Source organism: Brassica napus, chromosome A5, assembly GCF_020379485.1.
Source record: "Brassica napus cultivar Da-Ae chromosome A5, Da-Ae, whole genome shotgun sequence".
In the NCBI taxonomy this organism is placed as follows: domain Eukaryota; kingdom Viridiplantae; phylum Streptophyta; class Magnoliopsida; order Brassicales; family Brassicaceae; genus Brassica; species Brassica napus.
Window position 1 is genome coordinate 9521290 of NC_063438.1, and position 71018 is coordinate 9592307.

The 71018-nt window shown below is 35.1% G+C and overlaps 8 protein-coding genes and 1 pseudogene across 13 annotated transcripts; 2 read left to right on the forward strand and 7 right to left on the reverse strand.

The window, feature by feature from the left end:
- The first annotated feature begins 763 nt into the window (after positions 1 to 763).
- On the forward strand, positions 764 to 6047 carry LOC106451635 (annotated as a pseudogene).
- A 246-nt stretch (positions 6048 to 6293) lies between these two features.
- LOC125609508 (glycosyltransferase BC10-like) lies at positions 6294 to 8252 on the reverse strand. Its single transcript, XM_048780986.1, has 2 exons — positions 7138 to 8252; positions 6294 to 7058 (listed from the first exon to the last, which is right to left on the reverse strand). The coding sequence occupies exons 1-2, from the start codon at positions 7666 to 7668 to the stop codon at positions 6420 to 6422; spliced, it is 1170 nt and encodes a 389-aa protein (XP_048636943.1). The 5' UTR covers positions 7669 to 8252; the 3' UTR covers positions 6294 to 6419.
- A 144-nt stretch (positions 8253 to 8396) lies between these two features.
- On the reverse strand, positions 8397 to 11149 carry LOC106451636 (IAA-amino acid hydrolase ILR1-like 4). The gene is made up of 5 exons (XM_013893583.3): positions 10638 to 11149; positions 10097 to 10222; positions 9698 to 10012; positions 9498 to 9626; positions 8397 to 9030 (listed from the first exon to the last, which is right to left on the reverse strand). The coding sequence occupies exons 1-5, from the start codon at positions 10995 to 10997 to the stop codon at positions 8626 to 8628; spliced, it is 1335 nt and encodes a 444-aa protein (XP_013749037.2). The 5' UTR covers positions 10998 to 11149; the 3' UTR covers positions 8397 to 8625.
- An 8598-nt stretch (positions 11150 to 19747) lies between these two features.
- LOC106451637 (uncharacterized protein At1g51745-like) lies at positions 19748 to 22258 on the reverse strand. 2 transcript variants are annotated; one of them, XM_013893584.3, is made up of 3 exons: positions 21957 to 22258; positions 21614 to 21851; positions 19748 to 21543 (listed from the first exon to the last, which is right to left on the reverse strand). In XM_013893584.3, the coding sequence occupies exons 2-3, from the start codon at positions 21799 to 21801 to the stop codon at positions 20127 to 20129; spliced, it is 1605 nt and encodes a 534-aa protein (XP_013749038.2). In that variant the 5' UTR covers positions 21802 to 21851; positions 21957 to 22258; the 3' UTR covers positions 19748 to 20126. The 2 variants fall into 2 exon arrangements, with proteins under 2 accessions (XP_013749038.2, XP_022575148.2); XM_022719427.2 differs by lacking the exon at positions 21957 to 22258 and having other exon boundaries at positions 21616 to 21796.
- Positions 22259 to 24373: 2115 nt separating this feature from the next.
- LOC106451638 (FBD-associated F-box protein At5g38590) lies at positions 24374 to 26248 on the reverse strand. Its single transcript, XM_048780987.1, has 4 exons — positions 26107 to 26248; positions 25150 to 25981; positions 24925 to 25065; positions 24374 to 24839 (listed from the first exon to the last, which is right to left on the reverse strand). Exons 2-4 carry the CDS (start codon positions 25975 to 25977, stop codon positions 24549 to 24551), a joined length of 1260 nt encoding a protein of 419 aa, XP_048636944.1. The 5' UTR covers positions 25978 to 25981; positions 26107 to 26248; the 3' UTR covers positions 24374 to 24548.
- LOC106451639 (RWD domain-containing protein 1-like) lies at positions 26230 to 28223 on the forward strand. 4 transcript variants are annotated; one of them, XM_013893586.3, is made up of 11 exons: positions 26230 to 26461; positions 26550 to 26615; positions 26711 to 26778; positions 26849 to 26882; positions 26955 to 27024; positions 27091 to 27148; positions 27240 to 27368; positions 27444 to 27535; positions 27626 to 27704; positions 27780 to 27861; positions 27937 to 28223. In XM_013893586.3, exons 1-11 carry the CDS (start codon positions 26455 to 26457, stop codon positions 27993 to 27995), a joined length of 744 nt encoding a protein of 247 aa, XP_013749040.2. In that variant the 5' UTR covers positions 26230 to 26454; the 3' UTR covers positions 27996 to 28223. The 4 variants fall into 4 exon arrangements, with proteins under 4 accessions (XP_013749040.2, XP_048636946.1, XP_048636945.1 ...); XM_048780989.1 differs by having other exon boundaries at positions 26985 to 27024; XM_048780990.1 differs by having other exon boundaries at positions 26350 to 26461; positions 26960 to 27024.
- Positions 28224 to 40561: 12338 nt separating this feature from the next.
- Positions 40562 to 41450, reverse strand: LOC125609509 (dof zinc finger protein DOF1.7-like). The gene has a single exon (XM_048780991.1). It carries the CDS (start codon positions 41271 to 41273, stop codon positions 40716 to 40718), a length of 558 nt encoding a protein of 185 aa, XP_048636948.1. The 5' UTR covers positions 41274 to 41450; the 3' UTR covers positions 40562 to 40715.
- Positions 41451 to 44894: 3444 nt separating this feature from the next.
- LOC125609510 (serine/threonine protein phosphatase 2A 55 kDa regulatory subunit B alpha isoform-like) lies at positions 44895 to 48568 on the reverse strand. 2 transcript variants are annotated; one of them, XM_048780992.1, is made up of 15 exons: positions 48430 to 48568; positions 48236 to 48399; positions 47931 to 48034; positions 47758 to 47856; positions 47548 to 47667; positions 47199 to 47342; positions 46921 to 47012; positions 46684 to 46802; positions 46487 to 46610; positions 46167 to 46290; positions 45981 to 46049; positions 45800 to 45891; positions 45638 to 45715; positions 45497 to 45561; positions 44895 to 45407 (listed from the first exon to the last, which is right to left on the reverse strand). In XM_048780992.1, exons 2-15 carry the CDS (start codon positions 48348 to 48350, stop codon positions 45268 to 45270), a joined length of 1485 nt encoding a protein of 494 aa, XP_048636949.1. In that variant the 5' UTR covers positions 48351 to 48399; positions 48430 to 48568; the 3' UTR covers positions 44895 to 45267. The 2 variants fall into 2 exon arrangements, with proteins under 2 accessions (XP_048636949.1, XP_048636950.1); XM_048780993.1 differs by having other exon boundaries at positions 48236 to 48402; positions 48433 to 48567.
- Positions 48569 to 60884: 12316 nt separating this feature from the next.
- On the reverse strand, positions 60885 to 62255 carry LOC125608554. Its single transcript, XM_048778975.1, has 2 exons — positions 61059 to 62255; positions 60885 to 60971 (listed from the first exon to the last, which is right to left on the reverse strand). Exons 1-2 carry the CDS (start codon positions 62253 to 62255, stop codon positions 60885 to 60887), a joined length of 1284 nt encoding a protein of 427 aa, XP_048634932.1.
- Positions 62256 to 71018: the final 8763 nt, after the last annotated feature.

The following is a 71018-nucleotide window of genomic DNA, read 5'->3' on the forward strand; positions in this document are numbered from 1 at the left end:
GTTTGAATAATTATGAAAGTTTTTAATATTTGTCTTAGTTCTAAATCTTGCCCAAGGCTAAACTAAATCGATAATTATTATCTTCTAGCTATATATGGGCTTAACGAAATCGACAATAGTTTTTGGCTTGTCTACATAAGCAATTGATTAAAATAAATAAAAAAAAAATTAAAAAAAAATCGACCAATAGAATTATAACAATTTTTCGAAGCTCTATATTATAACAATTATAGGAGGATGACCCAACAGATACCATCTTCATATTACTGTTCTTGTCTTAACGCCTTCAAGTTTCCAACTGTAGATGAAACTAGGGTTTCACCGGCGATTACAAAGGAGTATCAATGTCGAAGGCGCCGTCAGTTTCCAGATCACACACCACTTGGAAAGGGTTTGTTCAATCAAATGATGGTGAGAGATACTGTACCGAATCACTCTTGCAAGGTTACCAAGTTAGGCATCTTTTATTTAGAAAAAAAAAATTTATTTACGCCTACAATAATTACAGAGGAATTACAGAGAATGAGAATAAAACCCATGTGAACATAAGTTTCTTTTGTCAAACTCAAATCAAAGAAATAAAGAAAAGTCTTTGGTCTTTGTCTACTTCAGAGTTGACCTGTTCATTAGCATACAAGTTGTTTAAACAAACCAACTAAAATTAATAAAAATAAAACAATTTGGCTTTTCTTGATTAGTGTCTACTAGGTGTATAAGATAATGATCTATACGTTATGACTTGTGAGCACACAAAAAAAAAAAGAACAAGTTGACATTGTGTTAGAAGAAGTTGACTTGGACAAAACAAGACAAACTCTTATGTTCTTTTGCTTCCTTTGTAAGAAATGGATAAAACAGTTGCAATTTTAGAGATGATGACTTCCTGAAAGCACAGAGATGATGGTATCCAAGTCTCTTACGCTCCTTTGCTGTGTGGTTCTCATCAATCTTTCCAATGCACAAGATCAAACAGGTTTGATAAGTTTCAAATCATTATATGGTCAAACAACGATTATGCTTTTGTCTCTCTTTCTTGTTATGTCTGAAAGTTTGTTAAAACTGGTTACAAATCAGGATTCATTAGCATAGATTGCGGGTTACAACCGGATAATTCGAGTTACACGGAGTCTTCAACAGGTATAAAGTATGTTTCGGATTCGAGTTACACGGATACAGGAACCAGCAGCTTCGTGGCGCCTGAGTATAGAGGAAACATGATGCAGAGCATGTGGTCTGTTAGAAGCTTTCCAGAGGGAGTCAGAAACTGTTACGAGATTGGTGTTAACGTCAGCGCCAAGTATCTGATCAGAGCGGCTTTTATGTACGGGAACTATGATGCAAGGAACGAGTTACCTGGGTTCGATCTTCACTTGGGACCAAACAAATGGGACAGTGTTAAACTGGAGTCTTCTGAGGGAACAGTTTCCAAAGAGATTATATACTCTGTCTTGACGGACACGTTACAAGTGTGTTTGGTGAATACAGGAAACGGTACACCTTTTATATCGGTTTTGGAACTTAGACAGTTACCAAACTCCTCTTATGCAACCAAGTCTGAATCACTCCAGCTCTTTCAACGGTTGGATTTTGGGTCATCGACCAATCTAACGGTCAGGTATCCAGATGATGTTTTGATAGAATATGGTTTCCATCTACACCTGACGGGTCTAAGCAGTTAAGTGAGCGGTCGACTTCTTCCTCACGCAACAGTAGCGGTAAGTTTCATCTTCCACAAGCTGTAATGAGAACAGCAGTTGTACCGGAAACCGTGGGTGGGTCTGTAGACTTTGGATGGACTCCTGATGATCCTTCTCTTGAGTTCTACTTCTACTTGTACTTCTCTGAACTTCAAGAACCTAGTTCCGGTTCTGTATCAAAAAGAGAGTTCATCATTTCATTCAACGGAAACAGTTTTGGGAGGCCGTTTAGTCTTACCTACTTGGAGACCTTAGTTCTGTCCATTTCAAATCCTTTGTCGGAACAGAGCTTCCAGTTTTCTATTAGTCAGAGTCGAGATTCAACTCTGCCACCTCTTATCAACGCTATGGAGGCTTACTTTGTAAACAAGCTTCCGCAATCTTCAACAGATCAAAACGACCGTAAGCTCTCTCTCTCTCTTATCCTTGTGCTGTCCATTTCAGTTTTTCTTGTTCTGTCTTACTGTTGTTCTCTCTGTGAGCATCATATAGTTTCTGCTATGAGGAATCTTAAGTCTACATATAAAGTCAAGAGAAACTGGGAAGGAGATGTGTGTGTGCCTCAAGCTTACACATGGGAAGGTGTGAATTGTAGCTACAATGGCACAAGCATGCCTAGAGTAATAGCTTTGTAAGTGTTATATCAATAGGTCCATGCCTAGAGCAATATCTTTGTAAGTGAATCTAATTGGTTTATTTCTCTATGAAACAGAAACTTATCATCAGCCGGATTAACAGGAGATATATCATCTGATATATCGCTTCTTACACAGTTGCAAGTCCTGTAAGTTTGTAGCTTTTGTTGGTAATTACTATATGCAAATAGTAGAATTCTCTAACGTGTTTACCTTTAGGGACTTGTCTAACAACAATTTGACCGGACCAGTACCAGCTTTCTTGGCTCAACTTCAGTTCCTTAGAGTTATGTGTGTATTTTGCTCAACCACACCTAACTAGTTATAGTATTAATAGCCCCCAGTAATTAGTATATGATTTCAGCCACTGTGGATTTTTGTAGAAACTTGGGTAACAACCAGCTTAGTGGGCCTATACCGTCTATTCTCATGGGAAAAAGCGGCTTGTCGTTCAGGTACTCAAACACTCTCTTCTCTTTCTCATTCATTACGTGCTTCAAAAGCGTTATATGATTTAACTCATAATCAATTGTATGTATATCTTCAGTATCGACGGGAATCCAAGTATTTGTGCTACAGGTGCCTGTGAAGAGCTCACACAAAACAAATCCAAGAAGAAGAAACTTCCCAGTTTTGTGATTCCTTTAGTTGCATCACTTGCAGGGCTCATTCTCATCGCTACTATATCTGCAGCTATACTGTTCATCTTCATGAGAAAGAAAAAACAAGGTATGCTTCTTAGTTATGCTACTTCTTTTCTTAGTTTACATGAAATGGTCATTGTTGATTCTAAAAGTGACTTAAATCTCGGTGCACCAGTAAATTGTCACTATTCGGTATTATCTATTAGGATTAGGAAAACCGCTTATAATAGATAACGTAGTTTTCCAAAAAAAAAAAAAAAGAATATAATGTGTTAAAGCACTATATTTTGATTTATTCACTAGATTTTGATTCGCCCTTTTAAGGGCGGGTATATTTTTTTGTTTCACATTTTTGTTGAAATCTATACTATTAAAGCAGAATCATATTGTCATTTTTACCTTAGCCTACCCTTTTATTTACTAACATTGCATGTTTCATTAAGGGCAATCAAGTAATATTAATAACACATCTATATTGGATCTTTTTTTTTGATCAAGCCCACATCAGATATCTCTTGGGCCATTTGGGCCGATTAAGAAATCATATCCAATTCTCACATTTTTTTTTCTTTGGGCCATTGAGTCCAAGTTCAAATAATTTTTTTCAACTATCCTTAATTTTTTTTATTTTCTTAATATAATTTAAGCATTCATAAAAAACTGATTTTTTTCATTGAAAAGTATAAATCTTTATTAAAAGTATATAATTTTTTATTAAAATATTAACTACATAATAAAATTAATTTATCAGAGTTATACCAACTTAGTTCATTAAAGAAATAATGTTTAATTTTTTTAACATAAATAGTCATTTAAAATGAAATACGATAAATAAAGATAAAAAATTTAAGTCTTTTATAAAATAAAACACAAATATATGAAAATATGACATTTACTAAATATTTGTCAATTGAAAAAAAAAACCTAAAGCGCGGGTCAAAATCTAGTTAAATTTTTATATTTGTGTTTTTAGTCATATATATGTTTTTCTTTGTATAATATTTATCTTAAATGATTAATAAGAAGTTTTAATAATTTTATTAAAATAGTTGGATCACACCTATATCAAATAGGTCATATTCCTGTTTTAATAGTATTGATTCATACAATCAATATACAAACTAAAACGATTTTCTTGAATTGAATTTTTTTTTATAGTTTTCTTGCTTTCTACAAGTTTAGTTTGCGGGTTATTCCCAATATTTACGGTAGTTTTTACTATTCTGCTGCAGGTAGAACGGTCCACAGGACAATCACAGCTTCAAGTAATGGACTGTCATTACTTAGAAGAGATACTGGTTCAATGCCTCCATCAATGCAGCGAAGAGAAACCGGTTTCTCTACGCGTCCGTCATTACAGAGAATAGAGAGTGGAATGACTGACCATGACATGAATGAAACAGCAGTGGATGGCTTTGATATGGAACCTGCAAACAGAAAGTTTACATACGCAGAGATTGTGAATATCACAAATGGGTTTGAAAGAGATCAAGGGAAAGTTGGGTTTGGGAGAAACTATCTCGGACAGTTAAATGGTAAGGAAGTAACTGTCAAGCTTGTGTCTTCATTGTCTTCTCAAGGCTACAAACAACTCAGAGCAGAGGTATATGCCATATCTCTTTAAGACAATAACTTGCCATGAATTTTGTAGTATATGGTGGGAGGAGACTTAGAAGAGTTTATGTGTATGCTAATTGTAGGTCAAACACCTTTTCAGAATTCATCATAAAAACCTTATAACCATGCTTGGTTATTGCAATGAAGGCGATAAACTGGCGGTTATCTATGAGTACATGGCTAATGGAAACTTGAAACAACACATCTCAGGTTCTTTACTGCATTCCCACTTGTAAAATGCTTTATATTCTTTTTACATTTTTTAATCCCGGGCCTGTAGCCCCATACATCCTCTAAAGTAAGGCTCATGCCAGTCCTCCCAAGGGGATTTGAACCTATGACCTATAAGTTACCTACTAAATAATCTATGAGTTTTATACACTAGGCCAACTCTTCATTAGTAAAGTGCTGTCTGTATATTCTTCTTGAGGTAAAACCACTGTTTGATTTTTAAACTTGTCTTGTGCAGAGAACAGTCCAACTGTCTTTAGCTGGGAAGATAGACTTGGAATTGCGGTTGATGTTGCACAAGGTTAGCACTTGAAACCCACTCTGTGCTTTTATCTCTTGGAGTTGTGTGTTCTGTAATAAAACGTAAAGTGTGAAACTCCCTTGTCTATATATAGGACTTGAGTATTTGCATACTGGCTGCACGCCACCCATCATTCACAGAAACGTCAAGTGCACAAATGTATTCTTAGATGAAAACTTCAATGCCAAGTTAGGCGGTTTCGGCCTTTCAAGAGCGTTTGATGCAGCAGAAGGAAGTCATATGAATACAGCCATAGCCGGGACACCTGGATATGTCGACCCCGAGTAAAGATCTAAGCTCAAATCTTTGCTAAATTTCTTTTAAAAAAAAAAAAAAACTCTGCTATTTTCAAACAAAGATTGGATGTTTCACTGCAGGTATTACACATCAAACATCTTGACAGAGAAGAGTGATGTGTACAGTTTCGGTGTTGTTCTATTAGAGATTGTTACTGCGAAACCCGCGATCATAAAGGATGAGGAAAGGATGCATATAAGTCAATGGGTTGAGTCTTTGCTCTCAAGAGAACACATTGAAGAGATTCTTGACCCTAGCCTTTGTGGAGACTATGATCCAACCTCTGCGTTTAAGACCGTTGAGATCGCTGTGGCTTGCGTTTGTAGAAACTCTGGTGACAGACCTGGAATGAGTCAAGTAGTGACCGCTCTTAAGGAGAGTTTGGCTGCTGAAGTTGAGAGGAAAAAGGATTTGCCTGTTGTGTCAACAGACTCAGTTGAAGATCTTGCACTTGGCTTTGGTTCTAATCCACCTCCTCGTTTGCGATGATAAGTTATTGATTTTATGTTGTAATGATTGGGGTGTGAAAAACATTTATAATGTATATTTGCTTTTTGTGAGTTGGAGTAACAAAATGCTACAGCTACCACCCTAATTTAGGCTTGAATGGTTTTGCTTTACAATATACAAACTCATTGCACTCCCTAACAAAAAAAGACTAAGATGTGAGGTTATATCAAGAAAGACTTAGCATCTTTGTTGAGTGTAAAAAGAGTAGTATAGTTGTTGTGCTGGTAAGCTCAAGTAGATTAAGAATTCGTCAGTGTCGGAATCAACAAGTGTAATACTGTAGACCCCTAACCAAGGAACAACATGACTGAATAAGAACTCAATCCTCTTTATTCAACCATCTCTGAGGTCAAAATTATCTATAACAATCACAATACCTCAAATATCATTGTGTAAGAAGAGACTTATTAATGATCAGTTGTAGTGTTTACAGTCCAAACTCAAGCACTTTCCAGAACAAAACCAAGATTGACAAGTGTTAGATCTATTAGAACCCAAGAATCTTGGGTGCAAGTTCCAATAAGGGCTCCAATGCACTCGGAGCAAACTTTCTAGCAAAGAGATAACAAACAGGAGACCTCTGATCATTGTAGAAGCAAGCTTTAGCTCCTGGAAGATTCTTGAGGAAAGTTTCCGTTATATCAGCCTTTCCAAAAGTAGCTGGATGAGCACCACCACGTGACCAATCTGTATATGTCAGTGTCCGGTTAGCCAGAAAAATCCTATGTTTCATAGACAACATTGTAGGGAAGTAATGTTCATCAACATAACATGGTGGTTTACAAAACTCTTTGAATTTGGGATAGTAAGTGATGTCTTGAACAATCTCAAGAGCGAGTTTCCGGTTAATTTCAAACCACTGAGACCCTTTTCTCCACTGGCTAAGTGTGATCTCAGGTTCCATTCCGTTTCTGTATCTTCCTCTCCCATCAGGTCCTTCCTCGTCAGCACAACCCATGAAACTATATCTTGATCCAGAGACATAACCATAGATAAAGCCGAAACCGCGTAGAGGAATGCATGATTCAGACAGCAGAACAAACCATTCATTAGATATATCAAGCAACGCACTAGCTAGAAGCCTCCTTTCAGCGTCACACATACTCATCTCTCCCCATGCCACAGCCTATAATTCATAAAAAATTCACACATGTGAGGAGGAACACTAATAAAATGGGTGTAAGCTGAAAAATCAAAGACAGTACCTGACTTGGGATGTATCTTCTGTAAAACACAGATGACCTATCAAAATCTGATCTGTAGTTAGGCAATGCATGAACATAGATTGAGTAGAGACCCTCATGTCCCTTAAAGAACATCTCCCAAAGTGGAGCAAATGGTAAAGGCCCCTTGGTGAGAAACATGAAAGCCAACTTAGGAACCCGTTTAAACGGATAGTCATGTCTCTTTGGCTCCATGGAAGCACGCCAAAGCAATTCACCGTCATTCATAGTGTGCCAAACATTCAAAGGAGGCCTAATAAAGCTCTCTAACGTAACGGCTTCATGATCGTACATAGAGACCAACGTGGTCGAAGACACAGGATCTTGAATCTTGAAGAACTTGATCATGTGTATACTAACAACGGAGATCCCAAGAGTCAAAACAAGAAACAGCAACAATACCTGAAGCAGACGTATTGACACAAGAGCCCTAGATTGGTTTGTGATTCTTGATTTAGGGGGTGGTGATGCAGCATTATCTTTAACCCCTTCTTCCATATCCATCACTTTCATCTAAAAGATCTCAACTTTTTTTTATTTTTATTATGCTTCGACAATGTTTGTCTGACGAATCCATTGAGAAATGTTATTCTAAAAACTCTCATCTGATTTATCATTTTAGTGTAACATAAGCATAAACCTAGGAAACGCATAACGTCGCATTGGAACAGTGTATTTAAGAAATGTATATGCCTGGGCATTATGGTTTTCGATTCAGTTAGGTTAATTTGGTTTAGTTTTTTCGGTTATAGGATCAATTCGGTTATATATGAAATTTGGTTCGGTTTCGGTTCAGTTTGGATAACAAAGTTGGAAACCGGCTAATATGATCCAATTGGTTTGGTGCTGATTTTTGGATAATCTCAATTAATTTAAATAAATTTTATGGATAACTCAAAATTTTAAAAGAAAATATCGGGTAGCTCCAGTTTTGAAATAAAATATCGAGTAATTTAGATAATTTAAATATTTTTGAAAAAAAAATCAGATAGTTGGTTTTCGAATAATTAGACTTATAAATAATATTTTCAGGATATTTTTTATTAAAAAACTAAATATAAGTGATATTTTAAATATTTAAAAACTTAGGCATCTATTCAGTTCTTCTTTCGGTTCCAATGATATATGATCACTTTGAATATTTATAAAATTCAGTTTGGTTTCGATTTTTTTGGTTTGGTATAGTTTTGCTCTGCAGTTTCAAATAAATGTACACAAGCCTAGTTATAAACCTAATAGAATGATGAAAACTGTTTATACATTTAATACTCCACACTTAGAAACATATGTTTCCATTACAATAAGACTCTTTCATTACAATGGCCAAATCACTTTGCAGTAAATTTCTTATATATCATATCCCCAAAAGCTTGACATTGCATTACACTTTATTGATCTTTACATGGAAGCCTCTGTAAAAAAATGACATTTCGACGAGTAGGGGAGATAGAGAGAGAGCCAGCAAGGGCATCAAAGTTCATCTTTTTGGTAACTCTTATTTGGCGATGAAGTTTTCAAGTCGAGAAGATATCTTGTGGCCATGGAGGCATGAAGGGAAGCACCATAAGGTAGCAACTCTTCATTGACCTCGAAATAAGGTGAGTGAGGGCTTGCCATTGGTGAATGAGCTTCGTTTTGCATACCAACAAAGCTGAAATGTCCAGGCATTGATTGTTGGTAGAAAGAGAAATCCTCTGATCCCATCAATGGTTGCATCTCGACGTAGTTCTGAGTCCCTAACATATCACCTGAAACGTTCTTGAAGAACATGTGCAAGTCTTTGTGGTTAACAGTTGGTGGGAAGAATGGTTTCTCCTCTTCAAGGAAATCAACTGTTGCATTGCACATATGCACGCTTGCTTGCCTTGTGATAACCTGAAACATTGTTTAAAAGCTATGCTTTAAGAGTAAGACAAAAGTCTCCGCCAGTGTTTTAAAAACCGGACAGACTCGATGGTTGGACCAGACTCAACCATGAAGCGGTCACATAGCTGGGTTGAGTCTAATAACCAAATTAGATCTCAAAGTTATTGAACTGAATATAAACCATTACAACTATCAAAAATCCATAAACCAACCAATGAACTAAAAACTATTTATATTTACAATATTTTATATTTTATATTTATATTTGATACTTTTGAATTATGTATCATATTTACTAATGTTACTATTAAATTTATGCAGATAAAATATTTTGAGCCCGGTAAATAAACCAAGTTTAACCCGGTCGAACCATATTAACCGTGATCCAAATAATTATCTGGTTCAGTTTCCAGTTTCCGGTCGGTTTTTAAAACATTGTTCTCAACACTACACATTAGTCACCAGTGTGTACTAACCTGCTCAATTCTTTTCTTGAGTTGTGTAAAGCTCTTAGTTGAAAACGCTCTGAATGTACCACCGATAGTAACAGAGTCTGGAATCACATTAAAAGCACCACCGCCTTCAAATTTAGCAACTGTAACCACCTGCAAACACTCTTATATACATCAACACATTCCAAGTAAAGACACTTGAAGAGCTAAAGATTGTTGTATACCTGAGAGTCTAAAGGGTCTGCCTCTCGTGAAACGAGGTGTTGTAAGCTAACAATAACGTTTGAAGCTGCCAGAATCGGATCTATGGCGTGCTGAGGAAGAGCTGCGTGACCTCCTTTCCCGCTTATCTTAGCTTCGAAAAAGCCGCTACCAGCCAACAACGGACCTTCTCTTGAGCTCACTTGACCTAGACTCAGTTGATTTGTAACATGTAACCCAAAGATTGCGCTCACATCCTTCAATACTCCAGCTTCCACGATCTTCTTTGCACCTCCTCCTCCTTCCTCAGCTGGTTGGAAAACAAGAATTACTGTACCCTAAGATGATCCAAGAAATGTACAAGAATCCAGACATCAGGATACTTCTAAAGATTTAAATTTATATTAAAAAAAAACACCAACCTGTAGCTCATCTTGGTGTTCTTTGAGCAACTTTGCAGCACCGAGGAGCATTGTAGTGTGAGCGTCATGTCCACAAGCGTGCATCTTCCCGGGAACCTTACTCTTGTGCTCCCATTCCACCATCTCCTACACAATCCACCACATAAGAAACTAGATCTATAAGTCAAATATAGAGAAAGCATTTTGCTAGAAACCAGTTAGATTTTCAAAAAAAAAACAGCTTAAAAGTATAGTAATTTAACTAGCACTTATAACCAAAATCTTCATGGAAAAGAGACAAAACACATGTTCCGTGAAGAGAGTGAACAATGTTTCAAAGTAATTCCACGAACAATTCAAGCAATTGCATAGAAAGATCCCACACAGAATCAAACTCAAAGAATTTTTCAACTAAAGTAAAGTAATTTAACTACATATATAACTAGAATCTTTCATGGAGAAGAGAGAGAACACATGTTCCTCGTTTCAAGTGCTCCATGACAGGGTCAAACCAATGTTTTTTTCTCTCACATCCAATTTTATAATACTGAAAATCAGTTACCTGCATAGCAAGTGCGTCCATGTCTGCTCTCAAAGCAACAAAAGGGGCTTGACCAGTTCCGACATATCCAATAACGCCAGTAACAGCAACTGGGTACTTGTAAGACACACCCATCTTCTCCAGCTCTGTCCTAACGAGCCTAGATGTCTCTACTTCCTCGTAACCTAGCTCTGGATTCTCGTGGATTTTCCTTCTGATCCCAACCATCCAGTCGAAAAAATCGTCTCTTTTAGCTAAAGCAAGAAACTTTGGAGGGATTTGAGAAAACCCATTTGAGGTTAAGGAAGAGGAAGATGAAATCTGACAAGAGTTGAGCAAGTGGATGATCAAAACAAAGGAAACCCATTTGCAGAAACTCATGGCTCAATGAATCGAATCGATTGGGTTCGAAAGTTCAAACCAATCGATTTGGTGGTGGAGAGGAGAGATGAGATCGAAGAAGAGAGAGAGAGAGAGTTCTCTGCGTGACGATGAAGCAGGGAAACAGGAAGCAGAGAACGGTATTTAAATCCAACATAGCGGAAGCAAAAGACTACACAGGAACTTATAAAAAAAACTAACTTTAATTGTGTTTCTTTTGCAAAATCATTAAAGAATAATGTTTTTGTAATTTTCTTTGATCAATTATCAAAAATCAAGAAAAATATTATTTCCCTTAATTGTAATGATCAATTTGATAACAGTTTGAAAAGAGTGATGGGATCTTCTTTGGATTAAAACCTAAAGTGTAAATAAGCCAACCAAAGTGGTTCTACAATTCTTCATGTGTCTTTGTTAGAGTTTCTGCATTTGGAATTTGTAATTATGACGTCTAAGAAAAGTATTATTCAACAGTTTTATGGGAATACAAGCAGCCAAATATGAATCCTAAAAGTATTCGTTTATAAACATTTTAAGAGATCAAATATAGAAATACAAGTTGTTCCAAAATGTTTGTTTACTCTTCTTTTTTTTTTTGTCGACAGTGCGTTTGTTTACTCTTTAATATCCCCCCTCCCCCATTCAAAATGTAAGATGTTTATTTTTAATTTACATTTTAATGAGACTTTTTAAGTAATTTTTTTTTAAGTTTGTACACTTATCTATAACATCATATATTTTAGAATAGAGGGTACAAAATAATGGCTGATCAAGATATTTTTTTTTTCATTTGAAGTCATAGTATCTTTTATATAAACTATATTTTTTATTTATATAATAAATATTATTGTTAACTAACATTTTAAAACGTTTATTACATTTTATATATTAAACTATTTTACACTATTTTGGATCTTAAATATGTTTTCACTTTTTATAAATATGTATTATTAATTTTATTAAAAACAAAAATGTTCAACAGAATCACAAAATCGAAAATATTTATGTGAATAATTGTTTTCCTACTAGTTACTTATTAAGCAAAATAATACTATTTTATTTTATATTTTAACAAGAAAAACTAGTAATATTATGATTACAATAAGCTTCATGATTATAAAGAAAGAAATCCAAAAAGTAAACTTGTTACCTATCTTTTTAACTTATCTTGATTTTTATGAGTATAAATTAATAAAATGATAGAATCAGTAAACTGACACTAAAATAAAAATATTAAAACACTACTTCCCAAAATTTTATAAAACCAATTTTAAAATGCGGGTCAAAATCTAATTTTAGTTAAATTACTGTCAAGTACGTCATATTTTAATTGATAAAATGGGAGATTTTAACGGTATGTGATATCCACATCACTTTTTGGATGAATGAAATTAAACTCGTGATGTTGACTACATAACATCATTAAGTTAAAGGATGTTGTCATGCATAACATATATTTTGTGTAGCTAGGTATATATTAGTTTAGTTTGCATGGTTAGCCATGTGATGGCCAATACTTCATGTAGTCATTAATCATTTAAAATATGAAGTATTGGCCATCACATGGCTAACCATGCAAACTAAATTAATGTATACCTAGCTACACGAAGTTTATATTATGCATGACAACATACCTCAACTTAATGATGTTATGTAGTTAACATTACGAGTTTAATTTCATTCATCCAAAAAGTGATGTGGATGTCACATACCATTAAAATCTCATGTGTTATCTATTAAAATATGACTTACCTGACAGTAATTTAACTAAAATTAGATTTTGACCCGCGTTTTAAAATCGATTTTATAAAATTTTGGAAAGTAGTGTTTTAACATTTTTATTTTAGTGTATTGGAAAACTATATAATTATATTATTTTATTTATATTAAATATGAAAATATATAAGATATTTTTTGAGATTATTTTAATATGTTTGGTTATTAACTTTTAATAGAATTAATTTATGTAATTCATTTGATTAATTGTGTGATATATATATATATATATATATTTATTAATTTATTCGATCAGTTTTATTATAAAACTTATTTGATGTCAGTTTACTGATTCTAAAATTTTATTTGTTTAATATAAATTAATTAAATTAACGAATTATATTATTTATATTTTTGTAAACAAATAACGTTCATATTTAATATAAATAAAATAATATAATTATATAGTTTTCAAATACACTAAAATATAAAACACTCCTTATCAAAAAATGTTAAAACATATTGATTTTAGTTAAATTACGGTAAGGTCAGTCATGTTTTAATTTATGAAACGAGATATTTAAACAGTCTCTGACATATACATTAGTTTTTGGATGAATGAAACTAAACTCGTAATGTTAACCACATAACATCATTAAGTTAAGGGATGTTGTTATTCATAATATATACTTCGTGTAGCTAGGTATACATTAGTTTAGTTTGCATAGTTAGCCATGTGATGACCAATACTTTATGTAGTCAGCAATCATTTTTCCTTTATATTTTTAATAATTAGTAAGAAATTTTACAAATATATTTATATGTTTATTATTTTATAGTTAGATTAAATTTGATATAGATCTTTTTTTACTTCGATAGAGGTCAATAATGTCATGAGAAATTGGTTTGCATATACATAGCTCAACCAAAATTAAGTGTATAACCATAAGAAGGCTTTAGCTACGACATAATATATATTATTCTTAAAAGTGACGATAACACCTTTACATACGCGTGAAAGGTGTTACATATGATGTGTCTTCTTCGACAACAAAACTGTTTAGTTCAGGTAGAAACATACATGTGAAGATCGATGTCGCAGCATATCTATTTCACTTGATGTGATTGTGAGTAACCGGTGGAGAAGAGATAGAGAAAATTTCACAGAACGAGGATAAACGTGTGACGGAAGGGTGGTTCGCGAATGAAATTTTGGGTTCTTGAAGAGATTTGAAATTCGTGGTGAGACAAGTAAGAAGAAACAATAGATGAGTGGTGGTAAATCTGGTTTATGTTGCCTAGAATTATGGGATGCGGCCAATTTTTGGCAACATTGGAACTGTTACTAACTCAACAACTGCTTCGATCTTGTAGATGCGCTGGAAGAGGGATACAGCGGCGACAGTTAGAAGGTAACCTAGCATTGATTCCAAATTATCCCCATTACTATTTTATGTGGAGCAAAAAGCTTTGCATGTGTGGGGCGGGTGTTTATGTAGACATTGTACATCCAAGGTTCTTGGTTGTGGGGTTGGAGATAGTGATAAATGTTGCAAGCGAACTACCTATACTATAGTAAAAAGTGTAGTAGTATAGTATCATTTGATATGTTACATAGTTTTGAAATGATTGTCTATACTATATTGATTTATAAATATCTTTTACTAGTAAAATATGATTAAATTTTTATGGCTATAACAATTTATACTATGATATGTCTCATGCGACACAAATAGATGGTGTTATACATTGTGGTGTTAACAAATAAATTATACTCAAAATTTGATACTTTACGGCAAAAAAATAGTATTGTGAAGATGGTTGTTGTGTTCCGTTTGGTTTACTTGTAACGATTACAGAGTAAGAACGATGTTATTCATAGTTGAGGTTGTACTATAATATAGTTTAGTCCATTGCGGTACCTTTCACTACCAATTGTAACTGTATAAGATGTGAACTCTATATACTATTAGTAGACAGTAATATAATAGTATAGTACATGTTAGTTTGTTGTTATATAGAAGATGTTGTGTTGTTCACCTCAAGTCTTCATTCCGATTTTTACCTCGTCATGATATTACTGCATTCATAACTGTAAGTAATCATTTAAATGGTGAATGCTGCAAATGTGTTTGTAAAATAATACTATCAGGGGCGGACGCAAAAAAATAGTAAATATGGTGCACAAAATATAAAAAGTGTTAATACAAGGATATCTAAACAATAAGTATGGGGCACATGATGCAATAACACTTAAAATAAAGGGCATTTCTATAAATTTTGAACAAAAATTTCAAAAAAATGGATGGAGTACGTGCCACACCCTAGCCCCACCTGCGTCCGCCCCTGAATACTATACTATGAAATACTTCCGAATAGTATGGATATCACTTATTTCACACAAGTTAGATCGGTTTGATTAGTTGGGGACTATACTATAGCTTTGGTATAGCTTGGAAATGGCGACTTATTCTTATATTTTCCAGTTATATGTATTTCTCTTACACTTACATGTGTTGCTTGTGAACTAACATGTGTTGGACGGTTGTTCTCATGGAACTCAATGCCACATGGCAACTTAATTGGTACGACGCCCTAACATAAGCTTCATTTGACGTCGCAGCACAAACAAATGTGGTTAAAGCAATCATGCTTCACTCCAGACTTACTCTCGCAGTGAGATATTTTATGTCACTTGCTTTCATCTTACATTACTATTATGTATTAACCTATTTTTCTGGTTTAACTTTCCTTGTATACGGCTTATCTCTATCCTGTAAACTTTATTTCATGGACAAAATTAAAATTGGTTCTTTGTATAGTTGTTATGTATTTAACGTCCCCAATCTGTCACACTAACTTTCACCCCCAGTTAGCTAGAAATTTTTTGACATACACAGGATTAAAATAGCTATATGTTCGTGTGGAATATGCCATACTATATCGCTAGCATGTATAGAATAGTAACACAACTGATGAAACTCAATCTCATTAGTCATTTATGAATTCATATGTCTATTATATATGGTATTTATGATAGTATCAAATCACCAAAACACTTATTTATTTTTTTAGTATGTCCAATGCTTTCAAACAATTTTCATCCAACTGTGTACCAATACATAAGTTCACCAGTTGTCTCCTCATAATTGTTTTCATCCAAATTCACAAACTCCCAGTAGATACACCCATATGCAATACCTTCTTCTACTACATTATAGCCCTTAAGAGATTGGCTTTCGGCATATTCTATAGAATGTATGTGTAGGATATATTTGTTTATTTTCCATCAGTTTCAGTTAGCTTTAACCTTTGCTGGATAAAACTGCTGCAAGTTGGACAGTTTGCTTGAAATTTACAAGCACAATTGACAAGAAACCAATTATTTCATTTATATTACACAAAAATCGAAGGCTTACACATGTCGCACCTATTAACAACATCAGCTACATACTATTTACAGATGATGTAACTGAATATGTGTTCACGTCGAGTATAATGTACTATATCAGAAGCATGTATAGTATAATAACACAATGGATGAAATCCAACCTCATACAGAGTTTACTAATTGTACGCATATTATATATTGTATTTGGGATCCTATGGAGTCATCCAAACATTCATTAACTTCTTAGCATGTCTATTGTTTATAACAAGTTTCATCTATTAGTGTACATACTCATAAGTACACAAGTTATCTGGTCACAAATTTTTGAATCCAAATTCACAAACTCTCAGTAGATACACCCATTTACAAGACCTTCTTCTACTACATTATGACCCTTGAAAGGTTACCTGGTTGCTGACTTTTGGCCTACTTTATAAATTGTATGTGTGCTGGGCAAAATGGATGCAAGTTGGGTAGTTAGCTTAAAAATTACAAGCACAATTTACGGGAAACTGGACATTGCATATATATTACACACAAACCAAAGATTTACCCATGGCACACCTGTTAACAACATCATCTACATACTATTTACACATGATGTAATATCCCTATATGTTCGTGTCGAGTATGCCATACTATATTGTAAGCTTGTATAATATAGTAACGCAATGGATGAAACTCTACTTCATACATAGTTTACAAATTTGTATGTCTATTCTATATGTATGGGATCGCCCAAACACTCATTTACTTTTTAGCAAGTCTATTTTATATTAAAATAAAGATTGTATTGTTTGGATATAGATGTTATAGTCTATGTCTATGCGATAAGTGTTGTATAAAGGAAGGAGCACACAGATTTTAGATTTGTGATATTATTTAAACTATCCTAAGGAGTGATTTTACTCTCGAATAAAATGTTCAGTTGTAGTACTTATGGATCGAATCAACATGGAGTGTGGGCACACAATAAACTCAAGCAGACGCGATTAAACTAGGTAAATAAGATTATAAAACAGTAAATAAAGTAAAGCAGAGAACAAGGTGATTGTTCAGTTGATTGATGAGTTGTTTAATGGAAGGAGGGTTGTTAGACTTAGGTTTTCAATCAGGTTATAAGAATAATAATCTATAGATTCTTAGGGATTGATCCTAGAACTCGATTTCAGAAAGCAAGTAATCCAGCTCTCGCATGCTGTTACTAATCAGATGACTAAGTCTTTGTCCAACTCTCGCATGCAAACAAAGAATGAGCGTCGATCAATACTATTGACTAGGTATTGACCGATGCTTCCTCAGACAAGAATTAACGTCATAATCGATATGTTCACTAGATGCCTATACCAGCTCTCGTATGCGCCTAACAATCTAGCTCAGCAGGATTCAGTTCAGGTAATAGACCATGCTCTTTTGTGCGTCTAACTATCATATGGTCAGGTTTCTAGTTAATTACTCTAGAAACAAGGAGTAAGAACAATCATATTGAAAGATACAATAAATCACTCTATAAATTCTATATTTCAAAAGTTCATTCTAAACCCTAGAAAATTCCTAAATCTAGCAAGTAAATCTACTCAGACATGATAGTTGTCACAAATATCATATAAAGAATAGATGAATATATATAAAATATAAAACCAAAACCAATAGAATTCCAAGAGGACTCTGAATGAGTTCATCTCTTTTCTCCAACATAAAACTAAGAACATAATAAGGTCAAGAAAGCATAGCAGTCAATAATGGCTTAGAAAATATATAAATAGGTTTAAGTCATCCAGGGACATTCTGGTAATTTATGGTGGCTTCTGAGCTTAAGTGAGTCATGAATTAGGCTTGTCCCGTCTTCTGGGATCACCGTCGATCGACACCAAGGCTGTATCGTCGATCTAACATTCTTTCTAATCCTCGACAGCTTCCTCTCGTGAGTCAGACCTACCACTCTTCAGTAAAACAGGCATAACTTCTGATATAGGATGCTGACTGATCTCAAACCGGTTGCATTTGAAAGCTAACGCAAAGATAGATCTTGTGTCAAAATATGAGCTCAATCTCACCGTGGAAAGGTATTCATCCATAAGTAACTTATGACGCATCTTTGCAGTTCTGCGCCTCAAAAAGCTCCAAAACGTACATGAACCTAAAATCACTGTAAAGTAAACTCCAAACTCATATCTTAGACTCTAAAACAATCATATACCATGACATAAAAATGGTAAAATCCATAGTATATCAATTTAGATCGTTAACCTCTAGCACACACGCCGTAAAGGAGATTTCGGTCATGTTTGTGCACATATTGTCTCATCCGTCAATTGCAACCGGAACAAGGATATATTTTAATCTTTTTTCTATGAATATTGAGCATAATCACTTTAATGTTATATGACTTTTTCTTGGGTTCACCCCCTAGGGTGAACCTTTAGGTTCACCAACCAATAGAAATTTGTCATTTTAGATCTAGTATCTTTTAATTAAGGAAACAAAATAACTTGCCAAATTATATTATGCTTTTAAAATAAAAAATAAAAGATTAAATAAATAAAAATAACAATAGTTCTAAAAAAAGATTATTTAAAAAAAAATATTTGTTTTTAAGATTTAGAGTTTAGTGTTTAAGATTTATAATTTAAAATTTATCCAAATGTTTACTATTTTTCCAAGGGTTTAGGGTTTACCTAAGGGTTTAGGGTTTACCCAAGGGTTTAGGGTTTTTCCAAGGGTTTAGAGTTTAGGATTAGAGTTTAGGGTTTAGTGTTTTGTTGACAACATGTTTAGTGTTTTTCCAAGGGTTTAGGGTTTACCCCAGGATTTAGGATTTACCCAAGGGTTTAGGGTTTACGATTTGAGTTTAGGGTTTAGTATTACAGTTTAGGGTTTAGTATTAGAGTTTAGGGTTTAGTGTTTTGTTGACAACATTATTTTTTTTTTAATTCGTTTTTTATATATTATTTTTATTTATTTTTAAATTTTATTTTGAAAAGATAATATAATTTACCAAGTTATTTGGTTTCCTTAATTAAAAGATACTAGATCTAAAATGATAATTTTTTATTGGTTGGTGAACCTAAAGTTCACTCTATGTGGTGAACCCAAGAATAACTCATGTTATATGGGTTAGAGTCAACAAAAAACATTTAATAATAACTAAACTAATTTTGGGTCACATTACTCCGTACGAACATGCTGTCTTAGCCACTGATCTGAAGTGTTTAAAGTTGACAAAAAATATAAAAGTTTGCGTCTGACAGAGTGCATCTCACTTTCATGTACTGATTTTCAAATCATTTTTTTTTTCTTGTTTGGAGAATCATTTCATCTTCTTCAGTATCATTTCAAGTAATTTGTGACACGTGAAAAGGAAGAATAAATATTGAATGGTTCTAATTGAATTTGTTGGCCGGTCCATTTGTTGTTGTTGATACAAACAGCTAGAACATACACATGTAGAACGTGTTCAATGTATTCCATTGGCTTTTTCCATTTTTCCAGATATTTTTCTCAATTTTAAATCCTTATATTGCAGAATATTCAGTTGGTTGATATTGATGACACGATGTTGAAGGTGATATCCACTAGTTTAACTTTATAAAAATCAAATGTACTTATCGAAACAAAAGAGGCAACAAAAGACACACACACATAGAATTGAGTTAACTTTTTCCATTGCTGATCTCTAAAGAACAAAAGTTTCAATCTTCTAATAATAAAAGCTTTAATCTTTTTGTTCTCTCTTAAAGAGTCAAACCAAAATGTATGAAGGAACTGAGACTCAAATGACAAACACAAAAACAAGAAGTTGAGAATTCAAACACAAACAATGAGTAAACCCTGAAACAAGCAACTTTCTCATCTCTCTAATCTAAACCCTTCAGTTTTACACCTCAACGACTAACTGCTGCTATATATACATTTGCTCACTTGCAACTTCTCTTTTGTTTCTATGTCTCTGCATGACTCAAAAAAGGTCTCAGTCTTTGTACTCAAAACCCATCAGTGATGACTTCTCCAAAAAATTTATCTCATGCTTTGACTGAAGGTGGCAATGGTCGGTGTTGCGTTTGTCTCGCTGAGCCTTTCAACACTTGGTTTATCCTACTGAAGACCACTTTCAGCGGTATACAAGCTACAACCGTTTCCTTTGCCTTTCCTGTTGTCTGCATCTTGCTTCTTCCCGTCAGCTTCTGGCTCGTTAGAGTAGAGAGCCGCCTTATCTTTATCGATACCGAAGAAGACGATTTCTTCTTTGACTTTCCAAAAGCAGCCTGTGATTTCCTCTTCTTGCTCTTCTTTTCGGACAATAATGGCTTCGCCTTCACAACATCTTGAGACATCAACTTACCGTTGCAGTACCCTTCTTCTTTCAAGGCCTCAACACTTACAGGATGCCCGACAATAGCTTTCCCATTCAACTCACTCATACGAGAAACCAGGGGAACACGGGGTTTGTTAGAGCTGGCTTTCACCTCAATCTTCACTTCGAACAGCGCAGGAAGAGGCAAAGAACTGTTGTTATTAGCTTCTTCCCCGTACACAAATCTTCTCGCTTCTTGTTTCTTGCTCATCTGCCTTGAGTTCCTCTTCCCTTTAAGTTGCCACTCAGAAGTGCTCTTCTCAATCCTGTTCAAATCATAGATGACAAGCTGTGTATCTGGTGGATTTGTACTACAAGCAGATCCATTAACTGCCTTTCCGGTTAGTGGAACATCATATAGTTGGTAAGAAGGATCATCCTCCGCAGAAACTGATAAGCTGGAAATGTCACTGTCTTTAGCCTTGGCTCCAACACCATTCTCGCATGAAACCCCGGTGCTGTCTGAACTATTGTTGATAACAGCAGAGACACTTTTCATGGATTCCACAGGCTCCATTCCAGAGGTGACAGGGACACAGACCATAGCCGTACTCTCTAACACCTTAGTCAGTTGCCTGCGTCGGTTTTTTCTTTTGGAGCAGTCGTTAGCATTGATGACTACTTGTGACCTTTTTCTTTTCAGTGACAACGGGGAGCACGCCTTGTCTCCTCCATTGGAGACTGAATCACCACAGTTTGAACCCACTTCTTGCCTGTACACGACAATAGCACCGACATGTTCTTTGCCAATATCCTCAAGCCCTCTCATTCGCTTGATCCCTTCATCTTCTGAGTCATTCGGTGTTCTTCTTCTCTTAGGCTGCACCTTGAGCAAGGTTTCTTGGAAAGACATAGCTGAATCCAATCCATCTTCTTCAGCCCCTGGGGATGAGCTACAGAGATGTGCATTCTCAATCTGGAGAGCGATGTTGATAGCATTTTCACGGCGAGTAAGCTTGGCAGTCTTCTTCTTATTACTAGCAGCCTTGGCAGCAGCAACAGCCATTGCCTTGTCAATGTGAGAATCATAATCTCCACAGCGAAAGGCCTTGACGCTCTTGGACTTTTCAAGGACATACCACTCCCTGGAAGTAATAAGGAATCAAGAAACAGAATGATTCTTTGAAATGGTGTTAAAAGAAAAGACTGACTCACACGTTAACGTCGTCACGACCAAGAAGCTTTATAGGAGTGCCTAGTTGTGGAGAGGAGGAGGTTTGAGGAAGTTGCTCAAGAAGCAGAGTTTGTGCGGGCCACCACGAGGCGTTACGGAGGCGAACCCACACTAATCTTCCTACCGACGCCTTTATGGCCTTCAAGTTTTGGTCATCATTACCCTCCATTACCCACAACAACCCCTGAGTTGCTAAAAGCTCAAAACTTTCCAACTCAACTTTAACAAAAACAAAAAAAAATCAAAACTTTAGAATCCTGCAACCAAGCAACATGCAAGCACAATGGTTAAAGAAGGAGAGTAAAAGAGATCTGGGAAGAGAACCTAAGCAGGGAGAGGGAGGGATCTCTGCGGCGTTTCTTGTCTATGTAGAAGAGTTAGGTTTCTCTATCTCTTTTATCAATCAGTACCATCTCAACGAACCGCATTTCCCCTTCAGTTTCAGGAGGTGAGGGGGAGAGGAGAGAGAAACGGCTTCTTCTGTATGTAGAGAGAAGAGAGAGAGGTCAAAGGAGCATATTCAAGATGAGAGAGACTCTAACTACAGAGCGGAACGACACCGTTTTAGGGAACTTTGTCCTCTCTCTCCTTTAGGTTTTATCTACCTCTCATAGCCACGAGTCAAATAAACTGTGACTTCTATGTTTAAAAGACGTCTCAACTTTGATAACAATGACGGTGACTTTGATCAAAACACCTTTCCAAATTTTCATAACTTTATGCGTTTTAACAATTAAAACCTATACAAACTGTGTGTGTGTGTGAGGTTTGTTGGAGATTAAATGGTGTTAAGACTCTTTTTAACTAACAAGACAGAGAAAGTAAGGACGAAGAAAAAGGTTCTGCTGCTGCTGCTGCTGTTGCGTTTGATTGCTTGAGAAAGCTCTCTCTGTTTCCAAGCTCCACGTTCTTCGTTGCCTCCACCGCCTGCATTTTAGCGGTCAAGCTGAGTGAGAGAAACAACCCTATCGTGGAATTGATTAAATAAGTCTCAGTCATAATAAGATGGTATGAAACCCCTCCCAATCCTGATGAGAGCTAAAAGTACTGACACATACAAATGGGGTTTTAGCAACTTAGCACAGCTGGAAACAGTAACAGCAAGTTTCTTTCCCGTTAATAAAAATAGCAGCCGACTTCAAAGAGAGGCATTTATGCATAAAAGAGCAGGGAAATTCTACTAAGAAAACAAGTGCGTTAACATGAGGGCTTGAGAGGAGTTGATATGTCCTAATCTGTTGGGCTTGTTGCAGAACATGAGTTGCCATCAAGTGGTTCAATGCAGACATCTCCACCATCTTAGTCTCCGTCTGCCTCGCACCATCTAAAAGATTTACTTACCTCTCTACCTACTACACATATTACACCCCCCCCCCCCCCCCAGAAAAAAACAACTCCAGATTTAGCATAAATACATGTGCAAGTTTTTTGAAAACCATATAGAGTTTTGTCTTTATTACCTGAAGGGTTGTGTTTCATCGTCTAAAAGTTGTTGTTGTTGTATTCTACCAGGCTGGGGCTTGAATTTCATCCGGTTCTATGGGCTCCGGATTGGTCAGAGTTGTATGAACTGCACTAGCTTCTTTTGGGACCTTTTTAGGTTTTCTTCTCGGCATAGCTCAGTTGATTATATCTTGGAAACGAGTAGCTCTAAGCTGATCAAACTGTGCAGCGACTGAATGAAGCTTCTCGCTCAGAATCAAAACCTGCACACATTACGTCTCCATGTGTTGTGTGCTATAGTATCAGCATTGAAGTTATCCTCCGCTGCTGCTGCGAGTCCAAGCCATCCTTTGGAGTTTGATTCTTCATTTCTAATGCTGTTCTTGAGAATATCGATCTGTTCTTTGCAAGCTTTAATAAAAGCAGTAATCTGCAAAAATAAAATAAAAAAGAGTCTCAATGATACATTCATTGATACTACACTAACACATGATGATAAGTAGACAAAGTTCTAGATCCAATGAACACAAAAGAGAGAAAAGAATGTAAGATCAATATAGTAACACTCCCTCGCAATCTAAGATACTAATATATACATTCATCTTCCTCCATGGTGAGATGCTACTTTTCTTAAGAATCCATAGTTAAGTCTCAAGCTTCAAAATATTGTCTCAAGCCTCATAAGCTCAGATGACTTACTTCATGTTCAATGCTATATCCTTTTCATGTTCAGTGGTCCGGTGCAGATCAACATAATCCTTACGATGCTTCATCATAAACTGATCCAGCTCCTTGATGCTAAATCTAATCAAACATGTTTCTTAAAAATGCTGAATCAACAAAAGTAATTACCGTTTTGAAAACAAGTCTAGTGAAAGAAAGGAGATGTCTCCTTTGGCTTATGTATGATTGTCGACGCCACTTTAGACTGCCTCACACAACGCAAACCGTAAGAATGTGTGATCTAGAAAACCTGAACAAAGTATATTCGCACAGCCATTGGAAATCCTCCGCCCTGTCTCTGAATCTCGAGGACATTCTTGTATAGAAGAGCCTCAAGATAGATCAGTCAATAGCAAAAGAGCCACTCTTCTCTTCTTAACGACACCGTTTTGAAGTTCTCTTCTTCAGCCTTCAAGTTCAAATTGGATCACAGCATGCTCAAGCCTACCCTTTAACGTCCCCCTCTTGGCCACGAAATGACTCACCAGGGCTGACCCCCCATTGGATGTTTAGGGGTAGTTAAGCAACACCCAGTGTCCAAGTTAGCAAGACCTTTTGTCCTAGACAGATGTTCATTGACTGCATAAGTTTAATAATAATATAGGAACAATCTGATCATTGTTGGACACGCACACACGAGAACAGATGAAACACAATATCCTCTGTCAGCAATAATACTCTTACACACACGATAACATATCAAATTAGGATTCTATTACACAAATGAAAAGACATGTAATGATTCAAGTTTCAACTATCCTCAACAAACACAAGTTCGCATGTGCTTGAAGCTCGGGAAGAAAGTGTCAACCCCTTGATCATCTCAAGGTTTGGAACATCATGTTCATTTGTATCAGCCCAGAACGTTGCTGTCCTTAAATGACGAGCGTTTCTCAAGATATAAACCGCAATATCTCTATCTTGCGGTCTCCCAAAGTATCCTTCCCAGTTCAAAATCTGTAGACTGGACAGCAAGCATTCAGGAACAGAACTCGGTTGGTTCCAGAAACCCATCTCATTCGTCTTTAAATCTGCATGTAACTAAGAAAACCACCAAGCAAAAGAAGAATTAGATTTAAAAAAAAAACTATATTTGTTTACTGATTGTTAATCCAAAGAAACTTACATCTAGTTGAGAGATGACTAAGACTCTTAAGTTAGGAGAATCTTTGAGAAATTGAGCAAGGACATTCGACGAATCATCTTTGCAAATACATAGCTTCAGATGTTCAAGCTGGTCGAAAACAATACCATCACCATACACATCCTGCCCCCACCCACAAACATTATAAACTTCATTAACAAGATTGAAGACTTGCAATTGGTAAAAAGTATAAAACTAAGTGAATACCTCTGAGCATACTGTAAGATGCTTGACAGATGCGACTGAACCAATAACATTCTTGACAGCAAAGGATACAACATCGACATGTGCTTTCTCCAGCTTAGGCATATTCTTAACCAAACAAGGACTATCATTCCAATCCGCAAGTTCGAGATACTCCAAACAAGGAGTATCAATCTCATACCGCTCCAGTGATGACCAATAATAAGATACATGCAAGCACAACTTCCGCAAAGACGGGACGTTAATAGTGAACTCTTGGATACTTTCATCCTCACGGAACCACACCTCTAGATCTTCAAGGACAGGACATATCGAGAGAAGCGCTTCAAAGGGTTTTTGATCTTCGTATACCACAAGCTCAAGTAGCAAAGTTTTCAAAGAGGGAAGACAAGCCGTGGAGGGAACATCCATGAGAGTCAAGAATCTGAGTTTCAAGACCACGAGAGATTTGCAAGCAAACAAGCTGTTGGGAACCATGTTTTCTTTCTTATCAGAAGAATAAGAAACGTCCAGCTCGCGTAGATGGCGAGATACTGCAATCTCAACCCATTGTCTGATATCCTCAGGTTTAATGTTTTTCTCTCTTGACTCGTACAAGGAAAGAAGGAAGCTTTGAATGACCGGAGCTCTGTGTAATGGCAGATTCTTGTTGATAAAGTCCTTAAGTACAAGGAGAGACTCGTCTCTATCAACGAACTCAAGCTTAGGCAAAGACATCCAAAGAAACTTCCATCGCTTAGAGAGGATGCTAGTGGATACAACAACCTTTGTTGGAACTAACGATAGTATCCTCACCAACAGTTCATCAGGCAATCCACTTATGTTGTCCATTACCCTTCAAGAACACAAAGGCCATAAGAAACAAAAAAAAAAAAAAAAAGGATTTGTCTTCAGACCATAAGACAAGGACTGATTTAAACCAAGACAAGGACTGATTTAAACCAAGACAACGACTCTCACCTTGTTATAACGGATTCAAACAGGTGACAGAACTAGAAGAACGGTTTCTTTGGATTGAAAAGACAAGAGTTCTTTTTCTCCGGAGAAGAGGGTCTCAAGAGGATCCGGGAGAAAGATCTGGAGAGTAACTTTACGAAGAAACGACACCGTTTTGGGACCTAAAGTTAACACCTTTAGGCGACTCACTGTGAGATAAAAGAACTCTTATCTGAAGAATAGAACGAAACGGCAGCGTTCTGGGGTCGTAAAGTTGATTCCTTTAGGAGGTTAATCTCTCGTTAACGTGACTCACTGTGGAGTTGGATATTCAGAGACAATCTCAATCCTTTCACGACAAATTTGGTCATCATGACGGGTACGTTGGATCAAATCCCTGACAAAAAGGAAGTTTCAATTTTGGAGAGCAATTGGGTTTCTATTGATCTCGATTTATGATGATGTAGAGTATAAGGAGGAACAGGAGATGGAGATTGAAGCTCTTGAATCTATTCTTGCTCATGACTTCAAAGGTGTTTTCTTCCTTCTTGAGAAAATTTAAGTTTCCTTTGTTTGTCTATTCAATGTTGAAGAAGTCTTCTTTACTACTTTGTCTTTTGTGTGACAGAGATTCATTCTAGTGAAAGTGGGCTTAATACTTCTAACCCATGCTTTCAGATAACAGTCACTCCTCAGGTTAATTATTTTTACATCTCTTTCAGTAATTTGCCACTATCTTTGATTCTTCTTTGCTCTCTCTCCATAGGATGATGATCTGGAGGAGTCATCAATCCCACCAGGTTACTACTCTTTAAGAATATACATTTCTGCATGCTTTCTTAGTCTTGGAGCTCTCAAATTTGTCTTTGCAGTTCAGCTGGGTTTGGTTTTCTCCCACACAGAAAATTATCCGGATGAGGTTCCACTTTTGGATGTTAAAAGGTAATTACTTCCACCCTTTTTGATGATGACTGACACTCATGTGTGGTTGGTTGATTGTTCTTCCAGTATCCGAGGAATCCATGTTAGTGATCTCACCATCTTAAAAGAGAAGCTTGAACAAGAGGTAAAGATCTCCCTTACAACTCTAGTGTTTGATGATGAGTGGGTGTTATCATTAGAATTATAACAACTCTTCATGATACCGTTTTTCACAGGCAGCAGAAAATCTTGGAATGGCCATGATGTATACATTGGTCTCATCAGCTAAGGACTGGTTGTCTGAACACTATGGGCAAGACGATGGAGATGACTATGCCGAGGAAGAAACTGCCAAAGAGGATGAGGTCTTGTTGTCTGCTCTGTGTTTTTCATGATCTATCTATGCTGCTCTCTTCCTGTCTAAATACATCTTGCTTCAGGTTATTATTCCTCATGGAGAACCTGTTACGCTGGAGACGTTTGTGGCATGGAGAGAGAGATATGAGGCAGAACTTGCACTTGAGCGAGCCAAGTGAGCAACTTTTCCTCCATATCCTTGTTCCCCTTGCTCTCATTTATATACATTAATGAATAGGCATTGTTGTTGAATGAACTTCCCTAGGCTGATGCCTGAGTCTGCTCTTACGGCGCCTAAGGAGAAGAAGCTTACAGGAAGACAGTGGTTTGAGAGTGGCAAAGCGGTATATTTCTCCGAATCTACTTTTTCTAATCAGATACCGGTTGTTGTTAACTATCTGTCTTGCGCCATTTTTCAGAGAGGAACAGTGGTCGCTGCTGATCAAGAATCTGAGGAGGAAGATGATGAAGACATTGACTTTCAAGACGATGACTTTGAAGGTAAAATGGTCTTTTTCTGTTTGGTTTCCACGCTGAAGCAATGTTTCTTAAAGGATTTTTTTTTTTAATACACAGATGATGAAGAAGACATGCTTGAGCACTACTTGGCGGAGAAATCTGATGCAAGGGCCTGAAGACATAATGATTTTTAAAGTTTTTTCTAGATAGAGATCAGGATGACCTTTCATTAAGCAGCATTATTCAATCTTTCATATCCTCAGTTTTCCTAGCTTTGATATGGCTCAAGACTTACCTCGAGACTTGCATTTCTTATATCACTTTCACAGTCTGTCATTTATAAGAATGCCACTGAGATTTTGTAACTTTTTTTGCTAGTATCAGAGCACAAAGCAGTTCTCTCAGATCAAATATCAAAAGACTGAATAGTTGAAACCGTATTTAGAAACCCCTTGTTGAAGCTGTGAGTCAAATTCAGTTTGTTCCTTTCTTATATAGTAACATAGTACTAAAACTGCCAATACTAGAGCAAGTTCTTCCTGCCAATTTCTATGTAAGGGTATCTCCAATAAGACTGTATTGGAGATGGTCTAAGACTCATTTTCAACATCTTTCTGTGCTGTATTTTTAAAAGCTTCAATAATAAAAAAAATGTGCCAAAATTAGCCAGTCTTTTTGGTGGATATTAATTGAAATAAAGATCTGAGTAATAATAGTCATTGATAGGTTGTCATGTTCTCGTTCACATTCATGCATTGTTGTTATTAGTCATGGAAGCGAGTCGAAGCCGCATTGTGAATATTTAAAATATGTTGATTTGCATACGTTCTGCAATTTAAAGTCTAAAAATCCACATCACTCTGCTTTTTCAAAATTTTAAATAATCGGTGGTGCATTTTGCAGATTATGGCTCAAATGCTCTAGTTGAAATTTGTATAATTCAGGAATCGTCTTCAAAAATAAGAAAAAAAAACCATCCACTATATAAATAATGTGGTCCTTAGAATCAAACCAGCCATGAGGAATACAAATAGAATCACCCATCAAAAAAGACAAAAGAGTCAGTAAGATGATAGATTTCGCAAATATGATTTGATAACAACTCATCGGTGTCAACCTTTCAAATCATTTTATTTACAGCCACGAAGTGGAGGACTGACTACTATATCTGTTCTGATTTCCTTAGGCTTCGAATGGAAAAAGCGGATCAAGCGTTGCGGATCAAGTGGATTGGGTGGAACAAGAGCGGATGTAGCGGATCTAGCGGTACAAATATGGATCGAACAGATCTAGCGGTCCAAAACAAATGTTTGAATGGTGAAACTGGATAAAAAGCGGTCCAAAATACTGTACAAATTTAAAATAATTATTATAAAGTTATTAATACAATTATTTTCATAGTTAAAATAGTTATTTTCTAAATAATTTATAAATGCAATAATATGATTTTCATTTAAAATATAATAGAAATTAACTTAAACATAAATAAAAGAATAATTTACGTTGAAACTGTTAAAGCATTGTAGAATATATTGATATTATTATAGCTTATTAAATTAAATACTAATCTAAAACTTTAATATAAAATTATTTGATAAGTTATTACTATAGTAATACTAGTTAGGCATTTGTAAGAAAAACTTTAACTTATATAATAGAATTGATATATATATATATATGATACATTATATGCATTTTTATTTCTAATATCAAAAAATTAATAATATTTTAAAATATCTTCAAGATAAACTAATGAAAAGATAAATTTGTCAAGTTTATTAAAATAGATATAAAAATATGATTTCTAATAGCTAGTATATATTTAATAAAAAGGAAAACATGAGAAAGAATAGATACTTATTATATAAGTATTTTTAAACTATGATAAACTATTTAATTTTTTTATAAATAAAATAAATTTAAAATATATGTTGGTAGAGCAGATAATTAATTAAAAGTATTTTATAACTGTAACAAATTAAACATATATTTTGTAATTTATGATTTTAAAGGTAGATCCACCTTGTACACTTCAAATGTGAAGTGGGATTACTGTTACTAACCGATCATGTTTTTCCTTCACAAAACTGGACCACCTATACAACTATTTGAACTGCTTTATTATTTGCCTTATTTTATTATAAACACAAGTAAACTGTTTTATTTTGTGAATGGAAACGAAGTTGCGGACGTACCACTTAAGGTGTAGTAACCGTCTTTGGTCCGTTTCCCATTCATAACCTTAGTGTTAAAAGACTTCGACCACACTTACATTTTTTCATCTTTGACTTTTCTTACAATATGTTCTTTTCTCACATAAATATGAGTAATCATGACTATAAAGGTGTATTTGTGATCATACAATTTTTAATGACACATGTAAACGGTGTGATTTTTTTCAAAGAAAACTAAAAAAATATGTCAACTCTCAGTTTCTATGGTTCTCTCTATGACACTAACCGAAAAGTCGGTTTCTTACGTATTTGATGGTTGATTACACTGATAATTAAAAATATTATATTTAAATACTATTATTAGTTTTTCATTTAGTTTCATTTTTAAAATTTTCCAAATAACATATATAACAAAAAAGAAATCTTTATAAAGTTTAAAAAGAAAATTTAAAAACGAAAATATCCCTTATATATTAATTGAGGAACATTTGAAAAGATGTAACCTCAATTTTGTATTAATTAAAAGAGACCCCAATGCATAGGTGGCACTCAATTAGATAGTCAATTACATTCAATTGAAAAATAAGTAGGTCCACATTCGATTTTTATATGTTGTTAGATACATAAGTTGGTCAAACTATATGATATAATGATATGATATGATATTTTCTTTCCTTAAATAAAACCTACGGAATTACCATAAATGACTAATGTATATATGACAATTAATGAGTTTAATAATAAAGATTTGATAACACTGTATATCTCTTCCATCATTTTTTGTTTAATTTTATATTATTAAAATAAATTAAACAATCAAATTAGCTATAAAAATAAAATTTAGATTTTTTCGTATATGTTATATTTTGAATTTTTAAAAACGACAATAAATGACTAAAACTATTAAAATTATTATGTTAAAAATTAATGATCAATGGTTTAACATTTTTATTATAAGAAGATACACATGATTTTAAAACCATATGAGTAAATATCATTTAATAATAAAATATATATATATATATTAAACACTATATACCATAAGATTACATAAATATTTTAATATTAAAACTTTCAATGAATTTTCAAGAACATTTATAAATTATAAACTTATTAAAGATTTCTGATTGAAAATTTTGTTATCGATGATTTAAATATTTTGTTATAAAACGATATGAACGATCATAGAACCGTATGATTATAAATTCTTATTTAATAAATAACTATACAAAATATACTATTCCTAGAAAAATAGGTTGGTCCATCTTAACTTATATTACACTTTTTATTAAACTAACTATCGAATTGATAAATAACGTACCAAAAAATGTTTTGCACTTTCCTTAAATAAAAGCTACGAAATTACCTAATATGATTAACGTATATGTGAAAATTAATTATAATGAATAATAAATATTTGATAACAATTTTTGTATCTTAGTTCTTTTTTTAATTTTATATTATTAAAATATATTTAAAAATCACATTAAATATATAATAAAAACATTTATATTTTTTCTTATATGTTATATTTTGAATTTTTCAAAACGTCTATAAATTATTAGAAATTTGAAGATCCCCACTCTGAAAATTTTGTGATCAATAGATTTTTTTTTTGTCATAATAAGTTACAAATGATCATAAAATTGTATTAATGTGAACTTTTATCTAATATTATAAGAAGATACACATTATTTTAAAACCATATGAGTAAAAAATATCATTTAATAATAAAACATATATATATATATATATATATATATATATATATAGATTATACTATATACCATAAGATTACATAAATATTTTAATATTAAAACTTTCAATGAATTTTCAAAAACATTTATAAATTATAAACTTATTAAAGATTTCACATTGAAAATTTTGTTATCGATGATTTAAATATTCAGTTATAAAATGATATGAATGATCATAGAACTGTATGATTATAAATTCTCATTTAATAAATGACTATATAAAATATACTATTCTTAGAAAAATAGGTTGGTTCATCTTGACTTACATTATATTTTTTATTAAACTAACTATCGAATTGATAAATAATCTACCAAAATTTTTTTTGCACTTTCCTTAATTAGAAGCTACGAAATTACCTAATATGATTAACGTATATATGAAAATTAATTATTATGAATAATAAATATTTGATAACAATTTTGGTATCTTAGTTCTTTTTTTTTAATTTTATATTATTGAAAGATATTAAAAAATCACATTAAATATATAATAAAAACATTTATATTTTTTCTTATATGTTATATTTGAATTTTTCAAAACGTCTATATATTATTAGAAATTTGAATATTCCGACTCTGAAAATTTTGTGATCAATAGATTTTTTTTTTGTTATAATAAGTTACAAATGATCATAAAATATAACGCATATGAATTTTTATTTAATAAATATTCAAACTAAATATATATATATATATATATATATATATATATATATATATATATATATATAAACACTAATGATTTAAAGCAACAAGATTGGCTGATCAATTTAGTCGTCGAGTTGAAATCTTTCAAAAGTATGTGAAAGACTAAAGTCAAAGTAAATATGGATTTAGAATAGTAGTTATATTTTACTAACCAAATACCGAAAAAAACCGAACCGAACCGAAACCAACCCGATATCCGGATTGAACATCTGTAATCCAAATGAAGCCAAACTATTGTTTCATTCTCCTAAATATAATAAAAATAATAACTTAATCCCGCGCAAGGCGCGGGTCTTATCCTAGTATGTATATATAATATGATTTCATTAAAAAGAAAAGTTCAGAAAATAGTAATATTCCATTTAAAAAAATATTTATAAATAACATAAAATATACTTTTGAAGTAATAAAGTAATTCTTTATATCTACATTTTCTTATATGAAAAATATATATTTGTATATAATGTGAATACCAAAGGAAATCAAGTAATTACATCAATACTATTAAAAGGAAAAGAGTCTAAAAAAACTACTTATAAAAGTTGTTTGGACCTTCTTATTTAACTTATTATTTTTTGGTCTTACCTTAAATTTATACTAACAATATGTTACCATATATTTCTCTAACAATAATTTAGTCAATTCTTTTATTTATTTAAATCTCACTCCTAAATCCTAATCATTACTATTACTATATTTATCATTTTGATTTTTAATCGTAAATGCATTGAAACTAATGTTTTATATTATCACTTTTTTTTTTTTTTTTTTTTGTCATCGTTTTATATTATCACTTTTATCATATAATATATGATTTAAAGCAAAATAAATTACAAGACATATATGTGTACATTCTAACTTCCTCTTTCGTTTATAATAAAGTAATCATATCATATATAAACTTTCCCAATAAAATATCATATCATATACTAAACTTTCAGCCGTCTATAGTTTGATAATATTTTCATATTTAAAAATGATTTTTCTGAATATTCATGTTACCTTCACAAAAATGAAAAAATTCATTGGTTCTATTAAAGCTAACCTGACTTCACGATATCAGTATTGATTATTCAAGATTTTGAAAATTATTTGTTTAGATATTATACTTTTATATATTTTTCACTTAAAACGAATCAATACTATTAAAAAGAAAACAGTTTTAAAAAATCTAATATAAAAAAGTTGTTGGAGTTATATATAACTATTTATTATTTTTCTAATAATACATTAACATTCTAAACATACAATAAATATTTTTAACAAATCTTAATATTATTTCTTATGATACTTTTACTCAGAAAAATATTTCATCAACCATGTTTTTGTACAATAACGTTAAAAATCTATATCAAAAGGTTGTTGGACCTGATATGGACATAATGGGTTCACATCTGTTCGGGTATTTAAGATCCTAAAAGAATTTGAAATATATGAAAAATCTGAAAAATATCCGAAACACGAAAAGTATTTGAAACTCCAAACAAATACCAAAAAAAATTCAAATACCTAGAAGTTTAAAATCTTATTCAAAATCTGACACGATGAAATGAAAAATACCCAAAATTTTATCCAAATACCCAATTTTTTTGTTAATTTGAAAAATTTACCTGAAATCAAAACTCTAATCGTAAACCAAAAACTTAAAAACAATATCCATAATACCGGAAACATATTCGGAATATCCAAATATACCTAATAAACACATATTTATGATCGGGTCTAGGGTAGGACCCGGACTCAAACAAAGACCTGCAGGTCAAAATAAACCCAGAAGGTTATCTTCTCTGGACCTGAACTAAACCTATAATTTTGGGTCGGTTCGGTTTTTTTTATCTGGATATAATTATCATGTCGAAAAGAAACTTACGTAAAAGTGTACATATAAAATTTCAAATAAACTAATTTGTAGATTATATAACTGTTCAAAATTATGGTTTTCGATATAATAAAACTTAGTATTATAATATAATCTAAAAACTCCGCGCTTTCCAAGCGCGGGTCAAAATCTAGTAATATTTTAAAATAGCATAACATTATATACTTTAACGAGGGACATACATTATATTTTATCATTATTAAAATTATAAGTTTTCTTAATATATAATTTGCTTTTAGATTTTTATAATTGTAGAACTTAAAATATAATCAAAATACCAAAGCAAATCTGAATTCTCATCTTAATATTATTTAAAATAAATTTCAATTGCTGACAAAAAAAATAAAAAATAAAAAATAAATTTCAATTTACCTTTTAATAAATCTAAGACATTAAATTATGGGCAATTCTCTCAAATAGCATTTTTTAAGTTTTAATCAAAAAATAGTCCTCAAAAAGAAAATGACTATTTTAGTCCCTTTTTATTTTGAAAATTTTAAATTAAATTTTTTATTTATTAAAATTTGAAATCCTATCCGCAAAACCCCACCCCTTAACTCTAAACCCAAAATCTAGATTAGTTAACCCTAGGATAAAAATGTATTTTTCTCTTTAATAAAACTTATTTTGGTCATTTTTTTCATTGGTGGCTATTTTTGTGACAAAAAATTAAAAATGGATATCCTAAAGAATTTCTCTTAAATTACTTAGAATTTATAAAATATTTTAATTATTGTAAATATTGATATGTGTTCATGAACTTCTAAAAATGTATGAGTTACTTATGTATGTAATTATATATATGTGCATGAGACTTTAAAGTATTATTATTATATTAATTTATGTAATTTAGATTAGACACTTTAGTTTATTTTTTATTTTATTCTAAGCACAATATATCTTAAAGTATACATAATTTTCCTAAAATATATTTACGTATTTAAGATAACAACCAACCTAAATACAAATAAGAAAATTAATGAAATTTTTAATATATTTAGAATAAAACATTTAATAGTTGAATATAAAAAATATATGTAATCGAATATATTCAAATGATAACTAAATCGACTGTAAAAAACCGACTATATATAACATATCTAAAATAATATGTCTAACTAAAATAATATAATATCCCTTATATACTAAAGCACAAGTCACTAGAGCAATTAGATTTTGACACATGTAATTTCTAATTTTTTAATAAAACCTAAGAAAAAAAATTACGCCACGGTTTTCTAATTCAAATATTTTCGTAACTGCAAATTTCAACATCCCTATTTTTTCTCATGGCACCATCCATCACGCTCCAATATTAATTCATTAACTCTCTACTGTTTTTTTCTATAGTTGTTTTCTCTCTTTCTTCTTCTTCTATTCTCTTTTCTTCTGAAACAATTTTTTATGATTCTATATGCATGATTCAAGTAGAGGGTTTTATCATAATATAAATGGTAGAAAATCAGACCTTTGTTCCACCGAGTATTAATATCAGAAACCTGAAATTATTTTCAACTTGGAAAATTATCCTCGACTTTTCTTGGAAAAAGGTAAAAACATTTATTTTTTAAATTATACAATATCTAAAATCTGTTTAAATATATGAAATTCAGCTTTGTATATGATTGTTATATAGCAAGGAAATATGATTCAAGCTTCCGTTAAACAAAAACTGATAAAAACAAAATTTTGATAAAATTTTTTTTAAAGGGAACTAGATTTTGACCCGCGCTTTCTAAGCGCGGGTTTATGTTTTGAATTTAATAATTTTTAATATAAATTTTTATATAAGATAGTTTATAAGTTTGGTCATATTATTCGGAACCGAACAATCAACCTGTACCAAATTGAAAAAATGAAACCAAACTTGAACCAATATTTATAAATAACCGAACATATCATATATATCTAGAACCAAGATAAATAGATACCTGAATTTTTAAAATACAAATTATAAACCTACAAATATTAATTATATGTAATTTCTAAATAACCAAATATCTTAAATATACTATTTATAAGCTGAATTACCCAAAAAAAACAAATTGCTCAAACATTTTTTTCAAATATTAAAAAAAAATATCTTAATAAGTCCTCAACATTCAGTCTAATTTTTCACTAAAAGGAACCAAAACACCAATAAGTGGTATCCACAGTCAAACCAATAAACGCAGTCACCATATATAATTTAGTTGCAATTTAATAAAAATCCATTATTTAAAATCTTTTAAAATCCTTTAAAATCTAAAACTCATATTAACTCGTGAATCTATACCAGATGACATGATAAAAATCTAAAATAACATGATACTATTTTTCAAATTTTGATTAAATTTCTCATATAAATTTTACTAAGATATAAAATTGAATAAACTACATTTTTTATGTTATACATTCTAGTTTATAGGTTTTATAATGACTATATTAAGATTAAATTTTTGAGTTTTAGAAATAAAATTATTATTAAGTTGAGTATAGTTGAGTTACCTATAAATGTTAAAAATAAATAATATATTTTATTTAAACATAAAAAACATTCTAAAAATGCTATAATCCCTTATATACTAAAGCACAAGTCACTAGAGCAATTAGATTTTGACACATGTAATTTCTAATTTTTTAATAAAACCTAAGAAAAAAAATTACGCCACGGTTTTCTAATTCAAATATTTTCGTAACTGCAAATTTCAACATCCCTATTTTTTCTCATGGCACCATCCATCACGCTCCAATATTAATTCATTAACTCTCTACTGTTTTTTTCTATAGTTGTTTTCTCTCTTTCTTCTTCTTCTATTCTCTTTTCTTCTGAAACAATTTTTTTATGATTCTATATGCATGATTCAAGTAGAGGGTTTTATCATAATATAAATGGTAGAAAATCAGACCTTTGTTCCACCGAGTATTAATATCAGAAACCTGAAATTATTTTCAACTTGGAAAATTATCCTCGACTTTTCTTGGAAAAAGGTAAAAACATTTATTTTTTAAATTATACAATATCTAAAATCTGTTTAAATATATGAAATTCAGCTTTGTATATGATTGTTATATAGCAAGGAAATATGATTCAAGCTTCCGTTAAACAAAAACTGATAAAAACAAAATTTTGATAAAATTTTTTTTAAAGGGAACTAGATTTTGACCCGCGCTTTCTAAGCGCGGGTTTATGTTTTGAATTTAATAATTTTTAATATAAATTTTTATATAAGATAGTTTATAAGTTTGGTCATATTATTCGGAACCGAACAATCAACCTGTACCAAATTGAAAAAATGAAACCAAACTTGAACCAATATTTATAAATAACCGAACATATCATATATATCTAGAACCAAGATAAATAGATACCTGAATTTTTAAAATACAAATTATAAACCTACAAATATTAATTATATGTAATTTCTAAATAACCAAATATCTTAAATATACTATTTATAAGCTGAATTACCCAAAAAAAAACAAATTGCTCAAACATTTTTTTCAAATATTAAAAAAAAAATATCTTAATAAGTCCTCAACATTCAGTCTAATTTTTCACTAAAAGGAACCAAAACACCAATAAGTGGTATCCACAGTCAAACCAATAAACGCAGTCACCATATATAATTTAGTTGCAATTTAATAAAAATCCATTATTTAAAATCTTTTAAAATCCTTTAAAATCTAAAACTCATATTAACTCGTGAATCTATACCAGATGACATGATAAAAATCTAAAATAACATGATACTATTTTTCAAATTTTGATTAAATTTCTCATATAAATTTTACTAAGATATAAAATTGAATAAACTACATTTTTTATGTTATACATTCTAGTTTATAGGTTTTATAATGACTATATTAAGATTAAATTTTTGAGTTTTAGAAATAAAATTATTATTAAGTTGAGTATAGTTGAGTTACCTATAAATGTTAAAAATAAATAATATATTTTATTTAAACATAAAAAACATTCTAAAAATGCTATAATTTCCTGAGAAAATATTTATACAAAACCCTTTCTCCTAATAAACCCAGTTGTAAAATATTTTTATCACAAAAATAACTTCTATAATTTTGAAATATAATTAAGCTTGTTGTTGTACTGTGAAGTATTTCTCTAATCGTAATTGGAAGTTAATATGTTTTGACCGTCGAATGGTATCATGTTTTTAACTTTCTGTTAACCGTACTTGCATCATGTTTTTATGTTAGTTTGGGTCATAAAACATTTAATATGAATTAAAAGTATGGTATTGTTCAGACTTTAATTACCAATAAATCTAAATGTTTTTATAGTAACTGCTTTTGTTAAAGAAAAATGATTGTGGGTTGTATGATTATTAAACCAGTTAATAATCTATTTTTTTAATAGGTCTAGTGGCACAAAAGTAATATTCCAAGGAAAAATAGGGGTAAAATATATAAATGATTTTGAATTAATAATATTGATGTATAAATCTTTGGTGTATTATAGTAAGTTGAGTATTAAATAAGAGCATTGTTATTTTATAGTTAGAGAAATATAAGGTAATTGATTAGTGTATAGTTAGAAAAATATAAGGTGAGACCAAAAAAATAGTTAAGTTTAGTGAATAGGTCCAACAACCTTTCATAAGTAGATTTTTTGGGACTCCTTCCCTTTTAATAGTATAGATTAGAAAAAGAGAGCGTGAATAATTTCTATTAATACATAGGTCTGATACAAGCTATTAATACATATGATTCAAGCTTCTGGTACAAAATATTAGATCTGATACAAATACATATATATATATATATATATATATATATTTAAGTATATTGAAATTCGGTTTTATTATCATATAATCTAACGAATATTACAAATAACATTTTATGGAAACTAATCTTGAAATTATTGAAATACTAATAATGTTTTATTTATTACTTTTAATATTTATAACCTATAAAATAAAATGAACGAAATTTTATATAAGATAATTATAATAGTTTTATCCTCTACTTGATGAACTGTGTTCGAATATAATTATATAATAACTATTCTAAATATTACAAAATCCAAAAATGTTTACTAATATTATTTTTTTAATTATTTATCATTGTTTAAAGAATAAATTTATCATAATTTTAAAATAATTTATAAAATGCTTACAAAATGCAAGGCAAAGTTGCACTTTCAAGAGTTAAGTCGAGATCTGGATTAAAAATCCTAATAACTGGTAAAGAAGGGAAGCCGAAGACAAAAACATTAAATGTTGTCTACAAACAAAATTTTCAGAATATTCCGTAGTCACGATACGTAATTTTAATCTACTTTTTTTTCAAATACAAATTTTAAAATATATAAACTGTTACAATTATTTATTTTTTGTATTTGCCAGATGGGTTGTGATGAGTTAGGAGACCGATGACGGTATGTCAATTTAATATTATTTCATGTTCAATAAAATTTAGAAATTTATAAATCTATCAAATAATGTTAACCCTTCAAATTGCTTACAAAATTTATTTAAATTTTTGCACGTTTCTAATTGAATTTGCTTTCTTTATCGAGAAATGTACTTCATAATTTATATTATTTATGGATAATATTTTGATTTTTTTATATTTTCTTTTAATATGTCTACATAAATGTTTGTTTATTATTTATGAAAAAATAATATTATTCACTTAAATAAAGAATTACAACACATATACAATCCTCCTATACATTAAAAGAGAAGTCACTTTAGTGATTTCTGCTGACATGACATTAATATAGAGCTTCTCAGAAAAATTGTTATAATTCTATTAGTCGATTTTTTTGAATTTTATTTTTCATTTATTTTAATCAATCGCTTATGTAGACAAGCCCAAAACTATTGTCGATTTTGTTAGGCCCATATATAGATAGGGGATAATAATTATCGATTTTGTTTAGTATTGGGCAAGATTTAGAACTAAGACAAATATTAAAAACTTTCTTTGCATAGCACGGGAGTTATCACTAGTTATTAATATAAATTATGTACACAAATTATAAATTAATTTAATATTTAAAATAAATATCAATCAATTATTATAATGTATTTATTTTATAAATATTTACATTTATGCATCAGCACGGAAAAATCACCTAGTAAAAAATATAGTAGTTTTAACCCAAATTATTGATTTTTTTCAATCTCATTATATACTTTCATTAGATATACATTATCATAGATAGCACGCAGTAGAGCTAATTGTGAAAAGATAAATAAAAAATACTGACTAAAAAGTGAAATAAAAGATTATATCACTGAATGAACGGACATCCTTTGTTGTGTTAAATATTGATGGCCAAAAGAAACAGATATCCATATTGAATTTACTAAATTACCCTTGACGTTCTTTCATTCAGTTCTTCTCCACTATTACTCTTCACGCACGTCATCAATCATCCCTCGGGATACCCGGACCCAAACCCAAATGTATACCCGGATACCAATTCGACCCGGTTTCGTAACTAATCCCGACATCCGCACCCAACAGCGAAGTGAATCTCGGATCTCCAACCGGTAACCCGTATAACATCCGGGTCGGATCCATTTCCTGACCCGTCATTCTCCTCTCTTCTTCCACTAGTTTCGGTCGGGACTCCTCCTCAGAGTTAGGTTTCTGGTCGGGAACAGCGACGGTTTTGTCCTTCAGATTGCTGCTCGACGGAGAAGAAGAAGAGGACCGTTTAGTGTTCTTACGAGATCCGCCGCCGACGGGGATGTTACGGAGGGAACCGCCTTTGGTCCAGTAACGACGACAGTTTTTGCAATAATGACGTGGCTGAGACAGGTTGTAGTTGTTGTAGTAACAGAATTTGGTGTTGGGTGAGTCGCAGCGAGGACACTTTAGCTGCTGTTGCTCCGGTAACTCCGGCTGCTGCTGCTGCTTAGCCGCCATCATTAGCATCGATTGGTGGTGGTAATATGCTGCAGCTGACGTCAGGTCCTGCATCTTTTTTTGTTTGGTTCCTTTGGTTCAAAATGACGTCTTTCTTGAAAAATAGAAAAAAGTGAATGAAATCTTATGTCTTCAGAGGTTTTTTAAAGAGAAAGATGGAATATTTTTTGATGGTAGCAAATTGCAGGTTATGAATAAGAGAGATAAAGAGTGGAGATATTTGGTGGGTTTTTTTTTTTTTTTTTTTTTTTTTTTTTTAACTCAACATCAACTTTTCAATTCACCAACAAGGATACAACTGATTATGACCTCAACAGACTTAAACCAAATACTTTGAAGCTATCTAGTATTGCCCTAAGTCACTTGATTGGACCTAACGCTACTTGATCAAGCAATCAAAGTATTTTTTCGACCACACTGAGATTGACTTCACTCCAAGACTCGAAGTGAATCAACTCTTTGACCCCTAAAATTAGACCTCTAGACACGACAGTACTTACTAACACAGTGGCAACAAACCTAAATCGGCAAACAATACAACTCAAGCTAATGGGCCCTAATGATAAGCGTGACGTTCTTGGCCCAACAGCAAACTCCGCCGAAGGCGCACACCGAGAAGGACTCACTACCACCGGCTTTCACTACTCTGTTCCTCAGCCACAAAACGAACACGAAGTCCGACTGAAAGTGCGGGTTCGGAAATGGACACGAACCGGTTTAACAGATTCAGAAGTGTGGAGCTCGAACCGCCGGGATGAGACCGAAGTCACTTTCCGGACGCTGGGATGTCGACCTCCGCCACACACCGCTGCTAGGTTGACTTCTCCAGTTGACCACTCCATCGTCGTCGCCCTTGATGCATGTTGTCACCGAGAACCAGTAGACAAACCTCTGTACACAAATCGTCGGTCCTCTCCTCTGTTTTGCTCACCGCTCCGTGGGACCAGAGAACTAAGGTGGAGGAGGCGTCTTGCCAAGCCCACGCGCCAAGACCGAGATGGATTCGCCGTAGATCTGAAATTGGAAAACTAGATCTGGCAAACCCAAACCCTAAAAGCCGACTCCCTCCCCTTCTACCGTTCGACAAGCCTCGCCGCTACTCCAAGGATAGCCTGAGCCTTACGGCGTCGCCCACCCAAAGTGGATCTCCGACTTGACCCGACAAAACCAGAGTCGCAAGCATATCGGCAAGGGAAGAGGCTTCGAGGGAGAGAGCAAAAGGAAAAAGAGAGATAAGGGGAAGAGGAGAACCTCCGGCGCCGGAGAAGCCGGGCCGGAGTTAGGGATTCTTTACGATTTAAGAGAGAGGCGAGAGCTTTTGGGTTCTAGAGAGAAGGTTTTTTTTTTTTTTTTTGGTGGGTTTATAGAGTACTGTGCGTGTGTGACAGAGAGAGAGAGAATTATTTGAATGGAATCACAGAATTTCAACACTTATTTTTTGTCGTTTACTAGATTATATTCAAATCAAAGTACCAACTTCACAAACTGAAATTAAAGAGTTTGTGATGATTTTTTTAATTGACATTGGGTTTGTGCTGATCAAAAATTTCTTATTGTCTTAAGCTATTTTTCCTATTCTGCAAGTACGCGAATAGCTTTATATTTCTAACTTTGAAATCATGGTTTTGTTAATTTTGACAGATATTAATATTATTAGAAGACAATCAAATTTGTTTTACTTTTTTTTTTCTATAGTGAGCTAATTATAACTAAAATTACAATAAAAATATATTGCGAATGTAATCAAAATCACACATTGAAAATTTAGACAAATAATTTATAATATATAATAAGATATCCAAAACCAAATTATGATTAGTACACGATCTTTTAAGAAAGAATTCAAAACCAAATTCGGCTTTACCTCTTAAGTTTAAAATGAAAAATATCATACTAACCATTCGCGAAATAGTTGAATATAAACTTTAAAAAATCTAATAATTGGTATTAAAAGTTAAGATGACGACAATATATAAAAAGACCAAGGATGACAATCAAATCATCAGTGAGAAGAAGAGATATGTGGTAAAAACAACAAAAATTTTAAATTTTGGGAGGAACATTCTCAAGGTAACCTTACGATTGAGGTACAAGAGACTTGCGTAGAAATTATTTCTCTAATGTGATACAAAGATTAATTAGATAATTCTTAATGTTGTTGTAAGGATTAGGTTATGTCCTAATGGTGATATTAAGGTTAAGTGAATAAATTATAATAATGTAACAAGAGTTAGGTGAAGAATCTTGTTGATAACTACGGAGATATAAGATGTGTGCTAAATTTCGTTGAAGGTTGGAGGCTAATGATTTGTGTGGTGGCTTGAAGAAAGTTTGATGTGGATACAATTAAAGTTTCACACTGGAAATTTAAACAAGTAATGTAGTATTTGGCTTTAAATTTGTTGTTCATGCAATCAAAATCTCACACTGAAATTTTAGAAAATAATATCTTCTATAATAGGATATCCAATTCTGAAAAAAAAACCAAAACTAAATTTATGTGAAATCATTAGCCTCCAACTTTCAACGAAAAATAATGCTTTCTATAAAACGTTTGGCAAAAAGTTGGACATAAACTTGAAAAAAACCAACAAAAAGACATTGTTTCTGAAATTTCATTAACCTGTAATGAACTTCAAACAAAATGCACTACTTTTTTAAAATGAAAATCAATATAGGGTGAGACATTAAATTATGTATGTTCAATGCTAAATCATTTAAATTTAAAATTTGCGCACAAAATTAAACTTTTTTTTTTGACTTTTGAGTTTAAGCGTAGTGGTTAAATATCAATGATTTATTTTATTTTGACAAAAACAATTAAAAAGTAGGAATTAGTCAACTTTCTTAGAATTTTCCTCCAATGCCTTTCATTGACATCATTTCACGCGTTGAAACTTTGTCATAGACTTGTTGACTTAACTTTGTCATAAATAAAAATCTTTTTGCTATAAAATCATCATCTTAGGTCAAGCAACTTATTAACACAATGTCAGTGCGTAACAAACTTTTTTTCATTTATGCTCGCATCGCATGAGTGTGGTCAAGTGGTAGATGAGACCTGAAAATGTGCTACAACACTGCTTCCGAAGTTCGAGTATCCCTTGAAACAAAGTCACATTTATGTGGGAATTCTGAGCTTGGGACATTTAGCCTAAGCAGTTTACCTGGTAGTTTAGTAACAGGTGTTCAGTTATCTTTTAACATTAGTCGAAAAACACTCAAAATTCAGATCAAACAATAGTGTGATAGCCAATCCTAAGTTTATTTTTTTCGGGACAGACCGGATCAACCAATAAAGCATATTAAAAAAAAATATTTATACATTTTTAACAAAAATAAAAATCTATACTCGTTTTGTCCAATATATTTAATTTATAATACTTAATCATTTGGAATAATTTAATTTATCTCAACGTGAAAATGGACTGGATAACCAAATTATATGTTCAGTTTTAAAATTTAATGAAAATGATATCTAAAATGCTTGTTTTGAAATCGTTATTTGAATTTAGCGTCCAGTTTTAATTAGAATATTGTAAATAATACCTTTTTAATATCCAAATTGTCCATTTTCAAATACTTGCATGAACCATTCCTATTATGGAAGGGTTGCATGCTTTGTTTTTTTTTTATATATTAAAAAAGTCAAAACAAATAAATAAGAAAATAATATAGGTAAATGAAATGTATTATTTTAATAAGTCAACAAAGGAGAAACAAGTCTAAGAAAAAGAATCAATAAAACAATGATTACACAAGACAGAAAAGATTGTAAAATAATCTAATCTTATATCCAATCCAAAAGTCATATGACATTAGCTTTTACTAAAATCACGATTTCTTTCAATCGGATTTTCACCTCTTTCGTTCTTGGCCTGTAAAGTAGTTTCCAGGAGCACAAGTCCAGCATGATGATTAAAGAGCTTATATGATCACTGATGATGATGATGTATATAGCAATTCCCATTAATCACCAGAAGGTAGAAAAGAAAAACAGAGTCTAGAGCAGAGAAAATACGCCTTTTTTTTTGGCTGAGTAATGTGGTTAAGCATAGTACATGTACAAGCTATTTCCAGCGGCACAAGCAATAGAGTTCTCATTTGGATGCCAAGCAAGATGCAGCAACTTTGTTTTGTAATCAAGAGCATTGCTACTCCCATCGACTCCTCCTGCACTCTCTGATCCTGCTTTCACCGTTTCAGCGTATTTACTAATTTGATCTTAAAAGGTATATATAAGCTTAAATGAGAAAGAGAGAGAGAGAGAGACTGACCTCTACCTACAACACGCGCTATACTGCCTAGTCTGGATGACCTCGAGGGAACTGGGACATGCCTCCTATGATAAAACCACAAAAAAAGGTAAGGAAGATAAGATCGAGTACACTAACTCTTAATAGCTTTATCAAGTTTACCTCATAGGATTCCTGCTTGCTTCTAAAGTTGCAGACTCAGTACTTCCCGGGGAAACACCAAACACACGGAACATATTGCTGGACAGAGCACGTGAGCGGAAGGAATGAGTATACATGATAATGCTAATAACAAAGAAACATGCTCTGCTTTCGGGGGCATACCTGTAAGAACCTGTAGCTGCTCGCAATCCATTGCCACTTATACAACACTCGAACTTGTCAAAGATAGAATCATTTTCATATAAATCACAGAGCTGTAAATGGGCAAAGGGAAATGGAGTATCAATCAGCTATGCACCAGCTCGTAAAAAGCAGCTATCTCTCAAAAGCATAGGGAACTTACCTTCGGTTTCAGATACTCATGAACCTGGAAAGTTGACACCGGACCTGAATCCATGTTGATGTCCCATAACTGACAAGGAAAAACATAACTACAAGTTCAGTTTATCTTACGAGAAGAATTAGAAACCAGCCACTGATAGCTTTAAGGGCATAGTCATATCTAATGCCAATGAAAGTGTGTACGGACCTTGAGTGTCATGTAGTCACGGCTAAGGAGATATCTTCCTTCTTTCGCAAATTTGATGTCTGACACTGAAGCAATTATCTCAGTGAAGAACGACTTAGGACCTGCTGCCTCTGGTTCCTCAAACCTGCAGAAACAAGCAATGTTAGCCTTTGCTGCTAGACACTTATCTCTTGTCTTGGTATGTATGTTTCTTTTCCAAAGAAAGGTGCGAGAAATAATTAGCAAACTTTGATGAAGTAGACAAGTTATTAGATTCTACAAGTTAGATTGTCCTTTCAAGTTATATTATATATTGGATGATTGCAAGTCTCAAGACTTACAATTTGGAATGTGAGTCACATAAAGCTGATTGGCGCAGATCAATCAGGCGAATTGAGCCTTTGGAACTGCTATAAGCTAACATATTGCAATGTGTAGGATGAAACTCTGCTGATGTGATAACCTCTGCAAGAACCAAATGCGGTATTAGCATCCCTATTGCTTTATTGGACTGAAAGAGAAGTAAACCAGAGCTTACCAGATAGATCTTCCATTTTCTCAGGCTTAACATCAACAATATTGAAACTTTGATTGCTAATCTCCAGATTCCAAAGATTTATTCGCAAATCATCAGCCGAAATAAATGTTTCTCCGTCACTGATTTAAATAGAAAGAAAAAAAACTGTTAGGAGCGCCAAACATTGACAATGAAAGTATGGATCTCATACTAATAAATCAAGTAGAATTCAAAATGGGGTGAAGATGAATAAACTACCTATTATTTGAGATGGAATTGATGTGATAGTCATGAGCATGAGAATAGACTCTTCGACATCTAGCCACAGGGCTCGACTCATGGCTAGTTACCTGTATATGCCAAAATTGAACTATTGCATGACTTGAGAATCAATTCCAAAACAGAAGAGCACGGGAGATTAGAGCTAAGAAGCACAAGTCTAGCATCAATGAAGTGTAAATTCGAGCAAATTTCATCACTCAATTCGACTCTCAGATGCAATGAATGTTCAAAATATACAGAATGAATTTATTTACCAGTGGGAACCGCAGCGATGAGATGGCTTCAGGTACTCCTCCGTTCCCAAGGCACGCGGTTGGATTGCCAGAGCTTGCGACCGCTCCAGTTTTTGAAGGATCTGAATTTACTTCACAAACTTTCTTGATCTTCTTGTCTTGAACCTGTTAAACACTCACATGAGTAAAGAAAAAGAAAAGATTTCACCTCTACATACACATCTCAACTGTTTATAGATACAAAAAAATAAACACACAACGAAAAATTCTTTACAACATTCACGACTTAGCACCCATTTAGATACAGTAAGCAACCCAACAAACAATGTCAATGACCATTAAGGTATCGAGAAGTAAATGATATTCTCACCTTCCAATACTTGATGGTTTTATCGTTTGTCGACAGGAGAAAAAGAGTGCCATTGGCTGTTTGACACCATCTAATTTTGTTTATCTTCTCCTCTATCTCCAAACTCTTGAGATAATCAAACTGGTAGACCAGGATCACATATCAAAAGACAGCAAATAAAAGGTATAGCACACAACGTATTAGGAGAAGAGAGTAATGAAATGATAATACCTCAGGGTCATGACTCTGAAACTCTGTTTTATAACGAAACTCAGGATGCCTCAGTGGGTGATCAGTGTCTTCAAGATCCCTTCTAGCTCCTCCACTGCTCTGTAGTTGATAATAGCATGCAACAACATATATATCATATTCCCATTTTCAGAAAAAAAAAGTGGGGACGTTACGTTTATGACATGGCTCCTCTCGAAAAGAACAACACGTCCTCCACGGTCCCCGGTAGCAAGATGGTCGCCGGAATGATCAAACTCGATTGCTGAAATCACATCAACTGCGGAGGAACACACAAGCTTCCAAGTTTCAACTAACATAACATAACATAACATAAAGAAAACAATACAATGTAATCTAGTCACAAGCATACATCATAAGCTATTAAGAAGCATAACAGTCACAAAACATTGATTAAAAATGTAAGAAGACTCAAAGATGCCTTAATTTCAGCTGGAGAGATTAGATCGATGAGTTAAACCTTCTTGAACTTCTTCACCAGCGCTGCGTTCACCGAAGACCTGAGAGAATCTCCATTCCAGAGGCAGAGATGGATCTACCGAAGCTGCGACGATCTCCCCATCGTCACCGTTCATCCCCTCTCTCCGACGATCAGGGGCGGCTAGAAATCAATTACGATTGAGTTCGCCGGTTGTTTTTTTTTCTGACGGCAAATCGAGGAAAGGAAGAGGAGGGGAGAGAGTCTGAGATGATTCCCAGATTTCGACAAACAAATAAGATCACAACACAACACAACACAACACTCTCCCTTCTCTCTCTCTCTCTCTCTCTCTCTCTACTTAATTAAGAAAAATGTATTTATTTTTCTTTTATTTTATTTAGTTAAATCATCTTTTTGGTTTTATTAGCTTTTTTATGGTAGGAGCTTACCGTATTTTTTCTTCTAAAGTTAAGGCAGAGAAATCACATTGTTACCGTATTTTACCTTCTCTGTAAATGGCTATGTGACGATTATTATAAGAAGAAAGAAAATATATCTATATTTTATTATTTTGCCCCCAATTCTCTTATAACGTGTTGAGAATTAGTCGATATGTAGATTTTTTTTCCCTTTTTAAAGTCATTTTCAAAGTTTCTTTGCGATAAAGATCTCTTGTTAGTCAGATAATACATTTGTTTTTTATCCATTTATATCAGTAAAAACTACAATATTTGAATATTTTCACATGAATTGACAGTGTTTTTCTCCCCACAAATGTTGATGTGTATATAAAGACACTAATTGCAATGTGAGATTTATCTCTTGTCTGGACACTATATATTATAGTACGTTTTTTGTTTTGTTGTTGTTTTCAACATAAATTATTACTTTTGTTTAAAGTCTATTTGATAAATACAATTAATTTTGTATATTTGTGAGAATTTCCATATTATTTCATCACTAAAAATTATACTATTGATTAGCTTAGATGTAAATTGACTTTTTGGATAATTCCTCAAAAAAAAAAAAATACAAGTTGAATTTTCGATTGGTCAGCACACTTCTTATTTTTCTTTTACCCCACTTTGATCATCCATATCACAGACTGTGACTAGCCTCGGTGAATGTAGGGATCATTCGTCATAGGAGAAAAAAGAAAGCTTATGTGAAGAAAAAGATTTAGTGCACGAAGAAAAAAATGCGAAGAAAAAGAATGATGTTTCAATGAATTTCGTTATGAGTGCTTTACAATGTCGAGTGTTTGGATTGGTAGAAATTTTCTTTGATGAATCAATTCGAAGTTAGCAGATACACAATTTTTGCAAATTTTGAATCTTTATCTATTTCGTTTACAATTTATGTTTAATCTAAATTGTTGGTGCGAAAACATCTTTGTAGTATATTTCTTGTTATGGAGTTATACACCAAAAACAGTTCTAAAGCTTGTGGATTTATACCATGATATACTAATTCTGCTTGGATTTGTCTAGTATATAAAGATACACGATTACATGGTCACATGACACAACACAAAAATTTTCCACTCTTTTATGCTCTGTCTTTGACATTTTTATGCATTACTACCGAAAATAAGCACATATCTTTCGCACTTTTGCCCATTCACTGTTAACACTTAACACTATAGATGTCGGCTTCAAGATAACATGAAATGTAAAGACTGTGAGAGAGATAATAAAGGTGAACAAAATTGTCAATATCTAGTAATAATTTTGAACTATGATGCTATGAAAGCTTATGTGAAGAAAAAGATTTAGTGCACAAAGAAAAAAAATGCAAAGAAAAAGAATGATGTTTCAATGAATCTCGTTAGGAGTGATTTACTATGTCGAGTGTATGGATTGGTAGAAATTTTCTTTGGTGAATCAATTCGAAGTTAGCAGATACATAATTCTTGCAAATTTTGAATATTTATCTATTTTGTTTACATTTATGTTTAATCTAACTTGTTAGTGCGAAAACATCTTTGTAGTGTATTTCTTGTTATGGAGTTATACACCGAAAACGGTTCTAAAGCTTGTGGATTTATACAATGATACACTAATTCTGCTTGGATTTGTCTAGTATATAAGGATACACGATTACATGGTCACATGCCACAACACAAAAATCTTCCACTCTCTTATGCTCTGTCTTTGACACTCTTATGCATTACTACCGAAAATAAGCACATATCTTTTGTACTCTTGTCCATTCACTGTTAATACTTAACACTATAGATGCCGGCTTCAAGATAACATGAAAAGTAAAGACTGTGAGAGAGATAATAAAGGTGAACAAAATTGTCAATATCTAGTAATAATTTTGAACTATGATGCTTTGGCCTTATTTGATTGGTGATTCCTTCACTTTCACGCTTCCTCGACGCCCTCTGTTCTTTAGAGCCTGTTCTCGACGTCCTCTGTTCTCGATCCAAAGGAAATCAACTAGCGTATCTTTGTACGGTAGAAATCAATTCAATGGCATCAAGCAAGGGCAAAGGTATCCTTCTCGAGGAAGATGATGATGAGCCGATACAATTGCCGGATCAAGCCGATGAACATCTCATAAGAGAATACAACTTGTCTCTTATTAACAAGATCTTAAATTTAAAAAAAAATGTGGAGAGACTCATTGTAGCTATGCTGGAACAATGGGGTATATCAGAAAAGATTACCGCTTACGATTTGGGCAATGTACGTTTTCTATTCAATTTTGATAATGAGGAATATCTTAATTTTGTTCTCAACCAAGGCCCTTTCCATCACAACTTCTGTATGTTCGTGTTGGTACGCTGGGAGCCGGTGATAGACGAACACTATCCGTCAATAGTGATGTTTTGGATTCACCTCCAAGGGATCCCACTTCATCTCTGCACTCATCAAATCTAGAATCTATTGGTAATCGACTTGGGAAAGTGGGCAAGATTGATACTTCAAAGGGAAAGATCAATGTTTAGATGGACTCTTCTAAGCCCTTCAAGTTCTCAAGGAAACTTCAAACAAGAAATAAGGAGGATATTACCATTAAGCTCCACTATGAAAAGTTTTTTAAGCATTGCACCACATGTGGTCTTATGTCACATGAGGCTCAAGATTGCTTGACGACATAGAGTAATGTGATAAGCCAAATGACAACTTGAGAAACAATGTTTGATCGAGTTCCTTCAAATGCTAGTAGAGGCGAACAGACAGATGCTGGCTAAAGAATAACCACTGGAAACGCACGAGTGATAGATGAGACCACTTATAGGTCTTACAAAGAAGGAACGAGCTCTTATTCTCGAGTGAAACAGTCTTCTCATTCAAGCCGCGTTAATCGAGCTACCAATCCTAGAAACTCTCGATACAATCCGTACTCATATGTTCGCAAGCAGGATACTGCAGGAAGATATCAAAACGCTAGTAAAGAGCGAGTATGGAAGGAGAAACAGCTCAGGCCCTTGAAGATAAATCATCAAACTAGGGATACATCATCAGGTTCAACTGGTGAGGGCACTAAGCCTCGGTCAGGGATAACTGGTTCCATTGAACCAAAATCAAGAACAGCTACTGAGCAGCCTCTTATTGATATAAATGTAACCTTCAGGTCAAACTCATCCACACGAACTCTTGTCTCATATGTAGAAGCCACAACAGAGGACCTAATCCCTCCATACAATGCTTTAAATGCTGCCATGAATGAGTGTGATAACGATAATGAGGAAGGAGACGCAGCTGATGCTGACATGGAAGAGCCTATTGGCAATGAGCTAATGATAATGGAGGAGATGACTTGATGGGAGAAGATCTTGTAACTTTTAAATCCCTGGACATGGAAGCTAACATTCAGAATATACTAGGGAGCTTAATCCTTATGATTGAAGCAAACCAAAAAACGCAGACAAGGATGAGGCTGATGAGAATGCGGCTGAGAAAACAGTAACAAGAAGTATCACATGCTCTTTGTTCCCAACATTGCAATTGGGAAACCAGCGTCGAGCTTCGCCGTGAATTAATGCTAAAACAACACAAGTGGGAATGTTGCTCATGGTAGAAGGGGCTTAAAGTCATCAGGTTCGAGGAAAGCTACAACAAGTATTGGTAACCAACATAAAGGTATGGTGGATGTCAAATATCTGCCCCACCTTCATCAATGAAGACACTCAGTTGGAACTGTCAAGGGATAAGAAAAGACCTCACAGTTCGACACTTTACGGAGATGTGTCAGAAGCATCGCCCAAGACTCTTATTCTTTACTGAGACGAAGGATAGGAAGCTACTGTTGCAAAACATTCAGTCTGGCTTAAATTTTAATAAATTGCTTACCGTTGAGCCACTTGGCCTGGTTTACCTTTGTTTCTTATAGATTATTTTCAAGTTGTTGTTTTATTTTCGAATAATGTAAAAGCAGTCATTAATGAAATAAATGTCTATAAGATATTTATTTATGGGGACTGTTTTAGAAATAAGAGATCAAGTTTGGGAACGTCTTACGCGTTCTGCCACAACTAGAGATGGTCTTTGGTTTATGAAAGGTGATTTTAATGAAATAACAGGATACCATGAGAAAGAAGGAGGAAAACGCAGATCTGACACATCATTTCTTTTGTTCAATAAGATGATTTCAGATTTTGGTATGCTTGAGTTTTCATGCATTGGGAACCAATTGTCATGGGTCAGAAAACGCCCCAATGGATATGTATGATGTTGTTTTGATCGTGCTCTTAGAAACGAAGATTGGCATGAAAAATTCTCACATTCAAAAGGGCAATACTACATATGTGGGAATCCGACCACCGTCCGATACTAGCAGATATCTGATCCAAACCAATAAGGAAAAGGAAAACATTCAAATTTGATAAGCAATGTCTGGATAATGAAGAGATAAGACATGTGTTTATAGATGGTTGGAATTTTCCTGGGCTCTCTCCTAATGCAAGTATCATAGATCATATGTCCAGTTGCAGGAGAGCTCTAGGAGAGTGGAAAATAGAAAAAAAAAGACTTAAATGCTGCAAAACTAATAGAAGATCTCAAATCTAAGCTCGACAACTTCTACTCTGACGATGATGTCACAACAGAAGAAAGAAATTTTTACCCTCAGAGACACATGTTGTCTTATTAATATCACTCAGAGACACAATATGATACAGCACACTTTCTCTATGCAGAGTTTACTAATATAACCCTCAACCAGACCAGAGACATCTAGTTAACCACTCAATGAGACCAATCTAATTAACCAAAACGAGACCAAACCGATACTTACCTTTTACTTTTTACAAACCATCCGTTTACTTTATCTTCTTCCATTTTCACGGTTCTTGTAAAAACAACTCACTCTCGACGAACCCTAATCCTTTTCTCCCGATGAACCCGATGAACCCGATGAACCCTAATCTTGTCTTTTTTTCTTTCTGATTATCTCCCCCGAAATTCTCTACCCATAAGTTCGCAGAATCATCGTCTCGCCTCCGGTTTCTCGATCCAGAAGTTCGTCGCTTCGATTTCGCAGAATCATCGTCTCGCCTCAGGTTTCTCGACCCAGAAGTTCTTGATACTTGCCGTGCAACCGCTTCATCGAACAACTCCAAATGGAAGGTTAGATCCATTATTTCACTTTCTTTTTGATTCCGTCGGAGACAGCAAACCCTTAAATTTTAATTTTTTTTTTAAATTGCAGATAACGCGTGTGATTCCCGTCTCCCCGAGAGGCTTTTCGCCACTGACAGATTCCCCCGTCATCGTCTGAATATCTACTCTAGGCCGAACATTCTAGCTTTCGTTCGCCACGCCCTTCGCGGTTCTGAAGTGTTTGCAAAGATTAGGGAATCTTCCTTCGGAAAGCTTTTCGATCTCCCAACTCGTCAGTGCCCAGTTTCCTGTAAGCTGATACACAGCCTTCTCTCTCGTCAGTTACGCTGCAACCAAGAACACACGCTATGGTCTGTGTTTGGTAAAGACCCTCTTAGATTCAGCCTCGAAGAGTTTGGGACCATTACCGGCCTTAATTGTGGCTCCTTTCCCGACGGGTACGAAGCACCTGACCACAACCGAAAGGATGCAAACAAGCAGAAGGGCGCACACAAAGATCCGTTGTGGCAGAAGATAGTAGGCAAGTACGACAATATCACCATTGCAGACTTAGCTGAGGAGCTTGAGCACGACCACCAAATGGATGAGTGGAGGAGAATCCGGCTTGCTCTCATCATCATACTCGATGGAGTCTTGATCGCCTCCCAACAGATTCACCGCCCTACGCTGAGGTACGTTCAGATGCTGGATGATGTAGATGCTTTCCTCGAATTCCCTTGGGGGCGCGAATCTTTCCTACACACTGTGCGTTGCATGAAACCGCCTAAGTTCGAGAAAGGCAACCCCGTAGACAGCCCAGTTGATATGCTTGTTCTGAAGCTCAAACAAGAAACATTTCGTCTCACCGGCTTCCCTCTAGCATTGCAGTTACTCGCTTTCAGAGCCATACCCATGTTGCTCTCTAAGATCCCTGCTCCCTTTAACGACCAGACAATAATGGACCTTACCGAGCCTAATCTACCTAACCATCCATCCATTGATCTAGACGCAGTTCTAGAAGTAGAAGCTAACTCCTCTGTAAGTTTATAGCTCCTCAAGCGCGATTTGTTTGCCTTTCTTTGCTGACTGACAACGATAACTTTGTGTGTTCTGTCTCATGCAGCTGCGGGTGACACCACTTATACCGCTAGTCAGGGGACCGCATCCTGGATGGGGGGTATGGCCAAACGAAAAGACAGATGATAAGGTGACATACATGGAGCAGCTGATAGCCAACAACCACTGTTTTTCTAAAGCTATGTGGCCCGGAGGAGATTGCTCGGAGCCTGTTTTCACGTTTACTCCAATACCTGAAAAACCCGTCCACAAGAAACACACTGTTCCGAGGAAAAGGATGGAGTCCACGATCAAACCTCACAAAGCGGGGAAAGAAACTTCAGTACCTTCAGAAAATAGGCGCAGCACCCGCTTGCAAGCATCCTCCACTCCAACCCCCGCCCCCTCCACCGAGTTGTTAGAAGCTAGAATCTCTACTTTGGAAGCCAATGCCACCCTGATGGTAGCCAGAATAACCGGGTTGGAAGCCACAGTTGCGAAGTTGGGAGCATCCAACGAGCGTCTTAAACAAAAGCTACACTGGCAACTTAAAAGGAGCAGAGCCACTTCTTTATTACCACAGTTTGTTGTCACGCATCGTCGCAGGAGCGCACCTCATCGACCACAGTCTAATGATCTCCAAGGTGATGATCATCATGATTCCCCCAACTCTAAGAGGCGTAAGACCAACCAGGTAACCCATTTTACTTGCATAACAACATACATAACCATTACAAAAGCTTGATTCTAAAACTTTCAGGTTTCATTTGATTAACAGGTCTCTGATGGCATTTTGGGTTCTGGATCACCTATTCTGAGTCAATACCGTGCCCAGCATTGTGCTTCTAGACGCATTGATTTCAACAACCCCATTCTCAATAATCACCTATCAGCTGACAACCACTCTGCTGACCACAAATCCTCTCCCCGTCCACACTCTCCCCTCAGCCCCTCTCATAGCCAATGATCCAACCAACTCCTATCTACTGACCACAACTCACCTGACCACCAACTTAACCACCATCACTCTACTGACCACCAATCTCCTAGCCATCAACCACATGACCACAGATCACCAACTCACAGTTCTGCTAGCCACAAATCTCCCAGCCACAACCCTCTGGCCTTTAACCCTCTCGTTGTCGACCAACAGTCTCCTAACCATCAAACCTATATCCACCCATCGCCTGCTGATAACCACAACTCTCCTAAACACGGAGAGCATTCATCTACCCACCTCGTCGTCGACCCCCTTGACCACGAACCACCCAACCACATTCCTGCCACCCCAACATCAGACCCACCCTCATCTGCCCATAACTCTCCTCCACCCGCTATCTCCCTCGCCCAACATTCTCCAACCATACAAACATCTACCGAACTATCACCACTTTTCACTGCGGTCACCTCTCAAAAAACCCCTCTCCCACCTGCTCCCTTCCCTCAAGGAAGTCTTTCACAACAATACGCCCCAATAGGGACTTTGCCACAGTTTGATGCTACCCCTCTTAACAAACCAGCATCCCAATCACCGCCTTCTCACGGTCTTACGTTACCCGAACCTGATACCGCTCCGCCTATCTACGACTCCTCAGCCTTTCTATACTCCCCAATACCACTTTTTAACCCCACACCTGCTGCCACAACCCCACCCACCATCTCCCCTAATCCACTTTTTACCCCACCACCTGCTTTGACCACCACACCCACCAGCTCTCCAAACAAGCCCGCTGGCTTCTCTACACACTACTCCACCCCAAATGCTTTCGCTGCAACTGCTACTCTTAAAGGGTCTAACTGCCGTTTGAACGAACAAGTAAAGAACACTTGCTCATTCACTGATACTTTATGAATCCTCTGCTTATAACCACCATTCTTTCTTAACTCACTCACTCCTTTAATTGCTGTAGGATCTAAACAGGGATCACGGCGAGGGCGAAGCTAGTGATTCATCACCAGACAAGACAGTACGTAGGGTTGTGGACGAACTCAATGTACTGTTTATGACAATAGATCTCTTAGCCTTACAAATCTATGTCTCCATTATAATCGTTGCCCCGTTTATATTGCAGGCACAAACGACTTGTAAAGAAGTTTGCGAGCTCAGTGACTCATCGCCAACCAGAAAAACAAAGGAGCATCAGCCGTCTGAGGCAGAAAAGTTCCTAGCCCAAACTTTCCTCAACCGCCCGGATTTCCCCCATTACCTTCTGGTCACTCCTCCACCGGAGGATCTATGGGACATTTTCGCAAAAACCATGGCAGCCAACAAAAAAGGGTAAGCAACATCACTAAACTTCTTCTTCTAACTATACATTCTACATTTGCACAAATCAACTATATATTTTGTTGATCTATGTAAATCAGCTTCCTCGTCACACCTTCAAAACTCGACTTCAGCAACCAGTTTCTCCTCCAGCTCGCTACTCCCTCCCAGTGGACAGACTCTCTGGTACGTGCAAACACACTTTCTAAAACAGCAATGTCCCCCACTATCACCTAGTACTAACTCAATCTCTGTTTGTTTTATCTTTTCTCCTCCAGCACATGGCTGTCCTAATGCACATGCTAGACATGCATCACAAAGATGTGCTACAGATGGAGAATGCGACGTTTATGCCTCCCACCCTCACCTCATTGATGCAGTCCAAAGATCGCCAATTTCAAGCCGCACTTAAGAAAGACAAAATCAGGTGGGATCAGCGGATACCTAAACTCATCCTCCTTCCTGGTAAAACCTGGATGAAAGAAGTGGTGAAGGTATACACTCCAATGATATGGGCGGACAGACACTGGGTTGGGTTAGCGATCGACCTCCGGGCTGGACATGTCGACGTACTAGATTCACTGCCCTCTCTATACGACGAGGAACGTGTTCAACGATTTCTCAGGCCCATCCTCCAGATGCTCCCCTATCTCATCCGCTACGTGGCCAAGAACAACTCCCGTGATCTATCTCCTTTTACATGCCAGCGGAGAACGGACACATATGAAAACTCAAGGTCTGGCGACTGCGGTCCTGTATGCGCTAAGTTTATGGAGCTACATCTTTACGGTGACCCGTATCCACACATGAGCGGTCTCACAGATGGCATGGTTGACAAGTTCCGCCAACAATACGCAATGGAAGCGTATAAAACCATTGTCTTACCAGCTTACTACTAGTCTTCTCTCCCTAACTATAGTTCTACGGATTAACAAGGCACCTTTTCATGTTTTTCTACTAATGTGCCTTCCTAGTTATCGGAGAACTTATGTATTTTGTATTGTTTTCAATCCGGCTAGAAACTACTCTGTAACCTTTTGTCAACAAACTAAACTTGCCGGTTGCTTTAGATCAAATCGGAATTTATCTACTTCTCATGGTAAGCTTCATTGTAGTTGTGTTGTACAGTATACTTTCGTAACCACATCAACGTGTCCACAATATACTTTCGTAACCACATAAACGTGTTCACAATACAAACATGCTCAACAAACCTAACACTCAAAGTTTCAAACTCAGCGTTTAGTACAATCACCTTTAACCACAACAACCTTCTTCACCATCACAAACGACAACCACAATCATGTCATCCACAAAGCAACCTTCCAACCTCACTAAACCATTCTTTAACCATACGAAATAATCTAACCTACCCAACAATCCTACCCTAAACAAAACGAACCTTCCAACCTTGTTCATTTCACTAACTTAATCACATTTTTTACACATCCCGTAAATTTTTTCTGGTCCATAACCTACTTAACCACAACAGCTTTCTGTACCATCCAAAACAACAACCACAATCATGTCATCCACATAGCAACCTTCCCCCCTCACTAAACCATAATCTAACCACACGAAATAATCACATTATTCCCAAACCATGACAAACACAACCACGAGTACATCATCCACACCTCCCGTTAATTTTTCTTTAGCCATAACCTCTTTGACCACGAACTTACTGTCCTCCACCCCTCCACTTCTAGCCAGAACAAATATGCGACGACCACCAACATATCATCCACGTCCGACACTGCCGGAGAGGGGCGCAACCATAACCAATCTAGCCACATCTTCGCTGACCACCGACCACTTTCACACGTAATTACGACAACTCCTACCCAGACCACATATCCAACGACCACAATCAAGTCATCCAAGCCAACACATAGTTCAAACCATTCACCACAACCACACCCTAAACCACCATTACCACCCTGACAATGCCCTAACTAACCACGATAACTACTCCCCTTGCAAACCCTGCTATCTTCTTAACTTCGTAATGACAAACAACACACAAACCGAAACACTTTCACGTTATCCATAACCATAACCAACACAGAACTAACACCAACTAACACAAAAGCCTCTTGTTATACTCACACCAACTCAAATATTACCCTGAACACAACTTTTCCAACAACGCTACACCCTTGCTCACCAACAACTAAAAAAAACAACTTTAAACAACAGCCAGCCCCTAAACACCAGCAACTCCTACAAACAAACGGTTGCGAAACTAACCACACTCCCACCCACACCCCCTAGATGTTTTCTTACTAAAATACAGAACACTTCCACGACATCCATAACCATAACCAACACAGATCTAACACCACACGTCGCCATCCTAACTTGACATACCTTGTACTCTTAACTAACTTCTCCTAACTTAATCACATTTTTTCACAAACCATGATAAACGCAACCACAAGCACATCATCCACGCCTACACCTTCTGTTAATTTTTACTTAACCATAACCTAATTAGCCGCAACCTTACTATTTCACGTCATCCATAACCATAACCAACACAGATCTAACACCACACGCTAACCCTAAACACGTAACCATCCTAACTTGACATACCTTGTACCCTTAACCAACTACTCCTAACTTAATCACATTTTTCCACAAACCATGACCAACGCAACCACAACCACATCGTCCACGCCTACACCTTCTGTTAATTTTTTCTTAAACATAACCTATCTAACCGCAACCTTACTATTTCACGGCATCCATAACCATAACCAGCACAAATCTAACACAACACGCTAACCCTAAACACGTTGCCATCCTAACTTGACATACCTGGTAACCTTAACCAACTTCTCCTATCTTAATCACATTTTTTTCACAAACCATGACCAACGCAACCACAACCAGATCGTCCACGCCTACACCTTCTGTTAATTTTTTCTTAAACATAACGTCTCCCTATCTAACCGCAACCTTACTATTTCACGGCATCCATAACCATAACCAGCACAGATCTAACACAACACGCTAACCCTAAACACGTCGCCATCCTAACTTGACATACCTGGTAACCTTAACCAACTTCTCCTATCTTAATCACATTTTTTTCACAAACCATGATAAACGCAACCACAAGCACATCATCCACGCCTACACCTTCTGTTAATTTTTACGTAACCATTACCTAATTAACCACCACCTTAGTGTCCACTACCCCCTTCCTCCACTTCCTCCTGTGTTTACGCCTACTTCTAGCCAAACAGGTTTACGACGACCACAAACATTTCATCCACGCCCTACACTGCCGTTGCGTTTGTCCCAATCATAACCAATTTAACCAAATCTTTACTAACCACTGACGACTACCCCACTTACTCACAACAATTTCTACCCAGACCAAGTATCCAACGACCACATACATGTCATCCACGCCAACTCACTATTCAAAACATTAACCACAACCACACCCTAAACCACTATTACTACCCTAACCATGCCCTAGCTACCCACGAAAAACACTCCCATTGAAAACCCCACCAACCCATCTCATACACTAATCCACCTTTTATTCTAGATCAGTTTCAGTTTTTTTCCTACACAACATAAAAAAACAACAAGAACATAAACATCCATAGATTTGTTTCTTAAAATCATACCAACAAGGGTGTTGCTCACACCAGTGGTGGCATTAACATCTCTACTACAAATACCAAAACAACTACTCCTTCAGGTTACACGAGTTCCGTTCAAAAAAAAATTCTCCCTGCACCTCCATACAATAGCCGTTCAAACAAAAAACTTCCATCACCTAACCTTCAATCTCCAATCATATCGGAACCGTGCAATTGGTGCGGTTGTGTCCTTCTACCCTGCACCTCCCGCACTTATTAGGCACAGACTTCTTCTTAGGACCCTGCATAAAAGATTCACAATTTATCACACCGCTAGATTGTCACAATCAATAAATAATCACCAAAACAAAATCAAATAAACTATCTACCGGCATCTCCCCTGTCGAGGGGAATCGTTTGGTTCTACGCCTCCCTGGTGGCCTCTTAGTCAATGGTGGCATCAACATTGCATCCCTCACGTCTTCTGGAATAGATTCGTCCCTGGGGTCGCCAATTGGCCTAATAACACCTGCATAGGTTTCCCTCCACGCCACCGTCTTGTACCAATGACCAACCATAGTCTCATATGCGAGCCCTATGTTGTCGGCCGCAATCATGGCATGCCCACATGGTATCTTCATGTTGTCAAAGTACTTGCAAGTACACTTCTTCTGCTCCAACTGAACACTCTCAGAACCACCAAACTTCCCAACAACTTGGCAGCTCCAGCTAGAAATAGAGTTCACCTTGCTGCCCTTCACCAGCGCCATTGTCTTTGTCATCACTTTATCGACTTCTATTGTCATCAGACCCCGGTGCTTATTGGCCTTCTTACGTCTTGCACTGAACCACCTTGTCATCATCCCTTGTATGAACATCACCAACTCAATTATTGGGGACGACCTACCCTCTACCAATGCGTTGTTTAGCTGTTCAGCAATGTTACTTGTCATTATATTATACCTCTGGCCCCCAAAGTACGTTCTAGACCAACGTGCAGACCCTATTTTCCCCAAATAAATCCCACATTCGCTGTTAGACGCCCTGATCTTGTCACAGAAATTCTTGTAATCCCTCATCCTATGCGCAGTCGCAGCAGCAGTCACCAACCTCGCTAACCCCTTGCTAGAGAACCTAGCATTAACGTTCCGTGCCAAATGGACGATACAAAACCCATGATGGGCTTGTGGATACACACAGCTAACCGCGTTGGCAATTGAAGTGGCCCGGTCCGATATTATAGCAAGGTTGCTCGAATCCGCCAATATCCTCTCAACCTTCTGCAGAAACCACGTCCAAGCCTCAGTATCCTCACTGTCTACTATTGCAAATGCCAAAGGAAACACTTGGAAATTGCCATCTTGTCCGCTTGCTGTAAGCAACACCCCCTTGTACTTCCCACTAAGATGTGTGCCGTCTAGAACCAACACAAGCCTCAGCTTCTGGAACCCCTTAATAGATGCCCCAAACGCCAAAAACATGTAAAGAAACCGCTCCACGCCCTCGTCGTCAACCTCTGTCTCAATATCAGCTACCGTCCCGGGATTGGCAAGTTTCAGCATATACAGATACTCAGCCAGCTTCATATACTAGTCGTCATCTGGTCCCCTCAAGTCAAACATTGCTTGCTCTTTGGCTCTGTAACACTTCATGTAAGATGCCGACAGCCTAAGATCCTCCATCAAGAGCCTTTGTATTTCAACCACCTTTGGCCCTTTCGACGGATCTTTAAATTTAGCCTTGTACACCGCTGCTATAACCCTAGCTGTTCCCCTACTGCCATACCCATTCCTACTCTCGATTGGACAAGTATGATCCAGCTGAGCTTTCCTGATTTCATAGTAACCACAACCGCGTATCTCATGAGCTGTGACTCTCCAATCACAACGCTCATCGGGACACTCGCACACAAAGGAGTCAACCTTTGTCCTCGTCTGTTTGAACTGAAACTGCCCTTTAATAGCGTAAATTGCCAAGGCAGTCTGACAATCGACTTTACTCCCATACACCTTCCCAACATGAACAACCCCATCTGCCCCTTCGACATCAAGCCCTGGGATCTCGGCGGCTTCATACACTGTGTCATCATACAGAGGCGGAATGTCAAACTCTTCGTCATCGACATCTTCCAGCTTCCGGTTACTAGGCTCCTGACCACCACTCTCTGGGACACGGCTATTACGACCACCAATACTTGTACGCCCCATCCACGCAAAGTCATCCACGGGGATCTCACCTTTCACACCACTACCACCGCTGCTTTCCCCAACAGGCTCACTGCTGCTACCCTCCGACAACTTCGCAACTCCGTTTGCCTCTTTGTCGTTAAACACAACTTCCACGGCGTCGCTGCCGCCTAAATCACCATCTATTAGTGGCTCCCAAAACTCAACGTCATATCCTCTAGGCCTAATATCCCTTTCATCAATCTCTTCTGGCCCACTGTAGTCGCTGTCAATACCCTCGCTCCACCCATTACAATCACCTCCACCAGTGGGGTTACTTTCTGACCTTAACCGCTCTTCGAATTTCTCAACCTCCTCAATAAGCTGGAAATCATCGAGGTTAATGAAGTTGGTTTTCGAACCCACGCTGGAGAGGTCGACAACCTTTCTTTTAGTACCACTCTGGCGCTGCTTCGCGCTGCATCTCGGTGTTTCAAAGACATCCATGTCAGGAGCAGCCGTACAATACCCCAAACTCTCGAAAGTTGCGAACAAATTCAAACTACCGGTAACTTTCATGTGGGTGAAGAAATACCTAAGCGCACCATCGTTTGTAAGCAGGACGGGAGGAGTTTTAATCCCGGTTGCAAGGTCCTTGCTGTCCGGCGGCCAATAGCTAAGCGCTAGATTGAAAGAAGCTTCCGACTTCTTAAACTCAGCAAACACCAGACTCTCGATCTCCTTTATGGTCAGCGCTTCATGGACAGGTATCATCCTCGCCATTTTTGTCTTGTCCACCACAAACTCCCATTTCCCGTCAGACCCACATAGCCATGCTCCACACATCACCATACACATCTCGTCCATCTGCATTGACATCGTACATCGTTTACCATGGAAATCTTGAAAACACTAAAAAACAAAACCCTAACCACAACTTCGAAACTACACACCAACAAGCTAAATCGATAAAGTCTACAAACTAACCTTCACTTCTGCAGCGGAGGAACTCTGCACGGAGCTCCCTACGTCCGTTCAAACTCGTAAATCTCTCCCACCCTTATCTTTCAGCTTCGTAGAACAACAAAGACAACACACAGCAAGGTACGTTAAAGGAAACACATTTATGGCGACCCCAACCAACCCTCTTAATCTTAGCCATTGGATCTCCTTTTAATCAAATAATCTGACGGCAACAATTGAAAACTCTCTATTTTAACTTATTCATTTATTAGACCAAACAAATGTCTGGTTTGGTTCCTTAGAGGAAACATCCTCTCCCCTAACAAACCGTTGGAGGGCTTTTCTGTCAATCAAAAATACACCTGTCCAAGTAATGTGTCCCCTGACCACAAAGTGTCTTCTAGTGTTAACAAAAGACAAAATGTGCCTCACAGTGTAAACGTCTCCAGAAGAAATAGGAGCAACACTTAAGGAACTCACAGCGGCCCTTAAAGCAGAAGGATAATTTTGGAAGTAAAAGAGTAGAGTTTGGCTCAGAGAAGGGGAGTTGAACACAATGTTCTTTCACGCCATTACAAAACAGAGAAGAGCCATGAATAAGATTATGGGTCTTTTGGATTTTAATGGGAATCTAGTGGAGGATGAAGAAAAACTGGTAGCCATCGCTACCAAGTAACCTAGAGATCTATATACAACTTCCAATCCAGAGCTCATTGAGAAGGCTCTGGCCAATGTTACGACAACAATTTCTGACCAACTCAATGCGGATCTTACATCTTATGTATCAGAATGGCAGGTAAAGCTGGTCCTATTTGCAATGCACCCAGAGAAGGCCCCTTGACCTTATGGCTTCACAGCCGTATTCTATAAAAAATTATGTGACATTGTGAAAGATGACTTAACCCATATGGGTAATGAATTTTTATTCAATGGATTTATGGCGGATGGTCTCAATGATGCCAATATTTGTCTGATCCCTAAGAAACAAAAGCCAAATGAAATGTCAAAATTTCAACCCACTAGTCTATGCAATGTCTGTTACAAAATAATATTGAAAGTATTATGCCAAAGATTAAAGAAAATCCTTCCAGACCTGATATCTAAGACACAGTCAACCTTTGTTGCTGGAAGATGGATATCTGATAATGTACTGATAGCATATGAGATGTTCCATGCTCTTTGTACAGATCCTGGCGGAAGAAATATGAGGATGGCTATAAAAGAAGACATGAGTAAAGCCTATGATCGGATAGAATGCGGTAACGAACGCTTCCGTGCATAAGGTAGATATGAATGGATAATGTGGTGCCTCATGTCGGTAAATTATCATGTCATGTTCAACGGTTAACCTAGAGGAAACATTACCCCACAAAGGGGATTTTGTCAAGGAGATCCTTTGTCTCCTTTCATATCTATCTTATGCACGGAAGCGTTCGTTAGCCTTCTCAATCACGCAGAGAATCATGGTAAGATAACGGGAATGCGTGTCTCATGTGTTAGCCCTCCAGTATCACACCTTCTCTTCACTGATGATAGCATGTTCTTCTGTAAGGCGGAGCCTCGTGAATGTGATGAAATCATGGAAGTTCTTAAGACTTATGGGAAAACTTCTGGACAATGCGTTAACTATGAGAAATAATCATTACTCTTTGGCAAGAAGATACCTGGAAATGTGAAGGAGGCTGTCAAAACATCAACAAGATTTATAAATGAGGGGGGAATGGGGACTATCTTGGTATTTCTGAAGACATTAGTGGATTAAAAAGGAAGTTGTTTGCTTTCTTGCAGTGTTTTGAAACCCGACCCGGACCTGCGGTTGAACCGGTAAACCCGGTGACCCAGAAAAAATCCGGTTTGGGTTTTGTAAAAACACAATATTTAGAAACCCACAAAAACCCGTAAAAACCGGAACCCAATTCCGGTTGAACCACCATTTGAACCAATAAATAACTTTTACTTCTCCTTTTAGTTTTTAATTATGTTTTTAGATTATGTTCTATACACTAAATTTCCAATTAAAAAAAATTAGATGCTGACAAAAAAAAGAAGTTAGGTTTTCCCTTTTCAGTTTTATATTTGTGATTTTTAGATTTTGATGAATATTTCACTATGCCACATGAAGAAAATGAAGTGAACGATGGTAGAGAGAACCAAAATTAGTTGATGTGATTTGGTGTTAGTTTATTTCCGTTATTGACAATATATTACAACGATCTTTTACTTTTGATTTATTTTGTATTTGAAGTTTAATTTATTATTCACATTAGACATTTAAATATTTATAAATTTATATCTTGATTTTTTAGATGTCATAACTCTTACCTTGTTAGAGAAAATTTTAAATAGTCTAAATTATTTTTTGATATTTTGTATGTCAAATGAAAATAAAAATATAAAAACTAAAGTTAAGTATTTTCTAAATGTTTTAAACATAAAATATATATATATTCAAACTATTATTTTATGTTTTAAAAAACATTTAGAAAATATTAAACTTTAGTTTCTATATTTTCATTTACATAGCTGATATATTATTATGTTATAAAATTAATTCAATTATTAACCCGCGGTTCACCCGCGGTCGACCCAGTGACCCGACAACCCGATAAGTCATCCGGTTCAGTGTCTGGGTCGGGTTTAAAAACATTGCTTCCTGAAAGAGAGGTTGCAAAGTCGGGTTAATCGATGGACAAGTCGATGGCTAACGAAGGGAGGAAAGGAAGTTCTGATAAAGTCTATCATTTGGCCCTACCTACTTACCTAATGTCGACTCTGCTACTACCCATAGAGACATGTGAAAATCTAGCTAGTGCCATTGCACAGTTCTGGTGGAGTTCAAATCTGCCTAAAGGAAGAATATATTGGGTAAAATGGGAAAACTATGCAAATCAAGAGAAGAGGGAGAGATAAGATTCAGGATGATCCATGAATTCAATCTTGCCTTACTAGGAGAATAATTATGGCGACTATTACAAGTCCCATATTGCTTAGTGGCTAGAGTTTTAAGGAGAAAACTAGATTTTGATCCGCGTTTGAAAAGCGCAGATTTGTTTTTGAAATTAAAAAAAATTAAAAATATTCTATATGATATATTGTGTAGATTTGATCACATTTATTTGGAACCGCGAACTAAACTGTACCAAACTGAAAATTCTGAAACTAAAAATAAACTGAATTTCATAAGTAAAGGAGAGCCAAAAGGGTAAGTGAATTTTTAAAATACAAATTCTATACTTACTGATAAAAATAACATTTAATTTCTAAATAAATAAATATTTTTAAGATACTATATATTAAAAAAATTGCCAAAAAAAATTCTTTCAATTATTAAAATTATTCGAATTATCTAATATTTTTTATCCTAACAACCGAAATTACATGATATTTAAACCGATAATCTCAAATTATCCAAATTTATCTATTAATTTGTAATTATTTGGAAAACCACTATCGAACCATAACTTAATTGGACCCAACTTATTTTTTTGCATATTAAGCGATTCTCAACTTTGATAATGAACCAAATAAAAAAAAACAAAACAACCCAACTAAAACCAAACCAAATCAAACTTTGTAAATAACTGTCCTAAATTTCGAGAACCAAAACTCAAAATAATCAAACCAAAACCGAATGCTAAAGACTAACAGTCCATCTACATTTAAATAGTGAGAAAAAAGTATTCTATTTTTAAAACTCTTTTTAGTAGGGGTACATATGGTTTATAGACAAATTAAGATATAAGCAGTGTTTTTATCTGATCTTGATAAACCCGATAGCCAAATATAATCTGAATTGGCATATGTTCTTCATGTAGCATTCTATCAGAGGTTCTACCAACTGATATTATTTTTACAAAATTTAGATTTAACAAAATTTGATTTATTACAAAACTGATAACCTAAAATATTATAATTGTATAAAATTTTGTATAAATACAACTTAAGAAGGCCAATAATTTTATAATTGTATAAAATGTAAATTCTAATATTTGACAGTTTAATAACATGATCGAAAAGTGATTAAAATTAAAATATGAATATATGCTCAATCGGTCAATAAGTTATGTTATATACTAAGGAACATAAATTGAATAATATGCTTTGAATATTACACATTTACATATTATTAATGAGATATATATATTTCACTGATATTACTATACCCAAAAATATATTTAATAATTTTTAGATGAATAAATAAATGACAATGGCAGAAAATATAATATTGAAAACAAACCAACAATATTTCCAAAAAGTATTCATGTATTTATTGTTTTGATTGTTAAAGAAAATAAAGGTAAGATCAAAATATAATGAATAGTTAATGAATAGATGTAACAACCTTTCATATGTAGATTTCTTAAGAATCCTTCCCTTTTAATAGTATAGATACTTCAGATATAACACGCCCTTGCGGCTAAACACAGCCGATGGGCCCTCATGTGGGTGGACGAGTATTATGGCAGCAAAACCATTAGTTTTGTTGGGAATCAGACAAAAGGTACACTCCGAGAATGAGATTAGAGTTTGAGAAGACCTTAGGTTACCAACGATACCAACAAGACTAGGTAGACCAATAGCACTGGTGGTCCACCCAATGATGTCAGTACGGAATAAACCTCAAAAGATGGGATTCAGAGATGCTTGAAAACTATGTCAATCCAGAGGATATACCATTGATTCAATTTTTGGCCATAAGCCAAAGATATCATTAGAAGGAGTATTATTGTAGCTATACTAAGAATGGGACCAGAATACTGGGTGGCCAGAAACATTCTCAGCAGGGACACAATACAATCCCAGGTAGAGCCGAATATTACTAAACTCCAAGCGTTTGCTTGGAGGGTACAAGCTCCACCAAAGCTAAAACACTTTATTTGGCAAACAATCTCCGGACAATTAGCAGTGACAAGCAACCAAACACATCGTTATATGCGAAGCGACAACCACTGCCCCAGATGTGGAGCAGATGATGAAACTATAAACCATGCCATATTTGAATGTCCCCCAACTCTACATACATGTGCACATGCAGAAACTCTAACTCCACCAGAGAGGTTCTCCAGTGCAAGCCACTATATAAACATAGTTTTTTTTTGGCGGAAAACGATATAGAAGACCCCAAGATGGATAAAGACCCATACCCTTAGATTATGTGATACATTTGGAAAGCAAAAAAATGATAAATTATTCAGAGGAATAGACATGGACCCATTGGAACCTGTCCGTCATGCTGAGGTAGAATGTCATGCTTGGTTTGAAGCAAATCGCAAAGAGGAAGAACCAGAAGTTATATAAAATCTTGAACATGTAGCAAATTCTGAGAGATGCATGATAGATGGATCATGGACACATTATGCACTCTTCAGTGGTTATGGATGGACATGGATAACTTCTAGGGGAATAACTCAGCTTTTGGGAGCACGAAACCAACAGCGAATAATATCACCCCTTCACTCGGAGCTCGACGCCCTCTCATGGGCGATAGAGTGCATGCTCCAGCTATCGACATGTCAGGCTTTTGGCACCGATTGCAAGGATCTAGTTTTCATGATTCAAACCCAGGATCATGGCCTAATGTTTCCACAGAGTTAAAGGAGCTGATGAAACAAAAGAGTAGATTCATTTATTTCTGGATTATCTTTATTCCTCGTTCTGAAAATGTATCGTCTTATTTATTAGCTAAGATAGCAAAATCCTTTCATAGGGACATGTACTATATGTTTCACATGTTTCACTGTCTTGATTTATTTATTTTGTTAATAAATAAATAAATATTATTTTAGAAATGAACCGTTTAAGTTTTAAAATTGATTAACAATAGTAAAACAAACTTGGTTTACGACAAAAAGGTAAAAACATGAAATCACAAGTAATCGATGTTTTAGTCATTCTATTCAAAATAGATATACAAATCTTGAAAATCCAAGCGAAAGGACTGACCGAGCCATACAAAAAAGGAGAAGCCGAAGACAAGCGAAAAGATGCACACAACACTAACAAGAAATTGATTCATCCAGCTGCCCGAACAATCAAATCTGATGAAGTGTTATAATTCATTTTGTACAAGTCGTGGTACTAAGCAATACTAACCCCTGTTCAGAAATTTGGTAGGCGTTACGCGTACGGTCGTGTAGGGCCTAGTGTCGAATCAATTAATCGGAGATTACTCGGAGATTAATCGGTGATTTGTTTTAGGTTATATATAAATAATTGTAACAAAATACAAGTAATATGTCGTGGTGTACTGGTAAATTCTATATTACATACCCAAGCACTCCGAGTTTGAATCCAAGAAAGCGAATTTTAATTTTTAATTTTTAATTTTTTAATGAAGGCTAGAGTCGTCATTGTATATATTGTCTTCTTCCATAGGTATTTGGTTTATACAACTGTAAAAAATGCGATGGTCATAGATTTTGACGGGATTTACATCATTTTTTTTTCATTTTTCTTATTGTTTTATCAAAACTTCGTAGATGTAACATAAATTATTAGATTTACATGTTTATATAAGTAAAAAATGTAATTTTTAAAAAATTTGATTTTTAGAATGCATACCCTCAGTTCGCCACGGTGACTCACCAGATAGCGATTTCTTGGCCGCTAACTCGGCTAGGCGGCGGAGTTCTATAACATGAATACTAACACATCAGATTTGATTGTGAAATGACTTCATAAGTTTTATGATGAAAATTAAAATTTTGCTTTAAAAACATGACTCGGTCAAACCCACATGCATGGTTCCTCTAGAATTTGTTTGGTGTGGACCATCAAATTGACGGTTATATCCTTTACCAACAATATCTGATTTGTTTCGAAACTTCTAGTTAATAAGTTAGGCTTATAACTTATAAGAGACACAAATACAGAAATATCCTCCAATCCTTTCTTTTGCATGTTTTGTAAGAAACTATTTGAAAGGTAAATAATCCAGCACAAGATTCATATTTGTTAAAATTTTGATTAAAATATTTTATACTTTTTGCCTAACCTTAACATTTGGAAAAAGACATGACACACTGTAAGAATCGTAGTATTTTTGCCGTATCGAACTAAACATGCGTCTTGATTCTTGCCATTTGCTTATATAGTTGTATCCTTTATCTTTAAAACATGATTTTACATAGAGACAGCGGTTTTATGGTCGTTTCATTCTCAGATCTATAAAATAATATATATATTATAGTTATTTTTGTTCATATTTTTTTGACAAATATT

What these genes read in the sequence shown, in the direction of transcription:
- LOC125609508 (XM_048780986.1), bottom strand. Translation starts at nt 7,668, where the DNA reads ATGAAAGTGATGGATATGGAAGAAGGGGTTAAAGATAATGCTGCATCA. An exon ending in GAAGATACATCCCAAGTCAG is followed by an intron (nt 7,059 to 7,137) that starts GTACTGTCTTTG and finishes TATGAATTATAG; the next exon opens with GCTGTGGCATGGGGAGAGAT.
- LOC106451636 (XM_013893583.3), bottom strand. Translation starts at nt 10,997, where the DNA reads ATGAGTTTCTGCAAATGGGTTTCCTTTGTTTTGATCATCCACTTGCTC. An exon ending in TGGACGCACTTGCTATGCAG is followed by an intron (nt 10,223 to 10,637) that starts GTAACTGATTTT and finishes TGGATTGTGTAG; the next exon opens with GAGATGGTGGAATGGGAGCA. An exon ending in TCAAGAAAAGAATTGAGCAG is followed by an intron (nt 9,031 to 9,497) that starts GTTAGTACACAC and finishes ACAATGTTTCAG; the next exon opens with GTTATCACAAGGCAAGCAAG.
- LOC106451637 (XM_013893584.3), bottom strand. Translation starts at nt 21,801, where the DNA reads ATGGAGGGTAATGATGACCAAAACTTGAAGGCCATAAAGGCGTCGGTA. An exon ending in GGTCGTGACGACGTTAACGT is followed by an intron (nt 21,544 to 21,613) that starts GTGAGTCAGTCT and finishes TATTACTTCCAG; the next exon opens with GGAGTGGTATGTCCTTGAAA.
- LOC106451638 (XM_048780987.1), bottom strand. Translation starts at nt 25,977, where the DNA reads ATGGACAACATAAGTGGATTGCCTGATGAACTGTTGGTGAGGATACTA. An exon ending in ATCTTACAGTATGCTCAGAG is followed by an intron (nt 25,066 to 25,149) that starts GTATTCACTTAG and finishes GGGTGGGGGCAG; the next exon opens with GATGTGTATGGTGATGGTAT. An exon ending in TAGTCATCTCTCAACTAGAT is followed by an intron (nt 24,840 to 24,924) that starts GTAAGTTTCTTT and finishes TGGTTTTCTTAG; the next exon opens with TTACATGCAGATTTAAAGAC.
- LOC106451639 (XM_048780988.1), top strand. An exon ending in CCACTTTTGGATGTTAAAAG is followed by an intron (nt 27,025 to 27,090) that starts GTAATTACTTCC and finishes TTGTTCTTCCAG; the next exon opens with TATCCGAGGAATCCATGTTA. An exon ending in AAGAGAAGCTTGAACAAGAG is followed by an intron (nt 27,149 to 27,239) that starts GTAAAGATCTCC and finishes CGTTTTTCACAG; the next exon opens with GCAGCAGAAAATCTTGGAAT.
- LOC125609509 (XM_048780991.1), bottom strand. Translation starts at nt 41,273, where the DNA reads ATGCAGGACCTGACGTCAGCTGCAGCATATTACCACCACCAATCGATG.
- LOC125609510 (XM_048780992.1), bottom strand. Translation starts at nt 48,350, where the DNA reads ATGAACGGTGACGATGGGGAGATCGTCGCAGCTTCGGTAGATCCATCT. An exon ending in AAACCATCAAGTATTGGAAG is followed by an intron (nt 47,343 to 47,547) that starts GTGAGAATATCA and finishes AGTGTTTAACAG; the next exon opens with GTTCAAGACAAGAAGATCAA. An exon ending in ATGAGTATCTGAAACCGAAG is followed by an intron (nt 45,892 to 45,980) that starts GTAAGTTCCCTA and finishes GCCCATTTACAG; the next exon opens with CTCTGTGATTTATATGAAAA.
- LOC125608554 (XM_048778975.1), bottom strand. Translation starts at nt 62,255, where the DNA reads ATGAAGCTGGCTGAGTATCTGTATATGCTGAAACTTGCCAATCCCGGG. An exon ending in CCTCGACAGGGGAGATGCCG is followed by an intron (nt 60,972 to 61,058) that starts GTAGATAGTTTA and finishes TCTTTTATGCAG; the next exon opens with GGTCCTAAGAAGAAGTCTGT.